Here is a 69,635-nt window from a genome sequence, read left to right as displayed (position 1 = left end):
TAGTGTAAACAGAGCGATGAAGATTCTAAAAAGAAAAGTGCTTGAAATTAAAAACACTGTAACAGAAATAAAAAATATTTTTGATGGACTTATCTGAAGTAGTATCTATGATAATTCTGAAAAAGAGGGATTACTTCTTTAGAGATTGTGACCCAAAAACCCATCAACAGATGGGACATGATCAAAGAAAGTCTCTGATCTTGAACAGGTAACAGTGGAAATTTCCCATATTAAAATGCAAAGAAAAAAAATAAATTTAAAAAATAAAAGAGAATTACCTGAGAAAGACAATTTTAAAAGATGTATGCATAATTAGAATACCAGAGAAAGGAAAAAAAAAAAAAATGGAGCAGGAACAGAAGAAATATTTGAAGTAATAATGACCAAGTATTTTTTAGAAGTTAATGATAGATAGCAAATCAGACATGCAGAGGACTAACAGAACACCCAGAAGAAAAATTTAAAAGCAAAACAAACTGCATCTTGGTAAAGAATATAACATCAATTTTTTGTTGTTGTTGTTGCTTTGATTCAGGGAATTAAATTCAGGGCCTCTACCACTGAGCTACCCCTCAAGTTAATTTTCAGCTAGTATGTTAGAGATGAAAAAGGAAATGATGACTAGGATGGGAATAGTTTTTTGTTTTAGAGTAAAATGTTTCACAATAATGGATTTTTTTAAACTGAAAGAGGCACATGATAGATAGGCAGGAGACAGCTCAAACACCAGCACAGAGTTTATTCAGAAAGAAACTCTGAGGAAGGGGTCCCTAGCAAGAGAACTGGAGTCGACCACTGCTTATAGACTTGGGGTAGATACAGGAGGCTGGTGGAGAAGTCCCAGGAAGGTCACTGGGCAGGAAAATCCTCAGTGGCCTTCTGGACAGGTAATTCTTCTAGGCCAGGTGGGGATTTTTTAGTAAATGGCTAAAGTTGAATGCTTATTTGTCTTAAGCCTGGGTGGAGAGTTTCTAGTAAGCTACCTTCAAGAGGGAGGGAGCCCAATTCTAACATGGCTACCCTTTGGTTCTCCCCCAACAGAATTATTTTATAATTATATGAAATTTTTAAATTATATGTTATTATTTAATCAGATTATTTTGTTTCTTGAAATAAAACACAAGTAATAATTTTTTGTGACTGTTTTTGGAGGTAGTAGGGGTTGAACCCAGGGCCTTACCAGGCTAAATTCATGTTCTACCTCTGAGCTACACCACCAGCAAGTAATAATTTCTTAAGTATACTAATTTGCATTCTAAAAATTATTCATTTCAAATCACAGAGAATCAAAACTAGAATAAAATAAATAAACAATGTTCTTGTCATTAATTATGAGCTCGAACTAGAAGTGATTCAAGTATTGTTGTTTAATTTCTATAATACCCCCAGAAGAATATTATTGCATGACACGGAGAAAACAACAAAAACAGAAGACCTGCTTGAGGTTTGATAGACCAGTAGATGAATGGAACAGACTAGAGTCTAGTGATCAGTTGGGAGATGACAAAGATGCAAAGTCAATCCAGTGGACAAAGAATGTTTTAACAAATAGTGCTGGGACAACTGAGTCCACACATAAGAAGAGATAGATTTTGAGCCGTACCTTTCACTATTTATAAAAATTATCACAACGTGGATTATGGACTTAATCTAAATGGCAAAACTTCTAGAAGAAAGCTAAGAGATATTTTGTTATTACTGTTTCTTCTGTTGTTATTGTTTGAGATAGGGTTTGCCATGTAGGCCAGGCTGGCCTGGAACTCACCCTCCTCCAGCCTTAGAGTCCTGAATGCTGGGATTTAGGCATGCACCACCACATCTGGCTTTAGATATTCTTTTTGATATTGGATTAGGAAAAATTTGTTAGATAAAACACCAAAGGGGGTGGGGGGGATTCAAGTATGATGTATTTGATACATTTTAAGAACCTCTGTAAATGCTACAATGTACCCCACCCAACCCAACAATTAAAAAAAAAAACAAAAACCAAAAAACCCAACAAGAGAAAAAAAGTTTAAGTAGCAGAAAAATCAAGAATGTCTGCCTCTTTGAAAAATACTGCTAAGAGAATGAAAAGGCAAGCCACATATTGGGAGAAAATATTTACTAATTCTATATTTAATGAGAGACTTGTTACAAGAATATATAAAGAACCCTCCAAACTCTCTAATAAGAACTAGTAACCACATTTTTTTTAAGAAGTGAAAAATTTCAAGAGCCACTTTACTAAAGAAGACATGCAGATAGCAGAAATACATGAAAAAAATGTTTAACGTCCCAAGGCATTAAAGAAATGAAAATTAGGCTGGACACTGGTGGTTCATGCCTGTAATTCTAGGTATTGGGAGCATCGAGGTTTTAGGCTCCAACCTGGACAAATGCTTCATGAGACCCATCTCCAAAAAAATCACCAGAGCAAAATGAACTGAAGGTGTGACTCAAGGTAGAGCACATGCTTTGGCTTCCTTTGCAAATGCAGAGCCCTAAGTTCAAACTCCAGTCACAGGTGTACACACACACACACACACACACACACACACTCATGAGGTGCCATCCGGAGTTCTCTGTAATGAGAAAGAGTAGTTTATGGTTCCAGGCACTCCTTTAAGTGTCCCTTATAACATTCTGTTATGTTTCCACAAAAAAAAAACCCAAAAACCAAAAAACAAAACAAACAAAAAAACTTCCTTCTTTTGAAATTTGATTATACTTGAGTACATATGTTAGACATTAAAAAAAATCTTCCTTTTAGTTAGGTAAGCTCGCATAGCTCTTCTCAGCAACAGAAAAGGAGTAGAAATTATGAATCCCATATGTCAACTAAGGATTTAAAAAGCAAGCTGCCTCTTCAGTTTCCTTTGCCGTTCTGCCCTCTTGGTGTTAACAATTACATCTAGGGTATGACAGTCACCAGATGAAAGAAGCACACAAGGCCCAATGGCCCATGAATCTCACATGGAAAAATGCCACTCATCCTCTAGTTAATACTCATGTCAGAATTTTTCTCTCTCTCTCTCTCTTCCTTTCTGTTTTTGGTGGTACTGGTGCTTGTTCTCAGGGCCCTGTGCTTGCTAGACAGGCACTCGCACTACTGCTTGAATCACTCTGTCAGCCCTCATGCTACATTTTTTACATGAACAAGAAATAACTTTATTTAGTATTTGATCCATTGATTCATTGTGTGTGTGTGTGTGCGCGTGTGCGTGTGCGCGCGCGCACGTGATTTCATAGTAGCTTAACTTACTGTATCACATCAAAAATGTCAAGGCCAGGGTTGCTAACTTACCCTGATAATTGCCAAGTCTCATTTTAGGTAAACCTTCCCCAGGTCTTTCAGGATTACTTTAGCTGATGATTAACTGAGATCATTGACTGAATAACTCTAAGTGAATTTAGAAGACTCAAAGAGGTTTCTACTACACGTAGAGAAAAACTGGGCTAACTCCTTTTGCCTGGAACTTCCTGCATGGGAAAATATTCAGGCAGACCCATCTTCTCCCTAAATTTCCACCAGCTGCCTGGGCTCCAGTCTGCCCACTCAGTCTCCTGTTGTGTTTCTTCTGTTTCTTCCAGTTGAAATGTAGTAGAGAGCCTGCCTAGCAAGCATGAGACCCTGAGTTCAAACCCCAGTACTGTCAAAAAGAACATTCAAATGAAGCTGTCCCTGAACAAAGCAGTACGAGGCCTTTGTACTGCATCTCTCCTCCCCACAGATGCAAGAACTGAATCCCGAGGACGAATCAGTATTTCTTCAACTCATCAAAGAGCTTCAAGCCAATAGACTTAGGGCTGAAGGCAGAGGTCAACTTGGCAGAATCTTACACTCTGGCCTGATCGCTTCCTTTATCGTCCAAAGTCTACTCTCCTGGCTATCTTGAGATCGTCTCTTTGCCATGACCTTTAGTAAAAATGCCTTGGGGTGAGTGTATTGGGGTAGGTCTTTGTCAAAATGAGCACATTTGCCTTGGGGCCCTCTCAGCACTGACCCATAGTCTGTTATACTAGGGTTCCCCAGGAACAGAAATTTCATCACATACTGTTCTCCAGCAGAAGTATAATACAAGCAATGTGTAATTTAAAATTTTCTAGTACCCACATTAAAAAAAGTAAACTGTGTCCAAAATATTAACATAAAAGTTACTAGTGAGGCATTTTTTTTTTTTTTGTGGAAATCTGGTGTGTATTTACCTTTATAGCACCTCCTCTCTCCCTCTCTCTCTGTCTTTTGTAGTACTGGAGTTTGAACTCAGGGTCTCATGCTTGCTAGGCAGGAATTCTTCCACTTGAGTCATTCCCCCAGCCTTTTTTGTGTTGGGTTTTTTTGAGATAGGATGTCATGAACTATTTGTCCAGGGTTGACTTCAAACCATCATCTTCCTGTTCTCTGCCTCCTGAGTTTTGGATTATAGATGTAGACCACGTCCAGCCCCTTACAGCACATCTCAATTCATACTGGTCACAGTGGTTCAGTAGCCAGAAGTGGCCCTTGACTATACTGCAGCTCTGTTCTCCCCTTCACATTCATTTTCACTCATAGTTCCTGTTTCTTTTTTGTTAAAGTGGTTGGCTCAGAAAGTATAGCACCCCATACTAAAGACATAGCAACTTATTCACCAGCTCTTTGTGTTTGGGCATAAAGAAAAGGAAGTGCTGGCCAGGTATGATAGCTCATGCCTGCAATGCCAGTTATGTGGGAGGTAGAGATCAGGAGGAATACTTCTCAAGGCCAGCCCAACAAAATTTAAGCAAGATCTCATCTCAACCAATAAACTCAGTGTGGTAGTGATATCTGTAATCCCAGTTACTTGGAGGGCATAAGTAGGAGGATTGTGGTCCTAGGTTAGAACCAGGTAAAAATTCAAGGCCCTATCCAAAAAATAACTAAAGAGGACCTGGGGCATGCACCTGCCTGGTAAGCATGAGGCCCTGAGTTTAAACATCAGTACTGACAAAAAAAAAAAAAAAAAAAAAAAAGGGCAGAAAGGAAGGTGTTGGTGGGGTGGCTGGTAGTAGTGAAATACTCCTGTAATCTCAGCTATACCTATAATCTCAACTACTCAGGAGACAGAAGCAGGAGGATCAGAAGTTTGAGGTCTGCTTGGACTACACAGTGAGTTCAAGGCCAGTCTGGGAAATTTAGTGAGACCCTATGTAAAAATAAAAAATAAAATAAGGGCTGGGGTTGTCACTCAAGGAAAGGCCCTGGGTTCAATCCTCAGTACCACAAAAAAGAAAAAGAAGAAAAGAGCTGGGCACCAGTGGCTCATGCCTGTAATCCTAGCTACTCAGGAGGCAGAGATCAGCAGGATTGAGATTCAAAGACAGTCTGTGCAAATAGTTCCGGAGACCCTATCATGAAAAAATCCTTCACAAAAATAGGACTGGTGGAGTGGCTCAAGGTGAAGGCCATGAATTCAAGCCCTAGTACTGCAAAAAAAGAAAAAAAGTACCTAACACAAAAAAGGCTGGCAGAGGGGTTCAAATGGTAGAGTGTCTGCCTAGCAAGCACAAGTTAAAACCCCAGTACCACAAAAGGGAAGGAGGGAGGGAGAAAAGGAGGGAGAAAGGAAGGAATGAAGGAAGGGGGAATGTTGAGAAATCAGAATAAACTATTTTTTTCCTAAAAGTATGTTATATTTATTCATATTTTCTCTGCATCTTCGTTCCATTTAGGAGAAAAAAATCTGCATTTGAGTGATCATTTTCTTCTTCTTTCATTTTTTTTTAATTTCAGTTCACTTAGAAGGTGTATTTCTTTTTTATTTTTGTAACTTTTTTTGATGTATTGGGGTTTGAATTCAGGACACTCCCCTTAAGTCTACCACTTAAGACTTTTTTTTTGTTACTACTGGGGTATGAACTCAGAGCTTTGCACTTAATAAGCAGCTGTTCTACCACTTGAGCTATACCTCCAAGTCCTCTTTTTCATTTTTGATTATAACCCTTAAAATTTTAAGATGAAGGCTGAAGGTTAGGGATTGTAGTAAAGACAGAAGATACAACTGCCTCCTTCCATTTGAATTTAAAGCCACAAGAATTGCTTTAAATAAGAATTTTTTGATTTTAGCACTTAATCCTATATACATTTACACAGTGATTTCTTTGCTCATTATTACAATTTATAAAACCTGACAAACATCTTATAAGAACATACAGCTACAAGTTGGTTTTGTTCAGGAACATAACCTAAACAATGGGTTACTAAAAATAAATCTCAAATTACATATAGCAAATAATAACGGTTTGTTTCAGGAATTTGTGGTAGATTTAACAATTCAACCAACTGAATGTGGTTGGTCACAATAACAATAAAAATGACACAATTATCTCAATAATGGAAAGAATACTTGAACAGAAGAGAATTTCTTACATTTGACTCCATGCATTGTGAAAACTTTCTACCTAATCCTATGCTTCGCAGTAAAATGCTGATAGTTCTCCCAATCCACTTCAAGAACTGTCAAGGATGCTCACTATTGTCACTGGGTACATCCTATTATTGAGGCAATGTTCAAAGGAAGGAGTGTGAACTCAGAAAACCAAACATCAGAAAGGAGAGTCAGATGAGCCACCTGGATGGGGGCAGCAGAGTATTCAAGAACTTGGGCGACGTAGAGTCATTGGGACTGCACAGCTGCAAGGATTAAAATATGGACAAAGGGCTGTAGGAAAGTAATATTTAGAGAAGGTGTAGATGGGCAAGCCATGGTTTGTGACATTGTAAAATGAGACAGTGCCGGCCTCATAGTCTAAGAAAACCCCAACACGACGAGGGGGTACCGTCATGGAGAGAAGCAGGGAAGTGGAGGAGTCCTCATAGGCTCTGTATTCGTGCTTGTGCTGCAACCCAATCACCCAGAATCCACTCTGCGGCTGAAATCTGGAGTAAGCATTCTGCTGGTGAGGATACTGGTTGAAAGAGAATGTAGGTTCCCCTGAATTGCTGCACACGCCCAGAATCCAGGCAGTCTTCTTGGTCACATCTACCTCCCAGTAGTACTTTCCTGAGGAGAAGTGCTGAGAGCCGAGGACACTACAGTTATAATGTTCTTCCAGACGGGAAGGTTCAGACAGCTTAGCACCCACAAATCTCACTTGTCTCCGGTTTTTAGACAGGATGAGATTTAAATTAGCTGTGTGTGGGTTCAAGGTCACATCCACTGTAGAAAAAAGGAAAACAGCCTTAGATGGGAACAAGCACCTGGGTCCTAGGATCTCAGAGGAAGAGGCACAGGAAGTGGTTGGGAAACTGGAGCTAGGGAAAAGGGAGGTATGGGCACTTTAAACATGAGCTTTGTATGGGGAGGAGCAAGAGAAAGGGAATCAGTCACAACAGATCAAAGAGGCCACCGTTTCTACTCACCCCAGTAGCTTTGGACATCTGTCAGCTCTACAACAAGAAAAAGAGTGAAACATGTTAAGTAGAACCAGTGGTCTCAGGTCTGATAGCTCTCCCTTTACAAAACTGAGACTAGTGGGGAATTCTGTGAAGATGTGAATTAGACTTTTCATCTCCTCTTAAGCATGAAGAGTCTATGTTCTACACACTACACTACGTCTCTCCCTCTGTGACCTCCCTCATTGCCACTCTTCTCACATACCAACTATACCCTCTTTCCTTTTCGTTTCTTCCTACTACAGTTATTCCACACCAAACTCTTTCCCTAAATCTTACCTCTGAATACTCGCAGCATCCTTTTCAGATCTGGGGCCCGAAATACACTTTTCAGCTTGGTTGGGAGAGCTTGGGGCTTCCTCAAGGTCCAGAACTCACTCCTAGGAAGGACAGAACTTATGAACCCCCTGGTGCTGACACTGGGTTCCACCAACACCTCTGTCTCCCTCACCTCTTAGGTCCATCAATGAATTTCAACACTCTCCTGAGAAAAGTCAACATCACTCTGCAAAGGGTCCTGGCACTGGACCAGAAGACCTAGACTAGAAACAAGCTGTGTAAACTTCACTATGATTTTAACTTCTTAAAACCTGGGCTGGCCACTGGGCTCACGCCTATAATACTAGGTACTCAGGAAGCGGAGATCAGAAAGATCTTGGTTCAAAGACAGCCCCTGGGAAATAGTTTGTGATACCCTATCTCGAAGAAACCCATCACAAAAAAGAGCTAGCAGAGTGTTTCAAGTGGTAAGAGTGCCTGCCTAACAAGTGTGAGGCCCTGAATTCAAACCCCAGAACAGAACTGCCAAAAAAACCATCTCTGGGCTGGTGGTATGGCTCAAGTGGCAGAGTGCTTTCCTGGTGAGTATAAGGGCTCTGAGTTCAAATCTAGTACTCAACCTTCTCCACCCGCCCACCCCCTTCAAAAGTTTTATTTTGTTTCTTTCCTTGTTTTTCTGTTGACATTTATGTCCCAAAGATAGCAAGAAATTGAGTAGAATAATGGCTGGGAAATACTGTAAAAGAAGATACAAAATGTTTCAAGTGTTAGTGCCAGGAGGCACTCAGATGTCTGGACTGACAGACCACCAGGAACCTGCTGCTGGGGCTTAGAGAGCATCAAATGAAGGGCTTCCTTCACAATGCTGTGGATTTAGGCCTCAGATCTTCCACAAGCCCAGGAGGAAAGCCTCAGAACAGCATCTTAGAGGTCATTGTCTCTGGGGATCTTATGCCAGTGGGAGAAGGGAGACATCCTCACCTCTGAGTTGAGAGTGACAACAGGCTCTGCACTTCCTATGTCTGTGAGGAGCCTTGTTGGATGAGATTCTAGATTACGTGCTAGAGAAAAGAACATGTTCTCCTCCAGGGCCAAAGCCATTCTTCCCATTCTCACATTTATATCTTTACTGGAATTGACACACGGAAATCAGAACCAGGCAGAAAAACCGGGACTATTCCAAAGTCAGGGGAGAAAGGGAAATTTAAGGCAACTGTCTAAGAGCAAATTCTCAGACTTTAGAAAACAATATAGACTGAATTGCCCTCTGATAAAAGGCACAAAGAATGTCTCTGTGTGCTTTGAGGTAGCGATAACTAAGAGAACCAGGGCAGAACGCAGGTAGAAAGGGAGTCAGGTGACAGTACAAGAGGAGTCACTGACATAACAAGCATTTATTCTGAGTGACAGTATTGTCTCCAATTCTCTTACCATGAAAACCAGCCATTTTCCTTTATTTTGGGATTCCCAAATTTCTCATGAAATGTGCAATTCAAGATATCAGTCTTGAATGTTCCTTGCCTGAGATTTTTTTCCCCTTCCCCACACTGACTACGGGTACAGAAATCTTTTGTCAATCTCAAAAGAATTACTCCATCTTCTCTTCACACACCTTTTCGTGACATTGTTCACATCCTGGAGAGGAAAAGACAGATTAAGTTAAGGAGTAATAGGTCATGTCCTGCTCCTGTTTCCAATACCCATGCAACGAATAGGAATAAGACCCTAACAGTGAGAGTACAAAGCAGATATAAAAACTCAGTGCCAGTTGGGTATGGTGGTGCATATCTACAATCCCAGCTCTAGAGAGATTGAGGCAAAAGGATCATGGTTTTGAAGCCAGCTCCTGGGCTTTATAGAAGATTCTGTCTCTTAAAAAAAATACAACTCAAGGCAGAAAGACCTTAAGAACATATATGAAGACATCAGGAAATGATCGATCCATTACTTCCTCCAATTTTACAGCTCTGTATGTATGTATAATTTATGTATGTACACCATTTGTTATTTGCCATGCATCGTGCCTGCCCCTGGAAGCTTACATTCTATTGTTGCTTTAAATATGGCTGCCTCTTAAACCTCCTCTTTTGTAACCGTCTATCTTACCTTTGCTTACTTCACCATTTCCTGGACTACAATGCACACATGTTGATGATCTCTAAATCTGTTCTCCCATGCATGATTCAGATTAATAAATATGGCAGCCAATAAGATACATGCACTTCAAACTCAAGATGCTTCAAAGAAAACTTAGTATTCCTGCAAACGTTCTGTCTCTTGTCTTCCATCCTCCTGAATAATGCTAGCATCTGCTTAGTCACCAAAATTAGACAAAATACTGTTGTAAACTACCTTGATATCCTGTCTTTGACCCTTCCATTTAATGCACTGAACTTTTTGGTACAAGAATTTTGAATTCAGGGCTTTGAGCTTGCTAAGCAAGCACTTTACCATTTCAGCCATGCCACCAGTCCTTTTGCTTTGGTTATTTTGAGATAAGATCTTGATTTTTATCCAGGCTGGCCTGGATAGAAATCTTACCTTTTTTTTTTTTGCAGTACTGGAATTCGAACTCAGAGCCTACAACTTAGGCCACTCCACCATCCCCTTTTTTGTGATGGGTTTTTTCAAGATAGGGTCTCAAGAACTATTTGCCCAGGCTGGTTTCAAACCATGATCCTCCTGATCTCTGCCTCTGAGAAGCTGGGATTGTAGGCATGAGCCACTAGGATCGGGCTGAAATCCTACCATTTAAGCTTCCTGTGATAGCTGGGATGAGAGGCACCCACCACTATGCCCAGCTTCTCTTACCCAACTGAGATGGGGTCTTGCAAACTTTCTTTTTTGCCAGGACTGCCCGTGTACAGCACTGCTCCCTAACTTAGTCTCCCAAGTTTCAAGGATTACAGGACTGAGTACCTGCACCTGGCTTATGACCTTAACTTCTTTCAGCCACCTGCTGTTAATTCTTCTTTCAGCAGAATTAACCATTTGCCTCCTACTCAGCTTCCTAACTTCTGCTCAATAAACCTCAACAACCCCAAAGACAAAGTCAACATAGGAATAAGTATTTTCTTTGTATTGGGACTATTGTGGTTGTTTTGCACAGAAACACAACTCAAATTGGCTTGAATACAGAAAGTAGTAGAGGGGTTGGGTGCAACATCACATAGCAGGAATTGTACCAATCTTATATCTTGTGTGTGCTGAGGAATTTAAATGAGCAAATCAAAATGCCACTTCCTATTTCTTTTATGTTGGCTTTATTCTTAGTGCTCACATTTTGAAGTTTATATCTGGATTGTCAAATTTTAATAAGAGATAATGTGACAAAGATGTGGAAAAGAGAAGGAAGAATATGTTTAAGATGGGAGAATTCTAAAACAATCAACTAGATAACATTCAATTTAAAAGGCCCATTACTAATGGGTTTGAGGTACCTGAATTAGCAACACAAATTGATGATTTATTTGCTTTTAAAGAAACATTTTTAGAATTTGAGATGTCTATGAAAGAGCTAGAACAAAAGAGTGAAGAAAAAAGGATTAGGGTAACCTAATGTCAAAAATGAGGACAAGTCAGGCCGGTGATTCACACCTGTAATCTAGGTTTCTTGGATGGTTGTGATCGGGAAAATCATTACTCAAAGTCAGCCCAGGCACACAGTTCACAAGACTCCATCTCCAAAACAACCAGACTAAAATGAGCTGGAGGTGTGACTCAAATGGCAGAGTGCTTGCTTTACAAACGTGGAGCCCTGAGTTCAAAGCCTGGTCCCACAAAATAAATAAATAAATAAAATAAAGACAAAAATACAAGAAGAACAGAATGAAACAGTGAATGAAGAAAGCTCTAGTCAGGTGAAAGTGACTATAATACTGCACCCCAGAATAAGAAATAATTATTCTATCAGTAAAGGAAGAGTTAGATGAAAGTGAAAGGCAAACAAATTAAGGAACAGCTTGAAGTGCCCAAAATATCACAAGGCATGTCATGCCTTTACCTCATAGCTGTACTATTTATTTTACACAGAAAATTTCTAACTGCAATTCAAGTATCAACTTTAGTTCAAGTTCCTCCATCAATCTCTCCAAACCTTGCACCATTCCAAACTATACATACAGACACAAAGACACACACATACACACACACACACACACACACACACACACACACACACACACACAAACTCTAGCCCCATAAGATGTGTTCAAATATCTATTTTTGCATCATGCTAAATGATTCTACCCTAGAGAAGAGAAAGTAAAGAAGGGCTGGTAATTACATAATCTCTAAGAACTTGAGTTTGGCATGTGTTTTCCTGTGACTAAACTGAATGAAATGCACCTGACAAATTTCCAGTACAACAACAGAGACATGAGATGCCTAGTGTGCAGTGGTTCTCAGCTGGGGTGGAGTTAGCTATGTTAACCCTGGAGATATACAGCAATGTCTGGAGGGGCTTTCGGTTATCATAGCTGAGGTGATACTGCTGAGGTATAGTAGGTGGAAGTTAGGAATGCTATTAAATATTCTTCCTACAATGTACAGAAGAGTCACTCACAGCAGTTATGTAGCCCAAAATGTCAACAGTGCTTGGATTGGGAAAGTCACCTCTAGAACATCACCAGATACAGCAGATCTTCTTCATAATATTCGATAAACTTCTGAACCACCCATAATGAATAATAAACAAAAATGGCACTTTTCCTTAGTATTTACATTATGAATTATCTTATACTTTGACCCATGACCTCTGTACAGTTAATTAGGTAGGAGGCACTACAGGGACAAATGATTTTTTTTCCCCTCTTCTCCCCACAAGGATGTTAGTCCTGTGTCCCAGAAAATAGTTGGCTTGTTTTTCTTGACTCTCACATCTGCGGCTCCTCCGCCAGTCTTACCTGCAGCAGATCTACTGTAGACCCCTGGCACCGCCGCTCCAGGTCTGAGATGAGCTCTGTCAGGGACTGGCTCTGATGGATCAGCTCACCCTCAGCTTTTTCTATAATACTCAGCCCTTTCCTCTCTTCCTCCTCCAGCTTTTTCAGTTCCCGCTGTTCTTCTCTGTCCAGGATTCTTCGCAGCTGATTAAACTCTGTCTGGATCCTGTGTCTCTCAGGCTCCATCTGATTCTTCAGCATCAGGGAAGAAAAACAGGATGCTGTCTGTTGGGCTAAGAGTCCGCGATGGGGGATGGGCCAGCCTCACTGGGAGAAACGGGGCAAATGCCTGCTCAGGCAGGCCTGTGGAACCTACTCTTCCCAGACCAATAGCCCCAGTCTATTTTGTCCAAGCATTCTGATATAGACTGTGATTCCTGGATGAGGTTTAGATTTCAGGAAGCTTTCCTGGCTTACAATGCCTCTGTATTAGTCTCCAATTCCAATTTTGAGTATTGAAATAAGAATTATTGGCTCATGATCAACCTGTCATTCCCAGGAGGCCAGAGACTGACACTATAAAAACCCAGAATTATGAAGTAGGGGGCTACCTCTGGTCATAGTTCCTTCCCTTTGTGGCTGTCTCAAAAACCTGTTCACTTTTGATATATTTGTTATCTACCCCCTGCCCAATGTCCCTTTACATCCTTGCTTGGGAAGGATGTAGTCATCTAGACAGGATGCCATGAAGGACTGCGGCCACAATCTACACTCAGACTTCCAAGGGGAAGCCCTTATAGCCATAGGAAGGACATTCAGGGGCAGGATTCCTTTGTCCTCAGCTCCCAAGAACAGCCCTGGTTCCTACCCCAGGACACCTTTGGGAGGAATCATTCTTGCCTTCCAGGATGTCCTCTTCTCTCTTATAACACCTTTTAACCTCTCAGCTTCCTGCTGATCTCTCCTTAGTTTCTTCAGAGACTCCTGGAACATTTCCTGGAAGAAGCACACCAGGTCAAGAAGGTTCAAAATTTACATTGTCTCAGTATTAGACATGAAATGAACAAGACAGAAATTATGCTGACCTCACCTCAGGAGAAGTCTGTCCTGTCTTGGGATGAAAAAACAAAGAAGGAAAAAGTACTAAATATACAGGGGACATAAATCAACAGAAATAGGCCAACTCTCTTTCCCTTGGGCAAAGGACCTGACCACAAAGCACTATATTCCTTTATTCTCACTGCCAATAAGTCCCCCAAACTCAATCCACCAGACCCCCCCACTGTCGACCCTCCATCCTGGGTTCCCACCTGGTACTCCTGGGCAACCTCTTCCATGAGAAATGTGTGGTGACCACGGTGCTCCTGAGAACGCTCACAAAGCCAGCAAATTAGCCTCCCATCCTCCTTACAGAAGAGCTGGAGTTTCTCTCCATGGAGTGCACAAAGAGTTACCTTTGGCTGCCTCCCAGGGCCCAACACTACCTCTCTGAGCCTCCTCACTATGTTGGCCAGGTGCCGATTAGGCCGGAGGTTCCCAGGCTGGTAGCTGGTCTTACACACAGGACAGCTGCTCTTCCCTTCTTGGCAGATCACCGATTCCTCACTATTCCTTGTGATGCAGTCCTGGCAGAAGCTGTGGCCACAGTCTATACTCAGAGGTTCCATCAGGAGCTCCAGGCAGATAGGACAAGTTACTTCATCTCGGATGTCTACCAGGACGGCTGAAGTCATTGTAGCTACTCTCTTGGCTTCTGCCTGCACAGCCTTGGCTTCTAAGATGGTTTCTGCTTATAGAATCCTAGATAGAAGAGAAAAAACTCAGGCTGAGAAAGAGGGAGAATAAAAAGATATGTATTATATAGTACTGGATAGAGGTCACACACTTGAGATAACAAGGGCATCTCATTCTAATTTTCAGCACTTTCCTTACTCCAACTCATATGAGACACCAATTTCCACCCTTTATTGGAGAAATGATCATAATTTATTTTTACTCCTATTGTAGCAAGAAAAGGGAGGCCAGAAAAGAAACAGACAGGCTGGTGTTCTGAAAACAAGACAGGGAGAGGGGATGGCAAAGCAAGAGATAAAACTTAAAGAATTGAAACATGAAGGTCACATAGCACTAGGGAAGTGAAATAGCCAATGAAGTCACATGCAGCCATATGTGGGTTAAGCTTTGCTTTTTGCTTTTGTAACCTGCTTGCAAGGGTATATAAGGTGAGACCCCATTGTTCTGGGGGGCTCAACTTTTGGACAGGAGTCCGCTAGGTCTGTGCCAGCACAATAAACGTTGCTTCCTGCTAATCTGCCTCAGAGACTCCTATCTCAGCTCATAATTTCCCGCAACACTATTGGATGGAAAGACAAAGGGATATTCCGCAGAAGAGAGGATCCCCCTCCCCCCCAAAAAAACCCACATTTTCAGTGTTAAAAGCAGCAAAACACACCTCTGTCACAAGATATTTACATTTGCTATTATGTTGCAAGAGTGACCCTTCACCCTTACATCTGCATGACTCACATACTTCTTACAGTTTATCAGAAGGGCTTCTCTGTCTGGCCTATCTGAAGTGTGGCTACCACACAACCATTCTTTGCAAGCTTTGTTGTTTTCTTATCAACATTTTTTTTAATTGTTTTTGTTGCGCTGGGTGGGGGTACATTGGAGTATTTGCAAAAGTTCTTACAATGTGTCAAATACTTGAATTCGCCTCTCTACTGCTCTCTTTCAGCCTCCCTCTCCCAATTTCCTGGAACAGTTTCAACAGGTATCATTTTTGCATTTACTTACATGTGTCTACATTATTTGCCCCCACCCCCCACCCCTCCAGCAACCCCCACCCCCACCCTCACCCCCACATTCCCGTTTTATCCTCTGCCTCTAGGCAGAACATGTATCACCCTCCTGTTCTCCGATTTTGTAGAAGAAAAAAATATAAAAGATAATAAGAAAAACACATCATTTTTGCTAGTTTGAGATAAAGATAGCTATATGGGGAGATTCCTTGCGCTGTTTCCATGCATATATGTATTGATATCTTTAATTGTTTGAATCCGCCCATGGAATATTAAGCTCCAGGACATCAGAGACATTGTTTTCTATTCAGAGTTGCAACCTGTGCAGCTAGTACAGTGCTGATGCTCAGGTCCTCACCTTTGGGTGAATTAAAAGCTAGAAGCTCAAGCCAGGTGCCAGTGGCTCATGCCTGTAATCCTAGCTACTCAGGAAGCAGAGATCAGCCTCCTGATCACAGTTCAAAGTCAGCAGGGCAAATAGTTCCTGAGATCTTATCTTAAAAAAACCCATCACAAAAAAAGGTTGGTGGGGTGGCTTAAGGTGTAGGCTGAGTTCAAACCACAGTACCAAAAACAGAAACAAAAACAAAAAAACCTATAAATTCCTCTTCCGTCAACAGAGGATTGGTCCTTTCATCTCTTTGCCATCTCTCTCCCTTATCTGGTATCCAAAATCAAAGATATCATTGATTGTGAAGACATATCTACCTATTGCTCTGCAATGAGCCCTTTCATCCCTCCTGCTCACCTCCCTAGGAAAGCCCGAAGAAACAGGAATAACCACAATAAGGGGAGGTAATATTTTCACAACTAAGACTTAGATAACCAGTTGTGATTTCTTGCTTTATCCCTCATAGGACAAATGTACATAAATAATTTTATCCTTGGTCCTTAGAAGGAAACAGAATATTAAGTGACTTTGTAAAATCATGAATTTTCAGCCATACAGTTGGCGTAATCTAATCTTTTCAAGGACCTTGTTCAAACCTCTGTCCTCAGTCTCACAACTTTAAACAACGGTCAATGTTAAAGGCAATAAAAGTCAACCACAGAGCCAGAGCTTTTGGAGCGTGGAAATGGGAGCGATCCCCTTTGATGACTGGATTTTGACTAGTTCACTGCCTAGTTGAAGGTACACTGTTATTAGTCCCAGGCATGATCTTATTGTAGGGTGAGTGGGAGCAGGTGGAATTGCATAATTTGTCTTTAGGTGGTTTGTAGCTAAAGCAGATACACACTGATGCAAAATGGCCAGTGTGGATCTAAGACCAGAAGGCCTTGTAAATTCTACCAATTCTCTACCATCTTAAGAGTCTGATACGTTGTTTTAAAAATCTAATTTTCTTCTAGTAACAACTCTTCTATCACAAGAAAGTGCCCCAGAAATGGAAAACAAAAGGTTATAGAACACAAATATAGCTAAGCAGGTGACTGTGAGGCATTGCCGCCAGATCTAGTGAGCTGAAATCAGGGCCTGAGTGCTGCCACCTGGTGTTCTGTGGTTGTCTTGCAAGTCCTGGACCAGTTCACCCTCTTCTGCCCTGCCTAGTAAGAGCATTGCTAACATTAAATATTTATTGAAAACCATTATCTACTGGACAAAAAAATGTAATTATTTTACATGAAATAACTCAATAATCACCTTTATCAACACTATGAGTAAAAAAAAAAAAAAACACTATGAGTGTCCCCTAGATCCTATTTCATAGTTGTGTAAATATAGGTTAAACAGCTACTTCAAGAGGTTGAATAAGTTATTTGAATGTAAACATTCAGGCTACAGATCTGAGGTGTTTATTATTCCTTTGTATTCTTTTTCTCCACAGAGGATACAGAATACTATTAGTTTTTTTAGGGGTGGTGGTGGTACTGGGGTTTGAACTCAGGGTCTCTCTCACACTTGCTAGGCAGGTGCTCTACCACTTGAACCACTCCACCAGCCCCAGAATATTATTTTTTAAAATAATGCACCCTGGACATCTAATTACCAGTACTCATTGGAATCACATAAGCTTAACAAAATTAATCACAGCTGTGGGAAAGTGAGCACTTGTTTGGTATGTTAATATGTCCTGTCACAGCCATATCACCTGACAGCACATGTGCTATGAGGGCCTACTGCCTTTGTTAAATAAGGACTGTGAACACAGAGGCCCAGTATCTTTTGCCCTTCCACACATCCCAGAGCCTACCACTACACCTACCACAAAAAATGAGTAATTAACAATATTTGAATCTCAAATTATAACTTACTACTAAGCCTACAGTTGGACTTGATGTTGGCATTGGAGTATAGAAACAGATGTGCTAATTTATGAAATTGTTAATGTCAAGAATAATTGTGGTATATTATACATAGTATTTTAACTGAAGGTCTACTCCATCTCCCCCCCAGTACCCACATATACACACTTTCATTTCTGGTAAAATTGTATTTGGAATACACAATTCTGTTGAGGAAGAGAAATACCAAGGAGAAATCCCCCTTGAACAATCAATATACACTTAAAAAAATGAAGGACAGGAAGATAAAACAGGTCCTGTTTGGGTACCAGAAGGAGGGAGGAGGGCAAAAAGAGAGGGAGAAGGAGGGTGAACATGGATGTGCTTTGTATTCTTATATTAAAATAGAACAGTGAAACCTGTTGAAATTGTTCTAAGAAGGGGGTAGGAGATGAGGGAGAATGGATGGAGGGGTCAAATCTAATAAAGATAAATGGTAAGCATTTATGTAAATGTTTCACTGTATCTCCCATATACAACTATTAAATGCTAATAAAAAAATTTAAAAAGGAAGTGACATACAAAAAACTGAAGTGAGGTACAGACAGCATGATTATTTTTTGTCTTCTTCCTGTCGTATTTGAACAGTTTCAAAAGTTGGCTGCTTGTGATTGGCTGAGATTCTGTTACTTGTTACAAGAGTAGATGACAATCTACATTTCATTATGTAAGATGAACACCTTAAGCCATACTTAAAACATAAGAAGGCAGCTTTAGGCCAAATTGAGATTATCAATCAAACCAAAACTGCTGATGCATGCAACAGGATGTATCTAAATCCCAAAATCAATATGCAAATTGAAAGTCTCCACTAAAGATAAGTTACAGAATGATTCCATTTATATGATATTCTGGAAAACTTCTTTAAATTCATACAGCATAAAAAGCACATTAGTGGAAGCCAGGGCCCAGAGATGTGAGAGAGCAGCGATGAACTGCAAAGGAACACAAAGAAATGTGAGGGTAAAAGAAATGTCAAGACAGAATTGTCTGCTTAAAATCTATAACTTACTACATATATAGTTCAACAGAGCTGACAAAAATGCAATGAGAAAAAGTAAAGACTTTGCTTCTGATCTTTTTTTTTGGGGGGGGGGATGGTAACTGGAACTTGAACGAAAAACCTCACCCTGAAGGGCAGACTGCAAGAGGTCCAAAAGGTGATAATCGGCCAAGGAGACACTTCTTTCAGAAGACCCGAGTGACCTCTCCACCCTCGGGCAATACAAAAAATGGCTATAATAACCCAATTTCCAAACCTGACCCACGGGACCACCAGTTTCCAGGTCCCCCTTCATTCCCCCATGGAGCCTTTTCTCTTCTCTACAAATAAAACCTTTCTGAACTCTGCTGCTCCAGTTGACCTCTGCTTTTGTTCTCAGGGAGGACCCAAAGACCCTCAATAGCTGAAAATTCCTGCGTGTCATCTGTGTATCAACCCTTGCTACACAGGCATTCTCCTACCTGAGTCACTCCACCAGCCCTTTTTGCACTTAGTATTTTTGAGATTGGATCTTGTAAACTATTTGCCCAAGCTGGCCTCAATTCAAAATCCTCCTGATCTCTGCCTCCTGAGTAGCTAGGATTACATGCGTGAGCCACCTGTGGCAGGCTTGGCTTCTGATCTAAGCATAAATTAGAACCATGGTGGCAATGTGACAGCAACACATAGCTATTGAGAACTGGAAACTGGCTTGTCAGAACTAGTATTCAGGCTGGGTGTCAGTGGCTCATGCTTGTAATCCCAGTTACTCAGGAGGCAGAGATCCAGAAGATTACAGTTCAAAGCCAGCCCAATGCAAACTGCCTGGGAAAAAAAAAAAAAAAAAAAAAACCACAAAAATGGGCTGGTGAATCGGCTCAAGCTTAAGTGTGCCTGCCTACCAAGTGTGAGGCCCTGAGTTCAAACCCCAGTGCTACAAGAAAAAAGAAATGAGTATTCAAGTATGAAATAAAACACACATCTGATTTTGTAAGAAAAAATAATCTCATTAGTAATTTAAATTGAGAAGAGGATCAAAGTATGTTACATAAATATATATGGATATAGCATAAGGAAATGCACCACTTTGAAAAAGTGAGGGAGGAGAGAGGAGTGTTAAGGAAAGATAATAGAAAGGGTGAACTTGTACAAAGTATACTGTCCACATTGAAGGAATTATCACAAAGATAATTATCACAATTCCTTGTACTACTGTGTGCTAATAAAAATAGTAAAAACTGATTATGTGTCTCAATATTTTGCATGTAGAGTTTATAAAATATATAAAATAATTTTACCTATTTCTTACCTTTTAATGAGGTTCCTAGAAAATTTAAAATTACACATATGATCTCATTTCCTATTTCACTACACATCTGTATTTTAGCCCATACTTTAGATAATCAGGCAAAGATTCTTCTTTTTAAGTTTTATTTACTTTTAGCAGCACTGGGGATTGAACTCAGGACCTCCAGCTTACCACTTGAGCTCACCTGCAGCCCTTTTGTTTTTAGTTTCAACAAAATAGTTCGTTTTTGTGATAAGATCTGGCTAACATGGTCTAGACTGGCCTAGAACCCAAGACACTACTGCCTCACAAGAAGCTGGGGTTACAGCCTTGCACTACCTAGTCTGGGGTCAGCATTTATGCTTCTAAGCACCCGTTCCTCTCTTGATTGATTGATTGATTAAATAAAATTCCCCTCGCTGGGAGAGGTGACCCACACCTTCTAGGCAGAAGCAGGAGGATAGTGACTTCGTGGGCAGCCTGGACTACAGAACTTTCTAAGTAAATAAATACCCCCAACATCAGTGAACTCATTCATAATAAGTAAGATAAGGAAATAAAAACAAAATAATCTATATTGCGAGTTCTGAAAGGTTAAGGACCTCATCTCTTTCACTGTCACCGTGTCCTCTCTGCCAGAACCGGCAAATGGCAGTCAAGAACAGTAGACATCCCCAGAAAGCTCCAGATGTGACCAGCATCTGGTGGTCAAGGTTCAATGAGCAAACAAGGGAGCCTTAACTTAATCCCGCGGAGCAGAGAGCCTCGCCCTGGTCTTTCATCCAGAATTTAACCAGGCTTTGCTTGGCTCTGCTTGCTCCACAAAGGCAGATCCTCCCGGCTTGTCCTCCAGCCTCAGGCCTAGCAGACAGCGGGTCGCAGGGTGGCTCGTCTCGCTCCGTCTGGGAGAATCGGCCTCCTGGGGCGGAGGATGAGCCATACTCACTTCCTGGAGCTGCCAGCAGGACTGAAGCTGGGGAGGGAGTGCTGATTTCTTAATCAGTAGATGCCAGACCGAGGTGTGTAGTCTTTCCCTAAACGGAAACTTCCAGAGCTGAGTTTCCTACATCCCTAGCTTCCAGAATCGGGGTTTAACTCTCATTACCTTTACCATAGCCCATGCCTCTAGTTGCAAAGGTGCCTCTTTTATGCTCCCTTCCAAGTCTTCAATGAACTCAAAACTGTAGAGAACTCCCCCACCCTTCCTCCACCCGTGAACCCCAACCCAACCTGTAGGGCGAGTCAAACTGTCCGCACAGTGGCGGCTGCCCGGAAAATGGTTTTGCTCACTAACCTGGAATCTGTGGCCTGGATCAGAGCCGAGGATTTGCAGCCTTGCTGCCGCAGCCTCCTCCTCCACTAAAGTTGAAAGGCTCTGGGGGAGAGGGGCGGGGCCGGCGGGGGAGGAGGAGGTGCTGCGGGTGGGGCCGAATTGTCCACAGACTTGTCCAGCGGCGTGAGATCCTGTGGACTACAGTCGTGTGGCCACCCGAGGCCTCCGGGCAGCAAGGGAGGCCGAACGCAGAAATGCAAAGCTGCTCCTCTTCCCTGATGAATAGCAAGTCCTGAAGACACCTGAGTCCAGCGATGACACTTACAAATCATCGTCCACTTACTTAAACTTTCCAACATCATATCAAAATTTAAAAACAGAGATAGTATTTCCTACTGACATATTAAAATGTCTAAATAAACAAAATATCTAACGTTATACGAGAGAGTAAAAGATGACCACTTTTGCCAGAAGATCATTAAAATTTATCAGATTAGGGTTGGGGTGGTGACGCACTCATGGTGCACACCCTGTAATCTGAGTACTCAGAAGGTGAGGCAGAGCGGATCGTGAGTTCCAGACCAGCCTTGACTGCATAGGGAAACCACACCAAAGAAATAAAATTATCCATTTAAAATTACATATATACCTATATATCTGTGTATCTGTAATTTCAACCTACGTAACTGAGAGACCATTTATTTTTGGGTGGTTTTTTTTGTTTGTTTGTTTTTTTAGTGGTGGTGGTACTGACATTTGAACTCTGGACCTTGCATTTGCTAGGCAAGCTCTGCCACTTGAGCCATTTTCTTTCTTTTGAAGTCCTTATACATACGTACATGCAAAACTAATAGAGCTTAGAAGCTGTAGGTATATGTTTCAATAACACAGCAACTCTGAAAAGAAAAAAGAATGCCAAACTTCCTGCCCAAGGAGACTGAGCAGATGAATGTCACCTGGTCTTAGAAGGAGATTGGGGCAGGAGCATAGAGGAATTAGGCCCTGGATGTCCATAAAAGGCTGGACAGAGGTTGCACAACATGGGGGAGAATTGACTTAAGTATCAAGAGATTGCCCTGAATAGTTCTTTAGGAAATGGAAGGTTATTGGAATTGCCTTGTATTTTCAGTTTTGTTTTTGTTTTTGCAATGCTGAAGAAAGAACCCAGGGCCTGGCACATGCCAGACAAGCCTTCTACCACTGAGCAATACCTTCAGCCTAGAATCTCAAATGAAGTACACAAATATCACTATTCTAGTGAGTGTCAAATATCCACAAGGCTAAAACACTGAACAAAATGTTCTTCAGACCACCTCCCATCATAAAGTTTCTAGGTATGGATGTCCCTACCCAAATTGTCATAGTGATGCTGCACTTGCTTATGACCTGAGATTCTCCTGTATCCTCCCAAACTGCCTAGCATTTACACCAGCATAGCAGTAGTGAAGTATGTTGAAAAGACCTGGAGATTTACAGAAATGTCTAAAACCAAGAAAATGAAATGTCTGACGGTTGCTTTGATGTGGAGGAAAAAAATGTTTGACTAGGTGTTACAAACTATAGATAGAAGGAATGGGTTTGTGAAATAAATGTTTTTCTCTATATATAATTCAGTGACAGTGTGCAGGTGGAGATTAAGAATCACTGACTCTCATACTTAACCTGGCAGGGGAGATACCACCATCAAGAAGGTGGTTTTCCCAGGCTGAGGCTCATTCCTTGCACTCTGAATGTGCTGACTGACCCCTGTGACTTCCACAAATGCGGGAAACTCGACTGCATAATTTGTGGTAGTGGTTCACTGATTTCACGTTCTTCCCTAAAAAAAAAAGAATAACTGACTCTTACTTTTCATGAGATATAATATATCATAATGATGGATATTAAGAAGAGTAAATGAGAGAATTGAGATGAATAAAGAATGCCAAGAAACAGTAACATCTAGGGGAGTGCACTGAAGGAACATATATTTCAAGGGACAGTTCCTTAAAGGGACAGAGCAGAAGTCCAAAGGAAGAGCTTGGCAAGAGCTTAAAGCTGAAAAAAGAAACAAGCACAATAAAAGAAGATTCAGCCATGTGCTGGTGGCTCACTCCTGTCATCGTAGCCACTCAAGAGGCAGAGATCAGGAGGATCTCGGTTAGAAGCCAGCCCAGGCAAAATAGTTCTGCGAGACCCTATCTGCAAAAAACCTTTCACAGAAAAAGGGCTGGTGGAGTAGCTCAAGCTGTAGGCCCTGAGTTCAAGCTCCAGCACTGCAAAAAAAAAAAAAAAAAAAAGTTTCATAGGAAGATTGATATCTAGCACAGGAAGTAACTCCTCAAACTCTCCCTTCATCAAAAGCCTTTTTAAAAGAACAAATTAATGAATAAATCAAATTGTCCATAAATGTGATAAATACTCCCACTCAATACAACTTTTGTTTTTCGACTTGTATTTCTTCTGAGACTATGGCTACTTCAGATTTCAAGTTAAACATTGTACTCTACTTGCTGTTTTCAGAATGTCATTTTATCTTTCAGTAAGTTCAAGTTCTAACAAGTTTTTCTTGCTCTTTCTTATTTCTTTGACATCACCTCACAAAGTTGAGAACCCTCTTCTTACAAACTAACTCTCACCCTCTCTCACCTCATATACTTTTAAAAATTAAATTTTTGTGCTTGAAATCTACCTTGACACAAAGAGGATAATGAAAGGGTGGAACATTTACTTTATAAAGAAGCTACCAGAAACTCAATTTGCATTTGTTTGCTTAAAATTGTCAGAATAGGTACTGAATAGGGGTTGTCCGGTAATGTGTGGGCTAATCTTCTTTTTATGCAATAAATATCTCTTCTGTGGTATTTGATTTTATTCTTGTATAAGCAAGGGTAAATGTAATTATTTGAATTCTGGATAATCTCCTGTATAGCTGGGTAGATAAGGGCTTGGATGTACACAACACCAAAGTCAGGAAGAATGAGGTGTAAGCAGCCCACCTGAGACTAACCTGTGCTAAAAATAGTAGCGGTGAGAGTATGAAGCGACTCATAAAATAAATTACTGAAGTGGAATGGTTAGGCTCAGTGACAACAGCATATTGGAATAAGGGGGAAGGACAAATGTATAGAGATTTTTACACTAGTCTATTGGGAGGATGGCGAAGCCCTTAACCAAGATAGAGAATTATGGAGATCAATAAAAATTGTTGGAGAAAACGTATATTTGCCTTTTGGGGAGGTGGGGGTGGTACTGTGGTTTGTACTCAGGGCCCCATGCTTGCTAGACAGGCGGTCTTACTGCTTGAGCCACTCCACCAGTCCTTTTTTTGTGATGGGTTTTTTTAGGCCTCATGAACTATTTATTTGGCTTGGCTGGCTTCAAACCTCCATCTTCCTGATCTCTACCTCCCAAGTAGCTAGTTTTACAGCTGTGCACCACAGAAGCTTTTTTTAAAAAAATCAAGTTAGCAGTTTCTGGATATCACCCAGATGAATTCTAAATCTGATGTGAAGTTTAGTCACAGGTCTAGATTTGCTAGTCAACATAATATGTGAGAGTTAAAGTCAATTAGATCACTGAGGAGAAAGAATGAAGTAGTAAGAAACATAGGCTGGGACTAGTGGATTGGCTCAAGCAGTAAGAGTGCCTGCCTAGTAAGCATGAGGTCCTGAGTTCAAACCCAAGAGCCACAAAAAAAAGGAAAAACCTGGAGATAATGCACTGAACTCTTTATGGTCAGGGAGATTCTTTCTGTGTTCACCGTGTAGAAGAACCTAGAGTGTGGTACAATATAAGAGAATATTGATTATGGAAGGAAGAAAAGGCGTGACTTCCTTTTCAGGGATCAGATGCCTCTGAAGGAAGTAATATAGACTCTTTTGTGCAGCCAAGAGCATCTCACCTTCTAGACTCTGGAGATCTTATCTTTCCATCTTTTTCATGATCCCCTGTTGGTTCTTTAAATCATCTGCCTAGGCCTTGATCTTGTTTTTGTCATCTCAATACCAAGACTTTCTAAAATACATCAGAGTTCTGAACTAAAACTTTATTTCTTTTCTTCTACAGGATGTGCAAAGTGTCTTAAAAAGGACACTTCTTAAGGGATCTTGAGAAACACAGTATAAGCCCTTGTACGAATCATAGAGCAGGGAAGATGGGATACTTAGTGGTTGGCAGTTACAGGTCCATGATCTGGATATTAAGAATTTGTGATCAGCACAAATGGGCAAGCTTCTGTGACATCAATGTCATCAGGGAATGTGGAATAAAAGGAATTTCAGGATTGGTGGTTCTTGCAAATTCTTGTGTCCTTATTTTGTTTTTATTACTCTGGACTTGATTATTAGGCTACATAAACTGCTGACTGGCCCATACTCTGCCTGCTGGTTTCATCATTGGCAGGCAGTTCTCTGACCCATTTACTTCTGACCCTTGTTTTCCATTATTGTTGAAGGAAGACATTGGTTTTACTCTTGGGTCACATGTGCTTGCAACAACAGACTTTGTACCTTTTTTCAATGTTCACTCACTCACTATAAAGTCATCTCTAGTGCAGTTGAGGCCATTTTAGTTAACTGACTTTTTTCCTGACTGCTTCCAGCTCTTCCCATTCTCACTTAATTGCAGGACAATTTCTCCTCCATAAAACTTGACTTTAGTTCAGAAGGAAAAAATTCTATGCTACTTTGAACTCTGGGACATTAATCACTGCTTTGCTCCCTGCCACTTCTGCAAGATCCACCTCAGCAAGGGGCTTTGTACTGATTTTATCCAAAGACTTCAAGCAGCAAAAAGGGCATAAGTAGGCATTTGATAAGAAGGAGTTCTATTAGGGGTATCAGCTGTCTCCTGAGCTTGACCTAGGAAATGGAGAAAGAGGTATCTCCTTTCAGGTAAGATAGAGGCTAGTATCAGAAACTACCTTTTTCTTAGGCAGTCAACATCATCCTCTACTATAGTTTTCCAACATCTCCAGCAGAAACTTGCAAACTTACTTGGAGCAAACAGAGAAAAATGGTGATTTTTGCTCTTTCACTCTTCAGAAATGAGATTTCCACTTAGGAGTAGTATTACATGGTTAAGGGCAAACAATAGTGGGAAGGGGTCACACCATCAAAAGGGTCATCCTAGGAGAGAGAATTGAACCTGGAAGCAGTTAAATGTTCTTACAGCATTGAGCCCTGAGGTACACAATCCAGGTATACCAAGGATGCTGAGGGTCTTTGAAGGTGAAGAGGTAGAGAAAGAATGAGAGAGGGATGGGAGGAATAGATAGGATTATGGAGGGGAAATTAGAGGAGATGAACTTGTTCAGAGAAAGAAATTCAAAGAGAGAAAATAGGGAAATACTCAGGTGCATCCTCCATATTCATTAGGAAAGAGTTGCATGGTTGCACTTGGGATTCAGGGATGTTTGAATGAATGGAAAATAAGGAGCCCTCAGAAGAGAATGGAACTGATCATGATGGACTTCCTGTTTGTTCAGAAATTTAAACTAATTAAATGGTTTACAAAGACTGCAGGAACACATTAGCAAGAGAAGTGGCATGACCCAGTCATTGGGTTAGAACTATCCATCTGGAAGCAGTGTCAGTATTTGTTGGTAGAACAACTAAATTCAATAGATATCTTTTTTTTTTCTGAAAAGAATGAAGGAGGCATAATGAGGAACTGAGAAAGTATGAGAGTAAAGAGTAAAAAAGGGGGGGACTAGGGAGAGGAGGGAGAAGAAAAGGGAATGATAGAGAGTGAATAATATCAAAATACATTGCATCTATGTAGGAACTTGACATAATGAAACCCACAGGAAGTCATTGAACAATAGGGGATGAGAAGGAAGGGTGAGGGAGACTAATAGAGGGAGTGAATCTGATTAAAGTACAATGTATTCATGGGTGAAATGCCATGGCAAAACCCATTCAAGCAATGAATATACACGTGAAAAAAGAAGGACAAGAGTGTAAAATAGTACCTGCTAGGCGTGGGAGGGGGGAAGGTGAATGGAGGGGGTGAAGGAGAGTGAGTATGGTTGATTGTACTTTATGTACTTGTATGAAAACAGATCAATGAAACCTGTTGAAATCATTTTAAGTAGGAAGAGAGTGGGATGAGGTAGAACAACGGTGGGGGTGAACGTAATGAGGGTATATTATAAGCATATATGGAAATGTCACAATGAAACTTCTTTGTAAAACTAATATATGCTCATAGAAATGTTAAAAACGTATTTACTGTCAGACAGTGTAAGATTTGTTGGCAAGAATAACAACAACTTCAAGAACAGATATTTGAATATGAAAGTTAGAACAGATTTTCAAGTGGACCAGCCTACTCCACATTCATGTTCTATTAAATCTGTCCTTCTCCTTGTACACATCCAATCTATTTTCCTATCCTGATGGATGCTCATCTCTGAAGTTCCATAGATATCCTCTGGAACATCCTTTTCCCAACACCACACACAAACACTTAAACCTAAGTCTCTGTCCTTCACATCCTTATCCTGCCTTTACAGACTTCAAACACGGTACATGGGACCAAGGCCTCAGCTTTTTTATGGAGACTAATCTTACTGGAACTGTCCAAGAATGGCCTCCTGGCTGTGTGAAGCTGAATACTATCCAATACCCCTACTTTCTGGAGAGAACTCATGTGCCTGGGAAGACTATCTGCACAGGTTAAACAGAAGGAGGAAGATGAGGGCAATGGCCCATGCCTATAATCCCAGTGACTTGGGAGTCAGAAATCAGGAGGGTCAAGGTTCAAGGTCAGCTCAGGCAAAAAGTTAGCGAGACCCATTTCAACAAATAAGCTGGGCATGGGTGTGCACCTGTGATCCCAAGTACATAGGAAGCGTAGGAAGCAGGATCAAAGATTGTGTCCAAGGCTGATCTTAACTGAAAAATAACCTAAAGCAAAAATGGATAGGAGGTATCTCAAGTGGTAGAGTACCTGCCTATCAAGAGTAAGGCCCTGCTAGGCACAGGTGGCTCATGCCTATAATCCTATCTACTGAGAAGGCAGAGATCAGGGGAATCACATTTGGACGCAAGCTGGGGCAAATAGTTCTCAAGACTCTGTTTTGAAAATGCCCAACACAAAAAAGGGCTGGTGGAGTGGCTCAAGTGATAGAGCACCTGCCTAGCAAGCATAAGGCCCTGAGTTCAAATGCCAGTAAAGCCAAAATAAATAAATAAATAAAAGTTGAGGCCTTAAATTCAAGCCCCAGTAGAGAGAGAGAGAAGAAGGAGGAGGAGTTGAGGGGAGGAGCAGTTCTGTTCTCCTTCCCTTTTTCTCACTGCACCAATGTGTCTCCAATACTTCTATTTCTCTATCTCCAAGCCATAGTTCCCTTTAGGCATGAGAGATTAGAGATGATTTCTAGAATAACCATCTGAGGCTTAGTTTCTGTGCCAACAAGTCCTGATTACAAGTTCTTCTCCATAATTTGTTCCCTTCCCAATTCTGAGCCCCCAGGAGATCTTGGTTAATATATCTGTCCCACCTACTCCCACTGAGTCTGCATGGACTATAAATATGAAGTTTTTTTTTTTTTTTTGGTAGCACTGAGGTTTGAACTCATGACTTTGCTCTTGCAAAGTAGAGCTTTACCATTTTGCTCTTGTTATTTTGGAGATAGGGTCTTGTGAACTATTTGCCCAGGCTGATCCTCCCAGTCTTAGCCTCCCAAGTATCTAGGATTACAGGCATGAACCACTGGTGCCTGGCTTAAATGTGAGATCTTGATATAGGGGCAAGAATGTAGAAAGCAGGAACCATTAACAGCCAGCTTCTTTTTAAGTTCTTTTTCAAACTGCTTATTGTGTGGGGAGTCTCCCTCCCTCTTCCTTATAGTTGCTCTTAAAGAAAGAATAGAAAAATGAGGGATGGTCCAAAAAGGCAGGAATACTCAAAATGTGCTTTTCTGACTAGCTGCTAGTCAATAAACTGTTACTTTTATATAGCAAATTAAGGAGATTGTACCAAGTGTAAATCAATGAAACTAAACTTAATTCAATTGATATGATTATTTGTATTATTATTTTTTTAGTGACAAAAATAGCAAGCTGATTCATTATAGTGAAAACTCCAAATATCTTCTCAAAAGGGCAATTTGACAGCATTAGTCTATAGGACAGTCAGCATATTAACTCCTTTTCTTATATATTCTGGGATCAGTCAGAAATGGGTTCCACAACTACTTCATTGAAACTGTTTCAAAAACTGACTTTTGCCTTTTAGAATATCTTCTTCTTTATCATATCAGCCTTCAACTCTCTGCCATTCTCTCTTCTATCTTCAACTGTCCCAATGCTGCCTGGAGCTTTTCCTATAGGAAAAACATTTGCCAATGTTCCTTCAGTATTAGTTCCAGGGCTTGTGTATGTATATTCTAAGACAATGTGATAAGGTAAAGTTAGAATTAAATTTTGTTCCTAGAAAATTTTAAAAGGAGTACTTTCCTTTTATTTCAGAGCACAAAACACCTAGCATTAACTCCATTATGCCTGAGAAGATGGGAGAAAAGCTCTTACAGATTGAATTTTACTCATTTGTTCTATTGCCTTCCTTACCATGACACACCTCCATGATCCCATAGAACAACATTTGCTCAGAGAACTCTGAAAAGTTTCAGTGTTGTTAGATTTCTCTATATATCCAGGATTTGAGAAGCTTTTCACTGAGTCCTTCTTTCATTTTAAATGGCAAGATCGAGAAGAAAGTCTGGTCCTGAAATGTAGAAAATGAGGAAGAACAATCTTCTAAGATGTGCCTTGAATGGAAAAGTGAAGAAAGTACAGGGAATGGGTTGTTTTCCCATTAAGAACCATTTTTCTGCTATTTCTCCAACCTAAGTCTTACCTGGAGCTGCTGGGGAACTGTGCAGATTCTATGATGCCCTCAGGGTCTCTTACACACTAAGCAATGGGCTATCTCATCTTCTTCACATAAAATCTCTATTTCCATTCTATCTCTATCTCCTTTCTATGTGTCTTACACAGTGCCCCCTTCAGTACCTTCTCAGTAAGTCTCTCCCCCAATAAGGTTTTTCACCATAGAAGATGAGGTTTCATCTATCAGTTTTTCTGCTTAGAGACACTTATTTAAAGACAGTTGAGGAGTTGAAAACAGAAAAGAGTCCATTGAAATCAACATACATGAAAGGAGGAGCACTGGCTGACAGTGAGAGCACAAACCAATGAAAGAGTAATGAAGGGATGATGAGATGAGATGGAAGCAAGAAATAGAAAGGAAATTTCCCTCAAACACACTAGTGACATCAAATTCCATTTTTTTCTCAAGGGACATGTAACTGTAGTTACAGGCCCAAACTCCAGGAGTTATGCATGTCAGTTTTGGTCACTTGCCTCAATACACCAAATAAAGAGATGAGTGGTGGTAAAGGGCATAGAAAGATTTATTAAAATGGTAGGGGTACTCCACGAGAAGAGGCAAAGTAAACACTGCAACCCATCTTTAGGGTACAGACATGAGATTTAGGCTTAAATTGAGAAGAAATTGGAGCAGGAAGAGAGAGGTATTCATAATTAAACAATCCCAGGCAGAGTGTGAAAGTGTGGACTGTTTACTCTTTATCTCAGTTCTTGTTCTACAAGGGGTCACAGAGAAGCTATTGCAGTCATCCCTTGAGGGAGGAATCTGGTTCCCACGAAGTGATTATTTCTGCTCCAGGTTGCAGCTTCATCATTATAGGTAATTGTCCTCATTTGAAGTGAGGGTGGTTTTTCCTGCTAGTTTCTGCTATTCCTTTTTTTGAGGGGTAGTTTTGGTCCCTTTTCATAAAGATATTATCAATCAGTCATGTCCTTCCTGGAAACCAAGGTGATTGCAGAGGAGAGAGGCTAGAGTAAAGGAGACAGAAATAAAATGGAAGCAGTGATGTCAAGTTTTTTTTCCCCACTTTTAGTTAAACCATAAGTCCAAGCAAGGAATCAGTGCTTTTTAGCAAAAGCAGTTTCTAACTGCCTGTTAAAGACAGACTGAATCTCCTAGCAAGTGAGGTACTATTGTAAGTAACGATCCTCCCTGTCCATTCTTCCTTGTTCCTATAAACATTATATATTAAGTTTCCTTATGCCTCTAGTAGGAACAACTAGGTCATTCTTCCTGGCTTGTTCCCTAAATAGAATAACTCCCCTAAAAACATCTCTAGTAGAGAATTTTCACTTTTCTTCAACAGTAGTTAAACAGTTCAACTTCTCTGAAAATCAAAGTGTACTAGTCCATTCAGGATTCTAACCCAAAATATCATCATCTAGGTAAGTTATGAACAACAGAAATTTATTTTTTGTAGTTCTGAGGCTGGGATGCCCAAGGTCATGGTGCTGGCAGACAGCAACTCTGAGGACTTATTCCTCAGACATGCCATTTTCTAGTTGCCTCCTCACAAGCTGTAGAAGCCTCTTTATAAACTCGTTAATCTCATTTAGTAGGGCTGTGCCCTCATGAGCTACTCTTCTCCTACAGGCCTCTCCTCTTGATTACATCACTTTAAAGGTTCAGTAGGAAGATATACATGAAAAATCATACAAATTAAATTTTCTAAATCATATGATCATGAATATATTGTAGCAGAGAGGAGGGCCAGAAAAGAAGCAAGCAAGTCTGTGTTCTGATAATGTAGCATGGGGGAGGGGATGGCACAGCAGGGAGATAAGACTTAAAAAATCTAAACATGAAGAAGGTCAAGCAGCACTGGGGGTGAAGTAGCCAACAGAGTTACATAACACCATATGTGGATTAAACCTTGCTTTTTGCTTGCAAGGGTATATAAGGTATATAAGGTGAGACCTCTTTGCCCTTGGGGCTCAGCCTTTGGATGTGAATCCACTGAGCTGCTGCCAACACGTTAATAAGTATTGTTTCCAGAAAAGCCTTGGTGTCCTGTTTCCCTGCTTGAGTATCCCATAACAATATTAGGCAAATCATATCATAAAAATAGTACCAGGGAGAAAGCTACAAATGAGAGAAATCTAAGGGACAAAAAGGCCTTTCCGAGGTGAAGGAGAGAAGGAATACTATACATTAATATTTCTGGTGGGAGAAATTCTACTCTGTGTTTTGAAAAGATGACAATGCCTGCTTAGTGGGGAGCTAGAGGGAGGCTGGCATAGATAGACTAGACAGAGGACAGACCATGTGGTAAATCTTAATAGTTTTGTCTTGAATTTAAGAATGACAAGTCATTGAAAGTTTCTGAAGAAATAATGGTAGCACACATCTGTAATCCCACTTGTACAAAAGTGTAAGTTAAGAGGATCACAGTCTGAGGCCAGCCTGGGCAAAAAGTAGGAGATCCTATCTGAAAAATAACCAAAGCAAAAAGGGCAGGAGGTGTGGCTCAAGAGGTAGGGCATTTCCTTGAGTTCGAATCTCCAATACTGCCTCCCTCCAAAAAGGAAAGAAATGATAATTTCAGATTTGCATTTTGAAACATGAATTCAATTTCTAGTCAAGAAAATTTGAAAAATATTCAAGAGGAGATAATTTAGAAATGAAAGGATCACTTATGAAATACTTTTGTCCATGGCAGTGTAAGTAAAAATATGGTTGGGTTTGAGATGTTTAAACTTTGAAAACATGGGACATTATGCCCATGAATTAAGAAGAAAAATGAGACAGGCAGGATGACTCCTGGTATAAATCAAAATCAAAAACAGAAAGGTAGACAAGATTTAATTTTTCTTTTTCTTTTTTTTAATGGTGGTACTAGGGTTTGAACTCAGGGCTTCACCACTTGGATCACTTGGCCAATCCTGCTTTGTGTTGGGTACTTGGAAGATAGGGTCTTTCGAACTATTTGCTGGCTTCGAAACTTGATCCTCCTGTTTTCCTTCTAAGTAGCTAGGATTATAAGTGTGGGCACCAGGCAAGATTTAGTTGTTATCATTGAAAGATTTCAATGGCTAAAAGGAAAACAAATTAGCAAATTATACTTCAAAAGGAAAGAGAAGATACATTGACAGCAAAAATGGAGCACTTATCTCACACATACTGATTTCTATCAAGTTTTTTAGAGGCAAATGCCCTACAGAATCATGAAGCATGTGTAAAAGTTAAGCAGAGCTAGTATGGAGAATATAATGAACAGATAGTGATTGAAAAAAGTTGGGGTTTATTTTGATGTAATTTTTAAATAGATGCTTAAACTGCTTTTGCTAAAAAGCACTGACTTCTAACTTGGGCCTATGAATTAAAACCAGGAGAAGCTTGGCATCCCTGCTGCCATTTTAAATCTGTTTTTGCTCTAAGCAATTTTCTTTGCAGTCACTTTGGGATCACCCTGGATTCCAGAAAGCACAGAAGTGATAACATCTTTATGACAAGGGACTGAAACTTCTTGTAAGGGACAGGAACAGTGGAGGCTTGCAGGACAGACCACCCCTCCAAATGAGGATAATTATCTGTAATGGTGAGGCTGCACCCTGGAGAAGGAGCAGTCATCTCATGAGAACCACATTGCTCCACTGTAGTGAAGACTGCAATAATATCTTCTCCAGAACTCCTCTCTGAACCCTCAGATTGAGATAATGGTCAACTAGACCACACCTGTGACTGGGCCTGTTTAATTATGTATACCTTTGTTCTCTGCCCCCAGTTCTTTTGTCTTCGGAAACCTACAACTCATGTCTGTACCCTACAACTCATGTCTGTACCCTGAAGATGGGTTGAGCACTTACTCTGCCTCTTCCCACAGCATGTCCAAGACCATATAATAAATCTTTCTTTGCCTTCATTATGCCTCTTTGTTTGGTGTTTAGAGGCAGGTGGACTAATCTGGCATATGTAATCTCAGGAGTTTGGACCTTGGGTCCAAAATTTCAGTTTCAATTTTATTTGTCAACTTTTGAAAGAGACAACAAAATGATTACATGTACATACAGAAACAAATTTATTTTAAAGTATTGATTCCCATGATTACAGAGACTGGCAAGTCAAAATTTTGCAGGCTACAGGCCCAGAACAGACAATGGAGGCAGCTTAGGTCCAAAGGCCTTTTGCTATCAGAATTCCTCCCAGTGGTGGGAGGTCAGTCTTTTGTTCTATTCAGGCCTCGGAATGAGGTCCACCCACATTATGGAAGAGAGTCTGCTTTATTCAAAGTCCACCCATTTAAATGTTAATTTCACCTGAAAACACCCTTATAGAATAGTCCAGAATGGCCACACACAGTGGTCAACAGGTAATGAAAAGCAACTGAAACATTCAAATGATTGTCTAATTTTCCTTTATGATTAGGAGAAGGAGCCCAGTTGTTACTTCATACTGTAATCTGAAGAAGCAGGATTTAGTATGTAAGTAGAGAAGGGTGAAGTAAGCACTCAAAGAAAAATAAAACACAAGTTTTAAGCATCTATATCCTGGATGAATTGGATTTACTTTAACATATTTTATTCATTAATGCAATCTTTCCAACTATGAATTTGCATTCCCATTCCCAGGGAAGGCCAACTGGGAGTTAGAAAGAAACTAGATTTACCATCATTAATCATTTGGGAAAAGCAAGTTAAAATCACAACGAGACACTACTTCACATACACTAAAAAGGTCACAATCAAAAAGAAGCCAGCCTAAAAAAGGGCTGGTGGCATGGCTTAAGGTGTAGACCCCGAGTTCAAACTCTAGGACTGCAAAAAAAAAAAAAAAGCAAACAACAAAGCCCAGTGCTACCAAAATTAAAGTAAAATAAAATAAAAGTGTAAACATAGTTACCATATGACTTAGCAATTCCACTCCTACTTATATATCCAAGAAAAAAGGGAAACACAATTCCACGAAAAATTGTGTGTAAGGTTTATGGCAGCATTATTCTAATAGCTCCAAAGTATAAACAATATAAATGTCTTATCAGTTAACAAATGAATAAATAAAATGATAATACAATGATGTATTATTCACAGACAGGAATGGACCAATAAAACATGCAACAGCATAGATGAATTTTTAAAGACATTATTCTAAGTGAATGAATATGATCATATTATATTGATCATATTCACATAAAAGATCATATTATATTGTTCTTCTTATATAAAGCATCCAGAACTGGCAAGTCCACAGAAATTGCAGTACTGAGATTTGAACTCAGGGCCTCATAATTGCTAGTCAGATACTCTACTACTTGAGTCACTCCACCAGTCCCATTTTGTAATGGGTATTTTTGAGATAAGGTCTCAGAAACTATTTGCCTAGGCTGTCTTCCAGCATGATCTGCCTGATCACTGCTTCTTAAGGATCTAAGATTACAGCCTGAGCCCCCAGAGTGTCTTGTGAACTGGCAAAATTCTTTATTCCACCCAACACCAGTTAATTCTTGAGGTCAGGTAGAGGACATGAAACTGTGCAAAGAAAGTGAAGGTGGACCTGTCTTGCTGAGTACTGATGCAAATGCAGATCTGGAGAAGGCCAGGAAAACTCTGGGGGGTGGGGGAGGAGAGTAGAGAAAGCAGGGCTCTAGAAGTGTCTTGAAGGGAGTGGAAGGGACAGAAAAGCCTGCTGAGAGGGCCACATTCAAAGAATATTCAGTCATTCCCAGCCTGGGTTTTGTTCCAGAGAGGTAGAAAGTGGGGGAAGTTCATGCCCCAAACAAAGAAAAACTGCGGCAGGATCTTAAACTGGAAGTATGTATTAAGTGAGTTGATTCTTAAATCACATATTAAAAATAATTAATTAGCTGGGCATCAGTTGCTTGCAAATGTAATCCTAGTGTTGGGGAGGCAGAGATCATGTCCTTCTGATCTCAATTCAAAGCCAGCCAGGCAAATAGCTCAAGAGATCTCCAAAAATCCATCACAAAAAAGGGCTGGCAGAATGGCTCAAGCAGAAAGAGCACCTGTCTACCAAATGTGAGTCCTTGAGTGCAAAAGAAATTAAAAAAAAAAATACTCACACTAAACAGGACTGGCAGAGTGGCTCAAGTGGTAGAGTGTCTGCCTATGCTTAATAGATAGTAAATATTGATTAATTTTGGCTTCATATCTCCTTCTATAATATGGAGTTGATAGGTTATTGTCCTATAGACTTAAATATTTTTGTAAGAACTTAAAAAGTCCTGGACCTGGACTGGTCTCTCATCTTGCTTCTGACAATACTCATCACCACTTACTGCTTAATTTCTATAGAACACAATGCAACCATGTACTTTATCTCTATTACAGACGCAAGATGTTCAAGACTCAAGTTCATAAAGTCGGGTGTGGTGGCTCATACCTGTAATCCAAGCTACTCAGGGGGTGGAGATTAGGAAGATCCTGTTCAAGGCCAGCCGAGTAAAAATGTTAGGAAGCCTCCAACTCAATCAATCTGCTGGATGTGGTGGCACCTGCCTGTCTTCCTAGTTACTTAAGAGGTTCCATAGGTAAGAGAATTGAAGTCTGAGGCCAGTACCAGACAAAAATGTGAGACCCCACCTAAAAAATAACTAAAACAAAAAGGGCTGGGGTAATGACTCAAGTGGTAAAACACCTGGCTAGCAAGTACAAGACCTTGAATTCAAACCCTAGTACTGTTCTTCCCCAAAAAACCCCCCAAAGATTCAAGGATCAAAGTTATTGCTTAGACTTTCATCCATAAGGCTTTTTATATCCCTATTTTTTATTTCTTATATCACGTCTCTCAAACCTTTGAAATTCTTAATTGGGCAATTCAGAATTCACTCAGCCATCAGCAAAGTTCCCCATATTACCAGTCTTCTTGGGATATTCTCTTTACCTTCTTAGTCTGACTCCTGGCTCTACAGAGGACAATTCTTTATTCTATCCCACATCTCTTATCAGGTGTCACAACCTGGAATTTACTGAGTTATTCTCCCTATGCCATATTGCTGCTTTCTTCTTTCTCTTAAAACAACCTGTCTCACTAATCATCCATCATCTAGTTATCTGTTCATCCCTGTTATTCCCTTTCTTTCTTTAGAAGCATCTGCTCTGGCACTCACTTCCTTCATAATTCCCTTAAAATGATTCTTGATGATCTCAATACTGACATAGATACCCCTTGCTTATTGTGGCTTTCAGTTCTTTTAATAATCTTCACTAAAGTGAGTATATGTTTCATCTTTACTATGCACACACTACTATCACCAGTAACCACAACCCACCCATGACCTCAAGTTTCAAGTATTCCATACTCTACCATCACTGTTATCTATTTTCTCTCCCCACACCTCTTGCATTACCACTTTCACTTTCCTAGCCAAATGTCCAGGTGCATTTAAATTTGGCACTTATACTTCTCTCTCTTCATCCAGTCCATATATACATATATATATATTTTTTTCTTGGAAGGACTAGGATTTGAAATCAGGGCTTCATGCTTTGTAAAGCAGATGCTCTACTAATTGAGCCACACCTCCAGTCCATTTTGCTCTGGTTATTTTTGGAAATGAGGTCTATCTAGCTATTTGGCCAGGCTGGCCTCCAACCATCATCCTCCTGATCTCAGCCTCTGAAGTAGCTAGGATTACAAGTGTGAGCCATTGGTGCCCAGCTCACCTAGCCCACATTGAAGACACATATTCACGTATGTATACAGAGGATGTTTTTCTTTTTAAATTCATGTAACTAAACCCAGAGAGTCATTTTTTTGGGGGGGAGGGGTTGATACTTGAGTTTGAACTCAGTACTTCAAATCTCATACTTGTTAGGCAGGTGCTCTGCCACTTAGCCACTCTGCCAGCCTTTGTGTGTGTGTGTGTGTGTGTGTGTGTGTGTGTGTGTGTGTGTGTGGTATTTTTGCAATAGAGTCTCATGAACTATTTGCCCAGGCTGGCCTCATACTGTGAGCCTCCAGATCTCTGATTCCTGAGAAACTAGGATTGCAAGTGTGAGCCACCGCTCCCGTCCTTTAGGAGAATCTTTCATGCTACTTAAATTGTTCTTTTTCTGTCTTATTAAAGAATTTAAAACCAACATGAAATCAAAACACTTACACAGATACAAGATAAACACATGTCAAAGATTCATTCAGTCTTTGTTTAATGAGGGAACCAGCAGGATATTAAAATCATTTCAAATGAGAATGTGTCTTAAGGAATAAAAATTGAAATCTTCTACTTGCACAGTTTATTATGCCTTCATCAACACAACCTTACTATCTTTGTCAATATTATATCACTGTTAGGAAGCTCTTGAGGAGGAAGACAAACGCTTCAAATAATTTTATTACTCAACCCAGCAATACATTCAAATTCAAATGAGCACCAACTTGTTCAATGCTTCAGTAGAGAACTATTCCTCAAGATTTTTCAAGCATATTTATCTTGAAATTCTTATTTTGGTGTTCTCATAAATTTTTTTTTAATTTTTTTTTGGTACTGAAGTTTGAACTCAGGGCCTACACCTTGAGCCACTCCACCATCCCTTTTTTGTGGAGGGTTTTTTCAAGATAGAGTCTTGTAAAATATTTTCCTGGGGCTGGCTTCGATCGATGATCTTCCTGATCTCTGCCTGCTGTGTAGGTGGATTACAGCCACTGGCACTTGGTCATATTTGTGGTTTATTTCTGTGGAATGAGCATTTGACAAGAAATTTTTATTCTCTACTATACAAAATTACTTTTCATTTTCCATGAACAGGAATCATTTATAACAGTAGACAGGAAACAAGGAAACAAGTGTGTTGTCATCTCTTTTTTTTATAACAATCTACATGGTTGTAAAAGTAGCCTAGACCTTAGTTAATCAAAGACAATCAAAAGAGCACAACCTTATAGAACTAGATAGCTGGAAGGTTTGTTAGGCAACATCCAACATTCCATTGTGAGGACATCTAGTAATCTCTTCCTTCTATTTCCAAGCTCTGAAAATATTTCCTGACAAATTCTCTGAAGTTCTTTATAGGACTCAACTTCAGAACCCTAAGGATTTTGGCTAGGAAAGCCACATGGAAAATAGGCTGGAGTTCTCTTGGTTGGAAGCTGACCCAGTACAGAGCAGATTGCAGTGTAGATTAGGCTTTATTTTTGCGGGGAGGGTGGGGGGTGACCCTAACTTCTTTTTCTCCCACAAGTTGAGGGTACAACTTCCAGGGCTAAATGTGAGACTTGGAAAAATTCAAGTAGGATGGGCAAGGAACTGTTACAGTTTTTACTTCTTATTGTTCAATTTAAAACTTTTAAAAGCAGCTGTCAGTTGAAATGATAAAGTAATGAAGGAATTCTGCTATGGTCTGAGTGTTTGTGCATCCTCCAGCTCAGTTCATCCATTGCCATTTAACCACCAGTGTAATGGTATGAGGGTATGGGACTTTTGAAAATGTTTCACTACAATTATTTGGAGGAGTTGTCTGTCCTTAGGAGGTGTAGTTTCAGTCCCTTGTCATAAAGATGTTATAGATCATTCCTTTTCTTCCTTGATTCCAGTGTGACTGCAGGAGAGAATGACTCAGAGTAAAAGACAGCAAGTACAAAATGGAGACAGAGGTTTTAAGCTTTTCTTCTCTTTTAAGTTAATTTCATGGGCCCAAGTAAGGAGTCAGTGCTTTTCACCAAAAGCGGTTTAAGTAACTCTTACACCTCGACCTGTTATTTCCCTTTTAAAGATGAGGAAGTCGAGACACAGAGAGAGGTTAGGTAACTTGTGTAGAGTAGCATAGTTAGTAAATGAAAGAGTCAGAATTCCAATAAAAATCTAGAACACAAAACTTGATTACTGCTTTTTTTGTTTTTGGTAGGACAGGGATTTGAACTTAGGGCTTCATACTGATTGCTGCTGCTTTACAGTTTCCTCCTTTGCATAATAAGAATGCTAATAGACTGTTCTAATTTTCATTGTCCTTGTCTTGACAAGGCAGTGAGAAGAAGACAGAATGGGAGAATAAACAGAACCTGCATTGAATACTTAACTATGTCATAGGTATGTGATGCTACCTCATTCTTACGAGATGATAGAAAATTACGGATGAGTAGAAAATGAAGTCCCTTGATATGCAAACTCCCAAGCTCAGTAAACAAGTCATACATCTGAGTTTCAAATTCGTGTCTCCTGGCACCTAACACAGTTCTTGCCTCTATGTGCCACTGAAGCTCAGGACTGACAAGTCTCCCAAGACGACCGGAGAGCACTCATTTGATAAGAATTCTATATGCACACACATATTGCATCTCCACTTCAAACAGGCTGTCATACTTTGGGGCAATGTAGATAAAAAGTCATGTAAAATAATCTTCTTCAAGGAATGTACAGTTTAGATAGGGAGCTAAGACACAAATATGAAAACTCCTGATAAAACGGAAAGAACACTCATAACTCAAAAGCAGGGATTTAGATAAAAAGTGGTGCAGAACCTCAAAAGACACATCTCTCACTGCTGTCTGAATGTGGGAGCAGGCAGGGTTGAAATGTGAATTCTGTTTTCAAGGATGAGTTGTTCTCCTCAGTCTCAGAGAACATCAGGCTAATTCCTGGTGTTAATAGTGACAAATTTCATATTGATACTTATATTTATCTAACTATTCATTACATAACACAAACATCTATAGGTATTTGACAAGAGTAAGTATTTTGACTTCTAATTTTAATGATTATACTTTTCAATACAAAGCATACTTGGATGAAAAGAGTATTCTGTCCCTATTATCTCTGGATTAAAGGAAAACTCTATCTAGGATGCATAGAGCAATGATAGTCTACATTTATTTGATGGAAGCTTTTGAAATTATACATTGTGTTTAAAATGATAAATGGGTATGTCTACCTACTAATGTTGTTGTGTGTTAGTAGTTCTGAACTTACATATGTATAATCATGGATTTGAGCAGTTGATAAGAAATATGAATGTCATCCCATGGGAATAAAAATATTTTGATATGACAGTTGATATGATTATCATAAGATGTTGAACTGATAAACAAATGTTAAAATTTTACATAAGTAATTAAGAACACATTAGAGAATCAGTGCAATTATATGTTGTATAAAGCCCCATTTGAGGTAAGTTATCACACTATCCCTAGTTAGTTGGCTCCCCTTACATGATGGGAGATCAGATCACCCTGGAATAACAGAAGAGCACAGGGTAAGCACTACTGTAGGTTTCTAAGAAAAGTGATCAGAGGTTGGTTTGAGTAGATGATATTTTTTAATAAACTGGGACATGGATGAGAATAGCATAACAATACCTGGAAGATGTAGATATTAGGATGCAGTAAATACAAGGCAATTGATAGTACAGAAAAGGATTAAGTTGAGCCAAATTAGAAGCATTCATTTAAATTCCTTGGCAAGATTTGAGAACATCTGCTTAGCCCCTTCCAAAATTTGCTTGGTCCTCATTCCATAAATAACAGGATTGAGCATAGGTGGGATAACTACATAGAGGTTGGCCACTAGGATATGGACATAATGGGGGATGTGGTTCCTACCAAACCTGTAGGCAAAGACAGAAAAGAGGCCAGGGATATAGAAGAGTAGGATGACACAGACATGGGAACCACAAGTGCTCAAGGCCTTGGTCTGAGCTTCTTGGGAAGAGAGACGGAAGACAGCTCGGAGTATGTGGACGTAAGAAACAACAATTAGGGTGATGTCCAGGCCTGTGGAGAGAAGAGCAGCTGCCAGCCCATACCAGACATTGATGGAGATGTCAGAACAGGATAGATGGGCGATGCCCATGTGCTCACAAAATGTGTGTGCAATGATGTTGAGCCGGCAGTAGTGCAGGCGCCTCAGGAGGAAGATGGATGGAAACATGATGATGAAGCTGCGGGTCAGGGTAGAAGCAACAATCTTCCCAATGACATTCCTTGTTAGGACTGTGGCATATCGCAGAGGGGAGCAGATTGCCACATAGCGGTCAAAGGCCATGGCCAACAGGATGGCAGAATCAGCCACAAAGAGGAAGTGGTTGAAGAACATCTGGGTGAGACAGCCATCAAAGGATATGTGGCTAGAACCTAGCCAGAAATTGGCCAGTGTCTTGGGCATGGTGGAAGTTGAGAGTAAGATATCAGTGCTGGCTAGCATGGACAGGAAAGTGTACATGGGCTCATGCAGACTTGGCTGGGAGAGGATGATGCAAATGAGAAGGCCATTGCCTACCAGAGCAGTTATGTACATGGTGCAGAAGGGGATGGAGAGCCAGATGTGTAGGTGCTCCAGCCCAGGGATGCCAGTGAGGAAGCAGCCTGCTGCACGAGTGTCAGAGTTATTCATAGCAGCTGTACTTTTAGCAAATAAAAAAAGCCAGGATTTTCTGCAGAGCCTGGGTCACAGGGGAAAAATTGTTTCAGACTTTGAACAAAGTGCACAAAACAACCACCAGATCTGCACACACTCAGAAGCCTTACAACAGTTAAGGGTTTAACCTAGAGACATATATTCTACATACAGTCACACACATATTTTGCATGAAGTGCACAGATACAGCCCCTTCCCACTTATAGACTTTGTACCTTTATTCAGAAATCTTCTACACAGTTGTAAGACTCCAGAAAACTACAGAGTTCATAAATATTATACTCAACACAGTGCCACAGGTTCTGAAAAGCAATCTGAAAATCAAACTTAAAAGCAATCTCTCTATGCGCATATGAACTGTAATAAGCTCTTCAAAACCCCAGTCTGTACAGAGAACTGCAGTCCCACACCAAAGATTAATTGCTCCTGCTTAGCAAACTGTGGAAGAGGAGGGTTGGGGCAGTAATTCTCTTCTTTCTACTAGAGAAATTGTTTCTTTCTGTGATTCCATCCTTTACCTGACTGCTTTGCCCAAGAACTTGACTTATGTATCATTTACATGTTTCTCCATACACAGTAGTTAAGCTTTTCCTTCCATTGTTCCTCTGTTTCTACTGCAATTTATGATTTATGATTCTCTTTAGGAGAATTCAAAGACCTGTTATTTACCTAGAAAGTATACTTCTCAACTGCCCTTCTGCCAACTCATTCCGCAGAAGAACACAACTCAATCTAGTTGCCCTAGCCCATTCACTTCAGCCCTCTGCCCCCTCTATAAATATTGCCAGAGAAGGATCCACTTATTTGGCCCCCATTTCTTACTGTCTCCTTATTAATACCTCCTTTACACCCTAAAAAATATCTGCCCCAGACCTACCTCCTTGCTGCGTCCATCTGAGATTCAGTTTCTCAGTCCAACACTTCATGCATAGCTCAGGCTTCCTTAATATATAGAATGAATTCTCAGTTCTTGCCTCATGCAGTGTACGTTTACTTTCCTCCTGTGGGAGCAAGGATTCCCCTGCCTGTGAGTATCCTTCTCTCCCTCAGCTCCAGCTCCCTCCCCCATCATTTTGGCCAGTATGCTGCCACACAGCAATCTGAGGCACACAGATATAACTTTGGCATAGAACCAAATGGAGGAGATCTATTGACAGGCATTGAACATCTGAGGGGGAGGGGCTCTTCAACAATGCATAGGCCCTGAACCTATGCAACTTTGTTCTGCATTTCCTGTTTCAATGCTAGGTTACTCCTATGCCTTCAACCCTACTCTTCTCTCTTCCTCTCTTCTTCTTGCTCCTGATGCATTTTCCTCATGGGCTTTTTCATTTACCACTTTCCTAGTATCTTTTGCAAACCCATGTTTCTTTTTTTCATTTAAGTATTCTCTTTATCCCCCCAGTACCCCTAAGAATCTCTTATATTCCCATATGTCCTAAAGGGACCAATACGTAGGGATTATTTTTTGTTCATGCAAACTTTTAACAAAGCAAATGTCGCCTCTACATTTGAGGTCAGTGCAGTACCAGTAATTACAAAGTGAGTATAAAATGCCCTTAGAGGTCAGAGCCAGAGGAATAATTCTGCCTGTATTATTAGGCAGAATTAGTCAGTAGAGGCTTCACAGAGTTTCAAGTTGTATGCACACATAGCAAGGTTATTTTGCCAAATCAGATAAGGAAAATTAAGGATTTTATAGATGAAATAAATGATGATAATAGTGTAACTCAATTTGAGCGGTTAAGAAGGAAACTGGAACACTGGAACTAGAGCAGGTATTAAGGCTAGTATTCAGGAGACAGGAAATAGTATCAATCTGTTTTAGCATTTTCCAAATTTAGGATGACTCCCATTTCTGGCCAGACTTCAAATTTTTTTTTTTTTTGCAGTACTGGGGTTTGAACTCAGAACCTACACCTTGAGCCAATTTACCAGCCCTTTTTTGTGAAGGGTTTTTTTCGAGTTAGAGTCTTGTGAACTATTTGCCTGGGCTGGCTTTGATCTGTGATCCTCTTGATCTCTGTCTGCTTCCTGAGTAGCTAAAATTACAGACATGAGCCACCAGTACCCAGTCAAATTTCATTTTTTAAATATTGAAATACAGTTTGCTTATCATAAAACTTACCATTTTATTTTAGTTTTTTTTTCATTTTTCTTTTATTATTCATATGTGCATACAAGGATTGGTTCATTTCTCCCCCCTGCCCCCACCCCCTCCCTTACCACCCACTCCACCCCCTCCCGCTCCCCCCCCTCAATACCCAGCAGAAACTATTTTGCCCTTATTTCTAATTTTGTTGAAGAGAGAGTATAAGCAATAATAGGAAGGAACAAGGGGTTTTGCTGGTTGAGATAAGGATAGCTATACAGGGCATTGACTCACATTGATTTCCTGTGCGTGGGTGTTACCTTCTAGGTTAATTCTTTTTGATCTAACCTTTTCTCTAGTTCCTGGTCCCCTTTTCCTATTGGCCTCAGTTGCTTTAAGGTATCTGCTTTAGTTTCTCTGCATTAAGGGCAACAAATGCTAGCTAGTTTTTTAGGTGTCTTACCTATCCTCACCCCTCCCTTGTGTGCTCTCACTTTTATCATGTGCTCATAGTCCAATCCCCTTGTTGTGTTTGCCCTTGATCTAATGTCCACATATGAGGGAGAACATACGATTTTTGGTCTTTTGGGCCAGGCTAACCTCACTCAGAATGATGTCTCCAATTCCATCCATTTACCAGCGAATGATAACATTTCGTTCTTCTTCATGGCTGCATAAAATTCCATTGTGTACAGATACCACATTTTCTTAATCCATTCGTCAGTGCTGGGGCATCTTGGCTGTTTCCATAACTTGGCTATTGTGAATAGTGCCGCAATAAACATGGATGTGCAGGTGCCTCTGGAGTAACAGTCTTTTGGGTATATCCCCAAGAGTGGTATTGCTGGATCAAATGGTAGATCGATGTCCAGCTTTTTAAGTAGCCTCCAAATTTTTTTCCAGAGTGGTTGTACCAGTCTACATTCCCACCAACAGTGTAAGAGGGTTCCTTTTTCCCCCGCATCCTCTCCAACACCTGTTGTTGGTGGTGTTGCTGATGATGGCTATTCTAACAGGGGTGAGGTGGAATCTTAGCGTGGTTTTAATTTGCATTTCCTTTATTGCTAGAGATGGTGAGCATTTTTTCATGTGTTTTCTGGCCATTTGAATTTCTTCTTTTGAGAAAGTTCTGTTTAGTTCACATGCCCATTTCTTTATTGGTTCATTAGTTTTGGGAGAATTTAGTTTTTTAAGTTCCCTGTATATTCTGGTTATCAGTCCTTTGTCTGATGTATAATTGGCAAATATTTTCTCCCACTCTGTGGGTGTTCTCTTCAGTTTAGAGACCATTTCTTTTGATGAACAGCAGCTTTTTAGTTTTATGAGGTCCCATTTATCTATGCTATCTCTTAGTTGCTGTGCTGCTGGGGTTTCATTGAGAAAGTTCTTACCTATACCTACTAACTCCAGAGTATTTCCTACTCTTTCTTGTATCAACTTAAGAGTTTGGGGTCTGATATTAAGATCCTTGATCCATTTTGAGTTAATCTTGGTATAGGGTGATATACATGGATCTAGTTTCAGTTTTTTGCAGACTGCTAACCAGTTTTCCCAGCAGTTTTTGTTGAAGAGGCTGCTATTTCTCCATCGTATATTTTTAGCTCCTTTGTCAAAGATAAGTTGCTCATAGTTGTGTGGCTTCATATCTGGATCCTCTATTCTGTTCCACTGGTCTTCATGTCTGTTTTTGTGTCGGTACCATGCTGTTTTTATTGTTATTGCTTTGTAATATAGTTTGAAGTCAGGTATTGTGATACCTCCTGCATTGTTCTTTTGACTGAGTATTGCCTTGGCTATTCGTGGCCTCTTGTGTTTCCATATAAATTTCACAGTAGATTTTTCAATCTCTTTAATGAATGTCATTGGAATTTTGATGGGAATTGCATTAAACATGTAGATTACTTTGGGGAGTATCGACATTTTTACTATGTTGATTCTACCAATCCATGAGCATGGGAGATCTCTCCACTTTCTATAGTCTTCCTCAATCTCTTTCTTCAGAAGTGTATAGTTTTCCTTGTAGAGGTCTTTCACATCTTTTGTTAGGTTTACACCTAGGTATTTGATTTTGTTTGAGGCTATTGTAAATGGAATTGTTTTCATACATTCTTTTTCCGTTTGCTCATTGTTAGTGTACAGAAATGCTAATGATTTTTCTATGTTGATTTTATATCCTGCTACCTTGCTATAGCTATTGATGATGTCTAGAAGCTTCTGAGTAGAGTTTTTTGGGTCTTTAAGGTATAGGATCATGTTGTCTGCAAATAGGGATATTTTGACAGTTTCTTTACCTATTTGTATTCCTTTTATTCCTTCTTCTTGCCTAATTGCTCTGGCTAGGAATTCCAGTACTATGTTGAATAGGAGTGGAGATAGTGGGCATCCTTGTCTGGTTCCTGATTTTAGAGGGAATGGTTTTAATTTTTCTCCGTTAAGTATAATGCTGGCTGTAGGTTTGTCATATATAGCTTTTATAATGTTGAGGAACTTTCCTTCTATTCCTAGTTTTCTTAGAGCTTTTATCATGAAATGATGTTGGATCTTATCAAAGGCTTTTTCTGCATCTATTGAGATGATCAAGTGGTTTTTGTCTTTGCTTCTGTTAATGTGGTTTATTACATTTATTGATTTTCGTATGTTGAACCACCCCTGCATCCCTGGGATGAAGCCTACCTGGTCATGGTGAATAATCTTTTTGATGTGTTGCTGAATTCGATTTGCCATTATTTTGTTGAGGATTTTTGCATCAATGTTCACTAAGGAGATTGGCCTATAGTTCTCCTTTTTGGAGGTGTCTTTGCCTGGTTTTGGGATAAGTGTAATACTGGCTTCATAAAATGTGTTTGGCAGTTTTCCTTCCCTTTCTATTTCATGGAATAGTTTAAGGAGGGTTGGTATCAGTTCTTCTTTAAAGGTCTGATAGAATTCAGCAGAGAATCCATCAGGTCCTAGACTTTTCTTTTTGGGGAGACTCTTGATTGCTGCTTCAATTTCATTTTGTGTTATAGGTCTATTCAGGTGATTAATTTCCTCTTGGTTCAGTTTTGGATGATCATATGTATCTAGAAATCTGTCCATTTTTTTTAGATTTTCAAATTTATTTGAATATAGGTTCTCAAAGTAGTCTCTGATGATTTCCTGGACTTCCATGGTGTTTGTTGTTATCTCCCCTTTTGCATTTCTGATTCTACTAATTTGGGTTTTTTCTCTCCTCATTTTAGTCAGGTTTGCCAGGGGTCTATCGATCTTGTTTATTTTTTCAAAGAACCAACTTTTTGTTTCATTAATTCTTTGTATGGTTTTTTTGGTTTCTATTTCGTTGATTTCAGCTCTTGTTTTTATTATTTCTCTCCTTCTATTTGTTTTGGGATTTGCTTGTTGTTGTTTTTCTAGGAGTTTGAGATGTATCATTAGGTCATTGATTTGGGATCTTTCAATCTTTTTAATATACACACTCATGGCTATAAACTTTCCTCTCAAGACTGCCTTAGCTGTGTCCCATAGGTTCCGGTAGGTTGTGTTTTCATTTTCATTGACTTCTAGGAACTTTTTAATTTCCTCTTTTATTGCATCAATGATCCATTCTTCATTAAGTAATGAGTTATTTAGTTTCCAGCTGTTTGCATGTTTTTTGTCTTTACTTTTGTTGTTGAGTTCTACTTTTACTGCATTGTGATCAGATAGTATGCATGGTATTATTTCTATTTTCTTATATTTGTTGAGGCTTGCTTTGTGCCCTAGGATATGATCTATTTTGGAGAAGGTTCCATGGGCTCCTGAGAAGAATGTATATTGTGTAGAGGTTGGATGAAATGTTCTGTAGACATCTACTAGGTCCACTTGATCTATTGCATATTTTAGATCTTGGATTTCTTTATTGAGTTTTTGTTTGGATGACCTATCTATTGATGATAATGGAGTGTTAAAGTCTCCCACAACCACTGTGTTGGTGTTTATATATGCTTTTAGGTCTTTCAGGGTATGTTTGATGAAATTGGGTGCGTTGACATTGGGTGCATACAGATTGATGATTATTATTTCCTTTTGGTCTATTTCCCCTTTTATTAGTATGGAATGTCCTTCTTTATCTCGTTTGATCAATGTAGGTTTGAAGTCTACTTTGTCAGAGATAAGTATTGCTACTCCTGCTTGTTTTCGGGGGCCATTGGCTTGGTAAATCTTCTTCCAGCCTTTCATCCTAAGCATATGCTTATTTCTGTCGGTGAGATGAATCTCCTGTAAGCAACAAATTGTTGGATCTTCTTTTTTAATCCATTTTGTCAAACGGTGTCTTTTGATGGGTGAATTAAGTCCATTAACATTAAGTGTTAGTACTGATAGGTATGTGGTGATTCCTGCCATTTAGTTATCTTAGTTGTTTGAAGGTTTGATTGTGTGTACCTAACTTGATGTTACTCTCTACTGTCTTGCTTTTTCTTATCCTGTGGTTTGGTGCTGCCTGCCTTTTCATGGTTAAGTTGGGTGTCACTTTCTGTGTGCAGGATCCCTTGCAGAATCTTTTGTAATGGTGGCTTTGTGGTCACATATTGTTTTAGTTTCTGCTTATCATGGAAGATTTTTATTGCTCCATCTATTTTGAATGATAGCTTTGCTGGGTAGAGTATCCTGGGGTTGAAGTTATTTTCATTCAGTGCCCGGAAGATCTCACCCCACGCTCTTCTTGCTTTTAATTTTTCTGTTGAGAAGTCTGCTGTGATTTTGATGGGTTTACCTTTGTATGTTACTTGTTTTTTCTCTCTTACAGCCTTCAATATTCTTTCCTTAGTTTCTGAACTTGTTGTTTTAATGATGATTTGTCGTGGAGTAGTTCTATTTTGATCTGGTCTGTTTGGTGTCCTGGAGGCCTCTTGCATTTGTATGGGAATATCTTTCTCTAGATTTGGGAAATTTTCCGTTATTATTTTGTTGAATATATTACGCATTCCCTTCGCTTGCACCTCTTCTCCTTCTTCGATGCCCATGATTCTCAAGTTTGGTCTTTTGATGGAGTCAGTGAGTTCTTGCATTTTCTTTTCACAGGTCTTGAGTTGTTTAATTAGTAGTTCTTCAGTTTTTCCTTTAATTACCATTTCATCTTCAAGTTCTGAGATTCTGTCTTCTGTTTGTTCTATTCTGCTGGATTGGCCTTCCGTTTTGTTTTGCAGTTCTGTTTCGTTCTTTTTTCTGAGGTTTTCCATATCCTGGCTGTTTTCTTCTTTATTGTTGTCTATTTTTGTCCTGAGTTCATTTATCCATTTATTCATTGTGTTCTCTCTTTCACTTTGGTGTTTATACAGTGCTTCTATGGTTTCCTTTATTTCTTCTTTTGCTTTTTCAAATTCTCTATTTTTATTGTCTTGGAATTTCTTGAGTGTCTCCTGTACATTTTGGTTGACCCTATCCAGTATCATCTCTATAAAATTCTCATTGAGTACTTGTAGTATGTCTTCTTTTAAATTATTCTTGTGGGCTTCATTGGGTCCTTTGGCATAGTTTATCTTCATTTTGTTGGAGTCTGGCTCTGAGTTTCTGTTCTCTTCATTCCCCTCTGGTTCCTGTACTAATTTTTTGCTGTGGGGAAACTGGTTTCCCTGTTTTTTCTGTCTTCCTGTCATTGTCCTTGGTGTTGTTACTGTCCCTGTACTGTGTGTAATTAAGTATTTTCTAGCTTGTAATAATAACAATGGTAAAATTCAGAATGGAAGAGTGAACTGAGATGGAAAGCAAGAAGTTAAAGAAAAGGGGAAAACAAATATACAGACAAGAGGGAGAAAGCAGAACAAGGTATCAGACAAGAGAGTTTCAAAGGTATAAACAAGGAGTGTTAGTGTACTAATCGACAGTAAGCTGAACAGACATTAGAGAGACAGAGAGAGGATTGAAAATCAAAGATAAAAAAAATAAGTAAATGAAAGTAATATCTATATATAAAAATGAATTAAAATAAAATGGAAAATAGAAAATTAAAAAAAAAAAACCCAAAAACTTCCAAGTTTATAGACAATGCAGTTTCAGTCTTAATAATTTGGGTGTCCATCTCAATCTCCAGTCCTGGAGTTGGTGCCTCAGATGTTGTTCTGTATTTGTCTCATCAAAGGGTATGCATAAAGTAGAATAAAACTACACACTCACACACACACACACACACACGAAAAAATAAAAAAAAAAGCTCCACCAAGTGTCCCCAGTTCAAATGCAGTACAGTTTCAGTAAGTTTTTCAGCTTGCAGGTGTAATTCGGTTGTTCTCTCATCAAAGGTAGGGAGAAAAAGAAAAAAAAGCGTCTGGAGACAGTTCTGAGAATGGTATCTGCAACTGTGGCTTGCCTGCCTGCTGCTCTCAGCCTGTAGCTGGCGGCATTATTTATGCAGCTCTCTGGGCTGAGCTAGCACTCACCTGGTCCCACAGGCTTTGTTTGCTCAGAGTTCTCCTGTGCGGGAGCCTCAGCTACAGGCTTTCCCCTTTCCAAGCACTGGGAAAGGTGACACTGCCCGGCGTTGTCAGGCCTGCGTGTTTATTTACAGTTCATGTGGGAGGTGGGTCTTCCCCCCCACTCCTCTGAAGTTTTCCTCCCACTGCCACTTTCAGCAGCTTTCCTGCTCCTGCTTACTGGGCGGTGCTGCTGCTCCTGCCGGCCGCCATGTTTGTTTACAGTTCACGTGGGAAGTGGGTCTTCCCTCCTCTCACAAGCTTCCCCGCTCCTGGTTGCTGGGCATGCGCCCCACTCCTGCCAGAGGCTCTCCGGCCTGCCCTGCTTGTTTATTTACAGTCCCGGGAAGGATTCCCTTCCCCCAATCTTCAGCGCTCAGGGCGCCCCACTCTCTTTCCAGCGTGTCTTAACCGTTCTTATTGGTTATTACTCAGTTTCTCTTTTTTTCCTGGGTGGAGGTCAGTCTGTCCAGGGGGCTATGCTGCTCTGGCCCAGGCTTGTCTGTGGGGCTACCGCGGTACCGCGAAGCTCACCTGGTCCGCGTCTTCCCACGCCGTATGGGCGCCGGCCACTGGCGGCCCCCGGGGCCCTCCTCGTTTCTCCATTTAACGTGAAGTGGAGATTCTCTACACCAGCTGGAGATGTGGAGGGGTCAAAGTTATGCCTTTTCTCAGTGATTATGCCTGCAAAGTGTGTCTCCAGCGTCTCTCCAAGATTTCACTATAGGAGGGTCACTTTCTGCTTCCTACCTCTAGCCACCATCTTGGAATCTGCCCAAACTTACCATTTTAAAATAGATTTTAGTATAGTTACTATGTTGTGCAATTATCACTATTTTCTAATTCCAGAATATTTTTTCACAAATCTCTCCACCTGTTAGCAGTTACATTAATGCCTCTCTTTTCTGATTCCCTGGAAACTTCTGATCTCTCTTTATGGATTTACCTATTCTGGACACTTCATGGAATCATACAACAGGTGCCCTCTTCTGACTGACTCCAATTTAGCAAACTGTTTTTTAATGATCACCCATGTTGTAGCATATGTCACCATTTCATTCCTTTGTGTGGCCAAATAATTTCTTTTTGCAAGGTTATAATGCACTTTATCTATCCACTCATCTATTGATGGGCATTTGGGTCATTTTCCACTTGGGGACTGCTACAAATAGTACTGGCATAGACATTTGTGTTGAAGTATCTGTGTGCACGTGGCTCTCTCTTGGGTATATATCTAGAAGAGGAATTGTTGGATTATATGGTAACTTTCTATGTTTTCCATACTTAATTGTCTCAGGAATTCTCAGTCTATTTTCAAAATGACTGCACCATTTTACTCACCCATAGTAGTGCAGGAGGATTACAGTTCTTCTGGTGCCTCCTCCCCAATACTTTCTGTTACCTGAAATTTGAATCTAGATACGTGATTTAACGTGAGGTGATATTATTATTTTCTTTCTTTTTTTTCTTTTTTTTACTCTTGAGACATGGTTTCAATATGTAGTTCAGGCTGACCTCAAATTCAATATTCTCCTGCCTGAGCCCCCTAAGTGCTGCATTACAGGGGGTGAGTAAACCACCAACTCAGTTGTCGTTGCTTTTTTTTTTTTTTTGGTATTGGGTTTGAACTCAGGGCCTTCACCAAGAGCCACACTCCATTAACCCTTTTTTGTTATGGTTTTTTTCAAGGTAGAGTCTAGGGAACTATTTGCCTAGGCTGGTTTCAAACTGTGATCCTTCTGATCTCTGCCTCCTGAGCTAGGATTGTAGGGTTCAGCTACAGATGCCTGGCTTGCTCATTCTTTTGATGTTATATCTAATATATTTCACTAAATACAAGTTTATGAAGATCTATTGTCATGGATCTTGATAATTTTATTCTTTGCTTTATATGTTGGTTTTGAGGATTGTATATTGGTCTGAAACCTCGATTAAATAATTTATTATTTCCAATAGTTTTCATAGATTCTGTAGGATTTTCTATACACAAGGCCATGCTATTTGTGAGTAGAGATAATTTTATTTATTCTTTTCCCATCTTGGTGTTTTTTATTTCCTTTTAGTTTAGCTGTGAGTTTTTCATAGATTTCCTTTTTATTACATTAAAAAATTCTATTCTTTTTGTTACAATTATCCAATCATCATATTAATTATACAGATTAATGGGTTTCACTATGACGCTTCCATACATCTGTAAAACAGTTCTTTTGTACACTAGCTTGTTGAGTCTTTTCTTATAGTTATTTATTTTTCTAATAACATTGGCTTATTCATTTATGTTAAGTCAGCTAAAATGATATTATTTGTTGCATTTCAGTCATCATTAATATATAATGTCTGAACAAATCCATTTTGAAGATACTTGATACTCCACATAGATAAATCACTTCAGCCCAGCCTATGACAACTCCCACACCAAAACAGTACTTTATTTTGTAAATTTTGAACCATTATTACTCTAATGTTATTTTCTTTTCAGCTCTCAAGCATGCAAGATGGAGAGAAATTTTAGTTAGACCAGAAGCATATAGAAAATCAATGTGTTAAATTCCATACACATTTTAGCCCTGCTGGGTCCCCATTCAATTATGCTAGGGTTTCCAGTATCATGTGCAGTGTATTAAAGGTGAACTACTTGAATAGCCTTCTCAAACAGTACATTATTATATGCAATACACTTATTTATATTAGTGTAAAATTAGTGCATATTAATGTATTATAATAGTATCATATACAATGTACTTACATATTTATATAATAGCATATAACATATAATAAATAGTGTATTATATAATATATACTGTGTTATTATACATTATAATGTATTATCACATTACTATTCAAATAATGATTATTCAAATCAGGTTAAGCAGTGCCTCGCCTTGTAACAGGACTGAATATGGCAAAAATATTCACTGTTCTGAACTTGACATCATCATTTGATATCCAACAATGAAGCAAATCCCAACAGTACATACAAAACAGTTGTGCATTTACAAAATATTGTTTCCATACTGATTAACCAATGCAGCTAACTCATTGGTTTATGCTATTTTACTGAGGAAAAATTAATTACCAGCAGAGGTACTACTTGATCACTCATCCATTGGCAACTTGCATCATTTATTCAGTGCTGTATTAAATGATGTACTGGAAAATAGGTTAATAGCGTCAATATTCATAATCATTTAAGAAAATTACAAAATGTTTTAAGATATACTTTGGAATACAAAGGGGTTTCACTTCTGATTTCAATTCTCTGTAGAACAAGAAAAAATCATTCTCTTAATGTGATGCATAAAATACATCACATTTTTCATTCTGCTGATGCTATCAGTTCAGTATTATATTCCAGCCACATCAGTTATGAGCATAAAGTATAGCATGCAACCTCAAATCTCTAACACTGAAAGACTTAAACAAAAGTGGATGCTGCTAGGATAGCACTGCTTCCTTTAATGTGAAAACTGAGCATCCACCTCCCACCCTTCAGATGGTTTCCTCAGTATAGTAGAGTGGTGATGAGTGGCTTATCTCATAATCAGGCAGAGTGAAGACACTGGCCACATAATACACATGCTCCTCTTTAAAAAAAAATAATTCTGAATCTTAGGCAATTGTTCTTTTATAACTACTTTGCAGTTTCTAAAAGTTGGAGGAAATTAAGTTTTCTCAGAGAAGCATGTGAATGAATGGAGGGAGTTTAAAAAATAAAGTAACAAGATAATATCTGATAGAGAAGCAGCTGTAAAAGAAAACCAAAAAAAGAACAATAATTCAAAGTTCATTCCAGCTGTAATGCAGGTTATTCTGACTTAAAGTGGCATAATTCTGAGTCCATTCCCAAGGTATTCTCTTGTACTTATCTTCTCTTGTTTTATAAGTCTGTTCATTTTCTGGCACTAAGGGGTATCCTGGATTTGGATCTTATAACAGTGAACAAATGGATAAAAAAAAGAAAACTTTTAGAAAAAGTTCAAAGAGGAGACTACTGTGATCCTAGAATATTGAGACAAATGCTGTCATTAATGTTAGTATTTGAATGATAAATTCTTGTTGTAAATGCCACCTTGAGTTGTTTGAAGGAATATTCCATAGGAAAGATTATCATTATTCACTCAAAAGCAAACCATAGCCATGTGGTTCCCATACCTTTTTTTATTCCTCACTATTGGGGTTTTGAATTCAGGGCCTAGCATTCCCTAGGCAAGTACTCTGTCATTTGAACCATGTCCATCCCCAACACCTGATTTTTATTCCTGGGAAAATGCATTGAAGGCCACATCAAATGCACTTTATGTAAAAATCTGTATAATAGGCAAAGGATGAAGAAAAAATATATTTTCCACTTAAAGTATCCATAATACTTTAAAGATCCATAATACTATTTTGTATATGTTCTTTTTTCTTTTTTGCACCATTGATTAACTTTTAAATATCCATGTTTATTTTTCTCTGTCCAATGTGTTGTAGTTAATGACAGTGACTCTTTGATACTCCTTTTGATTCTTCTTGTTTCATCCTGAAAGATGTTCATGCATCACCTCTCCTGCCTTTTCATCTCAAATTTGTTACATTGAATTAAATTTATGCCTTGTCATAGATTCATTCACAGGGGCTCTGCCTATTTGGAGATCATGGGAAAAGCTTGGTGCAAAGTTCTGCCATCCTACTGGACATGGTGCTGATGTTTCCCCACTCACTGTTACACCCACATGCTCTATCCCACTTGTTTTCATAGGTATTCCACAGCATCTGAGGATTTGCCATGCTGACTTATGTAACTCTTCTCAGAAATCCCAAGGAGAAAATGGTCAACAGGTGATCATGGACTACCAATAAAGTTTTCAGGTGATTGGACCTTTTATTTATATATTTATTTAGCCAACATCCTAACTTACTGGGGAAAAACTAAAACCATTTCCCCTAAAGACAGAAATAAGACAAAGGTGTCTACTCTCCCCACTCCTATTCAACATAGTCCTGGAATTACTGACAAAAGCAATAAGGGAAGCAGAGGAAATAAAAGGAATACAAATAGGTAAAGAAATAGTCAAAGTACCCCTATTTACAGATGACATGATATTATACCTTAAAAACCCGAAAAACTCCACCCAAAAACTCCTAGATACACTAAACATCTTCAGCAATGTAGCAGGATACAAAGTCAGCTTACAAAATCAGTAGCCTTTTTATACACCAACAATGAACAAATTGAGAAAGAATATAGGAAACAATTCCATTTACAATAGCCCCCCCCAAAATATCAAATACCTAGGAATAAACAAAGGATGTAAATGACCTCTACATGGAGAACTACAAACCATAGAAGAAAGAAATCAAAGAAGATTACAGAAGATGGAAAGATCTTCCATGCTCATGGATTGGCAGATCAACATAGTGAAAATGGCTATACTACCAAAAGCAATCTATATGTTCAACACAATTCCCTCAAAATCTCAATGACATTCATTACAAAGATTGAAAAATCTCCCCTAAAAAGAAATGGACAACTGAACTAAACAGAACTTTTTCAAAGGAAGAAGTCCAAATGGTCAAAAAACACATGAAAAAATGCTCACCATCCCGGGTCATAAAGGAAATGCAAATGAAAACCACACTAAGATTCTACCTCACTCCTGGTAGAATTGCTACCATGAAGAACACCAATAACAACAAATGTTGGGGAGGATGTGGAAAAAGAAACCCTCATACATTGCTGGTGGGAATGTAAGCTAGTACAACCACTTTAAAAAACAATATGGAGGCTTCTTAAAAAACTAAACATAGATTTGCCATATGACCCAGCAATCCCACTCCTAGGGATATACCTGCAGGAATGTGAGTCCAGTTACTACAAAGGCACCTGCACACCCATGCTTATTGCAGCACTATTCACAATAGCTGAGCTATGGAAATAACCAAGATGTCCCACTACCAATGAATGCATTAAGAAAATGTGGTATTTATACACAATGGAATTTTATTCAGCCACAAAGAAGAATGAAATTTTGTCAGTTGCAAGTAAATGGATGGAACTGGAGAGCATCATCTTAAGTGAAGTTAATCAGGCTCAGAAGGTCAAAATTCACATATTCTCTGTCACATGGGGATTATAGACCTAAGACAAATGCAGAAATATTATTGAATATGAGTGATACACTAAAGGAAGACCTTACATGGGAGGAAAAGGGAGAGGGAAGGAAACCAAAAACTTGAATGTACTTGATATGCTCAATGTGTAAGAGCAAATATAGTAATCTTAAACTGGCAGAGGCCACTACAGGAAAGGGAATAGGAAGTAGTGAAGAGGGCTGGTAGAGGTGAGCCAATGTGGATTGTAATACACATATGCATGGTACACAGCACTAGTAATCTCTCTGTGTAGCTGTCTTTATCTCCACCTAGCAAAAACAGTTTTTCTTATCATCTCTTACGTTTTTTGTTCAACAAAGTAGAAGAAAAAGAGGGCAGAACAGATTCTGCCTGGAAGCAAGGGGGTGGGGGAGGTGGCCCAGATAATGTATGCACATATAAGTACATGTAAAAATGATAAAATAAAATTAAAAAAAAGAAATGGACTAATTGTGGTTATAATACATATATAGAACAGATTATCACAAGGAAACTCCCTGTGTAGCTATCTTTATCTCAAACAAGCAAAAATGTCATTTTTTTTCTTTTTTCTTCTACAGAATCAGAGAACAGGAGGGAAACAGGTCCTGCTGGGAGTGGGGAGATGGTGGGGAAAGGTGGTAGGAGTGTGAATGCAGTGTAAATACCATGTACACATGTATGTAAATGCAAAAATGATATCAGTTGGAACTATTCCAGGCATGGGAGAAAGGGGGGGGAAAGGAGAGAGGTAGAGGGGGTGAATCCAATCACTATATATTTGATACATTGTAAGAATTTTTGTAAATGCCACAAGGTACCCTCACCCAGTACCACAATAAAAAAAAAAGAAGTTTGACTTGTTCACTTAACAGTTGAACAAATTTGGGTATATTTTCTATGGCATCTTTTTTTCTCATCTGTAATATGGAAACACTAAGGGCTCCTATCTCATTGGGAGGAAGTAAAGACTACATTTGGTAATATTTATAAAGGCCTTGGATGTGTAATTGATAAACAGCAAGAGCCAACAAGTGTTATGTATGCTATTACCTTTTAGTTAAAATAAACCTCTTTTTAAAAAATATCTTTCTCAAAGAATTTTTTACTATCTCTCCTAGAATTTATAAGGAACCTTTATTTACTGTCATTTACAGTGCAATTCCCATGAAATTCTGTTTGTTAAAGGTGAATCACTGTGTCTTTACTATAATTAGAATTCTGGTAATAAAGTGACAGGAGGGTTTGTCATGATAGTTTTGATGGAAATTGTTTAAAAAAATAGTTTCTGCCTTGTAGCGAGGGGGTAGCGGGGGAGAGGGAGGGGACGGGGGAAGGGGGGAGAAATGACCCAAACATTGTATGCACATATGAATAAAAGAAATAAAATGTATTTGCTTTTAGAAAATGCAAGATCCTTGGGAAAACATTCCTTCAATATGTCAAAAAGCCTAAAGAGGAAGAAAAAAAATAACAGATTGTAGAGGGCTTATTAGCTGTGTTAAGGATTTTAAAATTTTGATTTAAAAAGGATTGGCAATAGTGTAGCTGTCACCGTAAACAATGTTTAATAGTCACCAGGGGTTACTCAGTGAAAATATAATTACAGAAAATGCCAAGGAAACAAATTTAAGCATTTGTTCTGTGTGCCAGTTGGTTAATAGAATACTCTTATAAGGAAAAAATAAATGATAAAACTTTGTATTTGTTTTAAAATAACAGTAAAAATTAAAGGAGTGAATTCATTGCACTTGCAATTTAATGATCTCAAAATATGTCCATGTCCTAACCCTTAGACCTGTTAAACATCTAATCTTACACAGAGAGAGAGATGTTGCATATTGGATTGAGTTAAGGAAGTTTAGAGGGGGAGATTATCCTAGATTACAAGGCAAGCACAATGTAACCACAGGATCCTTATAAGAGGGTGACAAGACTGCCCAAATTAGGGGAAAGGTCATTAGATAATGGAAGTAGATATTGAAGTGATGAAGCCACGAGCCTAAGAATGTCAGCAACCACTAGGAACTAGAAGATTCAAGTAATGGTTCCTCCCCTACAGCCCCCAGAAGACCCAGCCCTACTAATAACATTATTTTAGCTCCATAAATTTTATTTCATACTTCTGATCTTCAGAACTGTAAGAGAATAAATTATATTGTTTGGGGCTAGAAAAAAAGTATTGGGTCAATATAACTTATTGAACAAGGGCTCTTTAAGTACAGGTAGGTATAAATGGTGAATTTCAAGTTTCCTCTTTGGGTCATTTGGTGACTGATACAAACATACTGTGAAATATTGGACAGAATAGTAGGACTAAAGCTTTGAGGAAATGTAAGTATTCATTTTAACTTTTGAAAATAAATAATTTTGATATGGCAATGAGATATCCAAAAGAGGACATCCAGGGTACAGTTGGATCTGTGTGTCTTGCAAGATCTACATAAGAAGTACAAACTTGGGGTATGTCAAAGTTTAGTTATTAATTGGGAACTCATGAGTTCAGGATGTAGATCAGGAAAAATGTGGAGAGAAGAGAAGGGAATTTTAGTCAAAACCTTGAGAAATACCAGGATGAGATACAAAATAATAAGAAGAGGCAAAGGATGAGATAAGATGTTAGTGAAACTGAAGAAAGATTCAGTGCTGTAATACAGTATCAAGGTAACTGAATGCGTGAAGATTGCAGAGATGATTGGTCCTGTCAAATGGTGTGGAGAAGTCAAACGGGACTGTGAAGCTAAGGCATGGACTCTTGATGTCCTTAGTGAAAGCTGTGGACTGGTGAGAAACAAGATGAGAGTAGAATGGGAAAGGATAAGCAGGGGTGAAAAGCTAGAGATAAGTCATATGAAAAGTCCATATTTAACTATGAATGAGAAAAGTCATGATTTTTCTTATTTAGAACAGAAGATGAAATTTGAGCACATTTAAACTGTTTAAATGCTGAATGAATTTTAAAAGGGCTATGTTGAAGACAAAGGATAAACAGAATGAATGATGATGAGAGATACCTGACAATGTGGGAAGACTTTCTCTGTATCTCTATGTCTGTCTGTCTGTCTCTCTCTCTGGTATATATTTGATTTTGGCCTTGACCTTGAAATGGGTATTTTTCTCAACTATATCAAGATAAAATCTAGAGAATAGGTATTGAGGTGGTTGTGTTGTCTCAGTTTTACATGATTTCAATACTTAATGACTTATAATTTTCCTGTAAAGTGAAATCAAAGTTTTCTATATGAGACAAGTAAGGACCTTTAAAAGAATCAGAAAAGTAATTTCATGCAAAGATCTTTTGATTTGTATTCACTACTGAAAATTCTCAAAATGATATTAACCTTTGGGATAAAGTTTGCTTCCTGGCTTTTACCTTGACCTGGAATTTAGAGAATATAAATTCTATTTTTTTTCTACTAGAGGTCCCCTCTCTATTATTCATAAGTACATTTGAATGAATTTTCTCCAATTCATAAGGAGATTTCCTCAGGGTAGACTGGAGATTGAACTTCGTATTCTATGTGCTGTGGCATCAAACAACAAATTCTCAGAGAACATTCTGTTTTGCAAGTCTCAGGGATATCAAGACATTCACTAAAGTAGGAGTAGGCTTAGTGTTTTAGACAAATTTTACTTCTGGGTAATCTCCTTGTTTACATTCTCCTCTATAGCACAATATCTCTTGTGAATTTTTGGCATCTAACGGTATTAAATGATCACTTGATATGGAATAGCAACATGAAAGAATATTGACAGTGGAATCTAATGATCTTGGCTCTGCCAGTGACTGAAGATGAGATCTTTCTTGGTCAGACAGATTATTTCTCAGATGCTTAGTTTCTATTAAAAAGAAGGTGAAGGAGATAAAAACACATATGTCAGAAGATTTTTCTAGATAATATAACACAGCAAACTGATGTAAAGTAGGAGTCTATGATTGTTAATTGTCTCATTTTATCAGTTGTGATATGTTTCTTTCCATTCCTGCATGGAATTTGATTACTTTTCTCTATATACATACCTATACAACAATAAATTACATCATCTCAGGGAAAACTCAGTTATAAAATGAGAATAGCATTTAATGTATTTTGAAGATTCCAGAGAAACTTGGCAATTAGAAATAAAAGTACTAAGTCTGCTGAATCTTTCTCTAATTGATGAGCATTGCTCTTAATAATAATGGGAGTTTCTTTCTTGAAGTTTAGGGAAGAAGAGGGCTGGTTTTCCAGAAGGGTTGGAGGAAGAATTACCATACAGTTTTGTTTTCTCACGTTCATAATAGACCATTTGTGTTCATCTGCTCTCAGAGGTCATGTATAACCGGAGTAGCTACAACCCAGGCCCCTTCACCCTTTTAGCTATCCCTGGATTTCAGCAGTACCATGTCTGGATCAGCATCCCCTCTGCTTTATCTATTGTGTGGCTCTTGTGGGCAACAGCATCCTCTCTACTTTATTGCAATGGAACGCAGTCTTCATGCACCCATGTTCTCCTTCCTTTCCATGCTGGCCATAACCGACCTTGTACTATCTACCACAAGTGTAACCAAAATCCTTCGTACCTTCTAGTTTGATCCCCAGAAATCAGCTTTTCTGGCTGTCTCACCCAATTATTCTTTCTGCACTATAGCTTTGTCCTGGACTCAGCTACATTGCTGGCCATGGCATTTGACAGCTATGTAGCCATTTTCTTGCACTTGAGAAACACCACTATTCTGACCCTCAAGCCATTGTAAAAAATTGGGAATCTCTTTCCAAAGTTTCTGTGTTTTTGTCCCATGTGTTTTCTTGTGAATCATCTACCCTTCTGCAGGACACATATCATTGCACATACATACTGTGAGCACATTGGTGTGGCCCAGCTTTCCTGTGCAGATATCTCCATCAATATCTGATATGGCTTTTGTGTTCCCATCATGACAGTGAATATAGATGTGACCTTAATTGCTGTCTCCTACACCCTCATCCTCCATGCTGTTTTTCACCTCCCCTCCAGAGACACACGCCAGAAGGCCCTTGGCACTTGTGCTTCCCATGTCTGTGTGATACTCATGTTCTACATACCAGCATTCTTCTCCATTCTTGCTCATCGCTTTGGCCATAAGGTCTCTGTTACATTTCACATTATGTTTGCCAATCTGTATGTAATCATCCCACCTGCACTGAACCCTATTGTCTATGGAATAAAGACCAAGCAGATCCAGGACAAAATCACTCTTCTGTTCTTTTCTAAGAGATCCCAGTTATATGTGTCTGAAGTCTGGGAGGTTGGGAAAGTTTCTAGAGGATATTAGGTCAAAGACTGAACCTGTGGCTAGTGGCCTCAGAGAGAGAACCAAAGAAAATATTCAGATCTGTGGTTTTGCTTTCCTTGTTGTTTTAGGCAGAGCTCTACTCAGTCACTCCAATTATTAAAAAATAAATCCTGGGTTCAGAAAATAATAAATATTTATTTTGCTTTTGGAATTAACACTTTTTAATTTCCCTATTGCTCTAAGATGATATAAAGTTTTAATGAAAACAATAAAATTATTGGTATCTCATTTTTACTTTAAAATTTCTATAAGGAATCTGAATTATGTTTAATATATATTATAGTAGTTTATTTATACATTTTGTTGGGTCAGGAATTACAGCTATGACAATTCCAGAAGCTTCTGGATTTTTATGAGACTAATGTGCTACCTAATGTGCTAACAAGGCACCTCGGATTTTTAATAAAATTTTTAATTGCTATAAAATTTTAGGCAGCATCAATTATATGTCCTGGCATATACTAGGTGCAGAAACAATATTTATCAAATTAATGAACAGTAAATAATCATGAAGTTATTAAATAAGTGTGCAGATTTTTTTTCTTAGGCAAAGGAAGAAGGCCATGTTAAAACCTTAAACTCATTTTTTATTCAGTGTTGAGAAAGCCAAATGAGACATGGGTGGTTGGAGTCCTCCACAAGGAATAAAAGGAGGAAGCTAAATTTCTATGGCCTTTAAGATGGAAAAACATGTGCAACTAAGAATATGGTTTGAGATTTGATGAACTGGAAACACTGGTGGTCCCAAATCTCTTTTGCATGTTTTTACATCAATAAAGATGTACTTCCAACCACAAATATATTCCTGTGTAGATGGCTCATTATTTAGTATGTCAAATTTAGTTATAGGTAGCTAGCTGTTGAGTGATTATTTAATCCATGAACAACTATTTCTAGATGTTTACATCAAATGATAACTGATACCTCCCTCACATCTAATATGTTTTCAAATCTTATTGCTTCTCTCTGAACAACATCTCAAGTTCACCAGCCTAGTGTGAGCACCCCTCCTCCCTTTTTTTACCATAGTATTAAAAACCCATCATTTTTCACCTGATTCAAAATACAAGTTTTCTTTGGTCTCTACTTTTACATGTTTTCTCACTGCTATGGTACTACCCTTTTTACATGTCATGGGATTTATATTTTTTAATCTCAATTCAATGTTGAGTACACACAAAAAGGAAAGTAGAGATTAAGCTTTTTTTTTAAATTAAGCCTAACTAGGCTGGAAATATGCTTTCTACCTGCTATGAATTCCTACTTTTTTATTGCACATGGGTCATAAGTTCAGCTGTAAGCTTTCTAGGAGTCTATAGATGGTTAGGAATGATGAATTATATAATTTACAGTGCCTGTAAATTAGAAAGTTTTTTAGTTGTCCAGAAAATATGTGAAGAACGGAAAGAGATATCTTCAGAAAACTCATAGAGAAAAGGCATCAAGTATTGTAATTAATCATGTTGTTATAGAATATACAGTTTGATGGGAGCCTTCCGTATCTCATCCTAGTATAAATCAGTGGAACACCTTTAACTTTTGTTCAATAAAGCTAAGCACTCTGTGAGGAGCCAATAGAATTCTTTAATCCAGATATTCTAGGACATTCACAGTATGTCCAGAATATCTGGATTATTTATTATTCAGAATATCTGAATATTTCTGGATTCCAGAAAATCTTCATTCATTCATTCACTCAACAACATTCAGAAAATATTTGACAAACATTTTTTATGTCTGAAACACTGTTTCAAGGACTCTGTGTACCATGTTGGTCCTTATCCTTACAGGATTGGTAGTCCAGTGAGAAAATCAGGCCTTCATCTTTGAAACACCCAAATTAACATGTAATTTCAGCTAATGCTGGGTTTTATGATAGACAGAAATACATCCAACAATTAGAAGCAGTGCTCTTGGAGAAATACCATCAGAGTTTCCATGAAAGAAATTAGCTTTTGTTTCAGCAAGATAAAAATCCTGAGAAGTCAGTCAAGTGGTAGAGGGGAAGGGCATGACCCACAGGATAGATTATCATCCATAAAAACACTGAGCTGAAAAAAAGCTCAGTCCATCAGAGCAACTGGGTTGGGAAGGATTTAAGAAGAGAGAATAATAAAGTGAAATTGCAGATGAAGGAAAAATTCAAATCATTTTAAATTTATTTAAGAGGCTAAGAATAATCAGAAGTCATGAAGCCTTTAAGTTAAATTGCAACAAAGTCCAACTAGTACTTTAAAACGTTACATACAAATCAATTGTTTTTGTTATGGAATTTGTTACGGACTTATTTCGCAGATGTTAATTATAAATAAAGAAAGTTGGGCATTGAGTATATTCCTATTTTAGTCCAGTGTTAATCATTAGAATTCATTAGAGGGCTAGTGGAGTGGTAGCATGCCTGCCTAGCAAGAGTGAGGCCTGGTGTTCAAACCCCAGTGCCTCCAAAAACAAAAACAAAATAAAAACCCCAGAATATACCAGAAAATAATTTCTATTAGCCTAGATTCTTATGATAATATTAAGCCTGAAATTCTATATAACCTTAAGTACATATCAAGGGTCTATGTAAAGCTCATGTAAATGACCAGAATCAGTTTTTTATCCATAGAATCAACAAGCAAAATAAAAAGAAAATTACTTCAGAAAGGAACATGGAATAAACCAAAGGTTAGAAAAAACCTCCCTGTTCTTCCTATAAAAGTAATGGTCTAGGAAAACTTGACTTGTAATATTTAAACAAAACAATAGTATACATTTTTCTAGCATTTTAAGTTATTAGTCCTGCATATGAGGTATAAACAAGGTAGCCACTGAAAATGGAATTATTGGTAATAGTCTGTGTCTAACCAGAAGGCAACATGCCTCTTGATAAGAGAAATAAAGCAAATTATCAATTGTTGAGCCCACTTTTATAGTCTTGTTAAATATCTTTGTAGACATAGCAGCCCAGAGATGCTGAATTTCAGTGAGGGAAATTGGCTTGAGAGTTACAATTGTGGGATAAGAGCCACTTAGGTTTAAAAAAAATGAGATTTGGGTTTTCAGAAATTCCTAACAGGCTTTGGGGGAGCTGCTCAAGTGGTAGAACACTTATCTACCAAGCATAAGTCCCTAAATTCAAGTCCCAGTACCACCAATAATATAAAACAAATAAGAAATTTCTAACAGTACTTACAGGCATATCTAACCATTTTCTCTTGGAAGTATATATTATTTACTTATGTTGTTTTAATTAATGAAGAATTTATAATTTTGAGTTGAGTCCCCAATAATGAAAATGCCACAAAAAAAAATCATGCAGATACTGGTTCAGATATAAATAAAGGTAGAGGAAATAGCAGATGAAAAGACCCTGTTGATGGCAAAATGATGTTTTCAGAAGACCTTGGTTCTTGCATTTCATCATGGAAGAATCCAAGGCAGGACACATGGGTGTAAATGGGGTTTATTAAAAGTTAGGAGTGGGAAATACAAATGGGGAACGTTGGGCACAGGTGGAGTCTGCTGGTAGAGAGCCTGTTTCTGCTCTCCAGGTGCTTTTAAAACCTTCAATAACCCACGGGAAGGGCAGGACCAGGTGATTCTCATTCAATAATCAATGAGTGGGGGAGAGGCAGTTCCTGGCCAGGGGAAGGTGGTTCCTGAGACAAAGCATGGTTAATCTAAGATGCAGTATTTTTCTATGAGTGCGGATCTTTCCCTTATTTAGCCTGTCTCAACCCCAACATGGGAGAAAAGTGAGATTTAAGCTAAGAATTGACATACTCAGATATATACTTTAGAAACAACAGTCTGCAGTGTGGAAAACACATTGAAGGAAACAGAAATGGAAATATGATGATCTTTTAAGAAGCTTAGAGTAATTTAGGCAAGAGATGATGGAAGCTGGGCAATGGAAACAGAAAGGAAGGATTTAGGAGATGTTTAGATGATGACTTTTAATCTAAAATGGGATATTTAGCTAAAAATGCTTCAAAGAACCTGGCATTTGGTGCTCAACAGGAATATCCTCAGATAGTCTTTCAAAGGAAGTAGTATCCAGGACTCATTTCACAGGTGCCCCAATAGAGAGAATTCCATACAACTCTCCTGTTTTCCATGTGTTTTGCTCATATTCATAAATATACAGGTCTTCCAGTAAAAAATAAAATGCATACAATTCTATTGCAGAGCTCATAAGTACAGATTCTGTGGTCCTTACTCTGAAAAATAGAGTATTTTGAAGTAGCCCATATAATTTTCATTTTGACCAGGGCCCTAGGTTATTGATTTTTACTATAAATTTGCCATTGTGGTAAGTCTTTTTACATGTACTTCCCTACTTAATTTTCCAATTTCTATATATTCTTGAGAGGCACTGTTCTGGATTGAGTCTGAAAATGTCCCCCAAAGGTTCATGTGTTAAAGGACTGGTTGCCAACTAAATGGCTTTTGAGAGGTGAATGGATCATGAAGGTTCTCTCCTCACTTCATCAATGGATTAATTCATTGATGAATTCAAACTTGAATGGATTATTAGGAGGTGGGTGGGACCTGGTTGGAGGAAGTAAATTACTTGGCAGCATGTCCTTCAAGGTTGTATTTTGTCCCTAGACCCTTCCTCTCTTTCTCTCTACCTCCTGTCTGCTGTGATGTGGGAAGCTTTGTTCTACCTTGTGCTCCCTGCCATGGTGTTCTGTATACATGGGCCCAGAAGCAACAAAGCTAAGTCACCATGTATTGAAACCATGAGCCAAAATAAATTATTCTTCCCTTAAATTCTTTTTTTTTAGGTGTGTGTGTGGGGGGGCTGTATTTAATCTCAGCAATGAAAAACAGACTGAGACAAGTGTGTAGTAATATTATTATTATTATATAGAGATTTAGTGACTTGTGCATAATCTCTCTGGTAAGTGAGGGCATGAACTTGAAACCTAGGTGATATCACAGGCACATACTTACATACAAAGACTCCACCAACATACAAAGGCAAATGCAAAAATAAAAGTGATGAGAAAGCACTTTGAAGCAGTGGCATAGGCAGGATTAATAGACTTCTTCAACTTCTTCCCTTGAGGGTGAAAAGAGAGAGTATCAATGTCCCTCAGGCCCCAAATTATCTGTATCCTACCCACATTGAGCAGTGACAGGAGAAAATAAATGGCCAGGGAAACAATCTTTCCACAGGTCCCTTCCTTTCCTCCACTCATTTCTTTGGTTGTTGTGTTTGCTCTTCTTGCAGATTTTCTGTTTGTCTTCAGCATCCTTTCTTCTTTCCCTTTGGTCTGATTCCTGGTGAGTACTGTCTGTTTGAAGGGGTTTAACTGGAATTAGGATTTGGAAAGACAGAGAGGGACTGAATGGAACTGAGTGTTCCATTTCCCGGAAGCAATTGGTCTGGGCACAATGACTTTCTTTCTTTATCACATCCCCATTATAAACTGAGGCCATGGTCTCTAGTACTTGGGTTTATGCTCCATTGAATGGGCACCAAGAGATTCAGGCTACGCCTTGTGAGGTGTGTGACAAGGACCCATAGATCTAGCCTAAACAATAGAATTTTAGGTGTATGTATGTATGCATACCCACGGATGCTCTTGTTTTTTTTTATTTTTAAATATATTTTGTTGGTACTGGGGATTGAACTCATGACTTCACATTTGAGAGTCAAGCATTCTACCACTTTGTCTTGTTAGTTTTTATGCATCTGTTGTTTTCTGTTCTCCTCTTCATTATGTGTGGACTGACTGCTAATGGTAAATACTAGTGATATGAAATAAAACATAATAAAAAGTAACTCATTTCATGATGACTATGTTACATACACTGCACTAAAGGGCATTTTTGCAGTGTTTCATTTTTTTCAAATAATAAGAACTATAACAATTATACTTTTTTTTGATACCAGAGTTTGAATTCAGGGCTTCCTATTTGTAAACCCTCTAACATTTGACCCACAACCCCAGTCCCCAAACTTAAGAATTAGTGATAGTAAGTCCTTTTAAAAGAGAGGAATCCAAGGATCATATCATTTAAATAGTTTGCCAAATTCCCATGGCTAGTGAATCGTGGAATAAGGATTACATTACACTGTGGGAGGGGGTTAAGAAAGAGCAATAGAGGTGATGAATTTGATCAGAGTATATTATATGCATGTATGGAAGTGTCACAATGAAACCCCTTCATGCAATTAATTTATCTAATAAAAAGTAGGGATAGAGATAAGGTTGAACATGATTTTCATGATTTTGGCCTGGTCAAGTTAAGAGACTGAGTTGTATAGGTGTCACAAGTCTCATCTTAGTCCTGATCCTGGATGTCCCTGACCTTGCTGCATGGTTGGTGAACTGTACAGCATAAACATATTTCTAGGTAAATGCCACAGGGTGAGAGAGGCATTACTGGAGATGGGAGAAAACACAGAACCTAGACTTCAAAAGATAAATTCCTAGAGGAAGGCAACTTTTAGGAATTTATAAAGCATATGGCAGTGACGAGACAAAAATCTAATCATGAAACACTGTTTATATTCTCTCTTTGGGGTGTGTGTGTGTATGTGTGCATGAGGGGAGAGAGAGAGAGAAGAAGAAGAAGAGAGAGAGAAAGAGGGGAAGAGAAGGAGAGAGAGAGAGATACACAAGTGGGAGACTTTATAACAATGTAAGATTATGTGTGGGTGGATATATGCTGGAAAAATGTATGAGAGCATGCAAGTACATAGGGTAGCCCAAGAATGTAACTATTAAGTGTTTATGTGTGCTTGAGAGAGTATGTGTCCTGGGTCTGTGGATTTACCTAAAAGAACTTGGGTTCACAAATTAACAATCCTTTTTTTGAAAAGAAATATTCAGATGGCGTTATTAAGTCCAAAGTATTAAGATATTATCCACTTGTGTAGTGTGTTGAGAACTTTTTTTTTTAGAGAAAGGTTCATACTTTTTTTTTTTTTAAATTTTTCTTTTATTATTCATATGTGCATACAAGGCTTGGTTCATTTCTCCCCCCTGCCCCCACCCCCTCCCTTACCACCCGCTCCGCCCCCTCCCTCTCCCCCCGCCACAATACCCAGCAGAAACTATTTTGCCCTTATCTCTAATTTTGTTGTAGAGAGAGTATAAGCAATAATAGGAAGGAACAAGGGTTTTTGCTGGTTGAGATAAGGATAGCTATACAGGGCATTGACTCACATTGATTTCCTGTGTGTGGGTGTTACCTTCTAGGTTAATTCTTTTTGATCTAACCTTTTCTCTAGTACTTGTTCCCTTTTTCCTATTGGCCTCAGTTGCTTTAAGGTATCTGCTTTAGTTTCTCTGCGTTAAGGGCAACAAATGCTAGCTAGTTT

At 39.0% G+C, this 69,635-nt stretch overlaps 2 protein-coding genes, 1 non-coding gene and 1 pseudogene across 9 annotated transcripts; 2 read left to right on the top strand and 2 right to left on the bottom strand.

Annotated features, from left to right (window-relative positions):
* Nucleotides 1-5,008: 5,008 nt before the first annotated feature.
* Nucleotides 5,009-21,293, bottom strand: Trim6 (tripartite motif containing 6). Of its 7 annotated transcripts, none has more exons than XM_074084557.1 (8): nucleotides 21,207-21,293; nucleotides 14,043-14,358; nucleotides 13,459-13,554; nucleotides 12,580-12,810; nucleotides 9,288-9,310; nucleotides 7,676-7,776; nucleotides 7,364-7,390; nucleotides 5,011-7,160 (listed from the first exon to the last, which is right to left on the bottom strand). In XM_074084557.1, the coding sequence occupies exons 2-8, from the start codon at nucleotides 14,289-14,291 to the stop codon at nucleotides 6,595-6,597; spliced, it is 1,293 nt and encodes a 430-aa protein (XP_073940658.1). In that variant the 5' UTR covers nucleotides 14,292-14,358; nucleotides 21,207-21,293; the 3' UTR covers nucleotides 5,011-6,594. The 7 variants fall into 7 exon arrangements, 6 of the variants coding, with proteins under 6 accessions (XP_073940669.1, XP_073940662.1, XP_073940666.1 ...); XM_020165122.2 differs by having other exon boundaries at nucleotides 5,012-7,160; nucleotides 13,869-14,358; XM_074084550.1 differs by lacking the exon at nucleotides 21,207-21,293 and adding an exon at nucleotides 21,018-21,154 and having other exon boundaries at nucleotides 5,012-7,160; nucleotides 13,869-14,358.
* Nucleotides 21,294-22,838: 1,545 nt separating this feature from the next.
* Nucleotides 22,839-23,005, top strand: LOC141415776 (U1 spliceosomal RNA). The gene has a single exon (XR_012440730.1). It is a non-coding gene; the product is annotated as a U1 spliceosomal RNA (small nuclear RNA).
* An 18,386-nt stretch (nucleotides 23,006-41,391) lies between these two features.
* On the bottom strand, nucleotides 41,392-61,277 carry Or52b6 (olfactory receptor family 52 subfamily B member 6). The gene is given in 3 exon segments (XM_074081737.1): nucleotides 41,392-42,360; nucleotides 42,362-42,388; nucleotides 61,272-61,277. Coding segments are annotated over 3 exon segments (1,002 nt in total).
* Nucleotides 61,278-61,312: 35 nt separating this feature from the next.
* On the top strand, nucleotides 61,313-62,293 carry LOC141425440 (olfactory receptor 52H1-like; annotated as a pseudogene).
* The last annotated feature ends 7,342 nt before the right edge of the window (nucleotides 62,294-69,635 follow it).

Source organism: Castor canadensis, chromosome 1 (assembly GCF_047511655.1).
Source record: "Castor canadensis chromosome 1, mCasCan1.hap1v2, whole genome shotgun sequence".
NCBI classification, from domain to species: Eukaryota; Metazoa; Chordata; class Mammalia; order Rodentia; family Castoridae; genus Castor; species Castor canadensis.
This window is presented reverse-complemented; position numbering and strand designations above follow the sequence as displayed.

Bases quoted from the DNA above. Each gene is read 5' to 3' on its own strand.
- Trim6 (XM_020165122.2), bottom strand. From the start codon at position 14,291: ATGACTTCAGCCGTCCTGGTAGACATCCGAGATGAAGTAACTTGTCCT. The intron at 7,777-9,287 runs GTGTGTGAAGAG...TGTCCTTCCTAG, and splicing joins GTGAACAATGTCACGAAAAG to GAGTGAGTTCTGGACCTTGA. The intron at 7,391-7,675 runs GTAAGATTTAGG...TTCTTGTTGTAG, and splicing joins GATGCTGCGAGTATTCAGAG to AGCTGACAGATGTCCAAAGC.